At 36.9% G+C, this 72,089-nt stretch overlaps 3 protein-coding genes across 3 annotated transcripts; all 3 read left to right on the forward strand.

Annotated features, from left to right (window-relative positions):
- Positions 1–24,177: 24,177 nt before the first annotated feature.
- LOC140522080 (olfactory receptor 14I1-like) lies at positions 24,178–25,128 on the forward strand. The gene has a single exon (XM_072637116.1). It carries the CDS (start codon positions 24,178–24,180, stop codon positions 25,126–25,128), a length of 951 nt encoding a protein of 316 aa, XP_072493217.1.
- A 15,859-nt stretch (positions 25,129–40,987) lies between these two features.
- On the forward strand, positions 40,988–41,986 carry LOC140522081 (olfactory receptor 14I1-like). The gene has a single exon (XM_072637117.1). The coding sequence runs from the start codon at positions 40,988–40,990 to the stop codon at positions 41,984–41,986; it is 999 nt and encodes a 332-aa protein (XP_072493218.1).
- Positions 41,987–54,498: 12,512 nt separating this feature from the next.
- On the forward strand, positions 54,499–55,452 carry LOC140522082 (olfactory receptor 14I1-like). The gene has a single exon (XM_072637118.1). It carries the CDS (start codon positions 54,499–54,501, stop codon positions 55,450–55,452), a length of 954 nt encoding a protein of 317 aa, XP_072493219.1.
- The last annotated feature ends 16,637 nt before the right edge of the window (positions 55,453–72,089 follow it).

Here is a 72,089-nt window from a genome sequence, read left to right on the forward strand (position 1 = left end):
TGTAACTATACAGTCAATAAAATTAACTTAATTTAAAATCGTGTTTGAATGCTTGCAAATCATTTTCCTGAATACATCATGAAATATGCAACAAATGTCTCAATTTTCCCTTCATCCTCATCTCTCTACTGTTCTCTTTTCTCTTTCCCCATAACTATCATCTACCTCTCTACCTACCTACCCAGTTATCTATCTATCTTTCTATCTATCTATCTATCTATCTATCTATCTATCTATCTATCTATCTATCTATCTATCTATCTATCTATCTACCTATCTATCTATCTATCTATCTATCTATCTATCTATCTATCTCTATAGGAATATAGAGACAAAAAGATATATGTATAGATATAGATTTAATTATAGATATAATGTGTGTATGCAAACACATGTAATGATATGCATATATACGTATATATATGCTTATCTGTATTTGCTCACATCTATGTGTATAGACGTATGTGTATGTATACCGAATCCATTTGCACCCTTGATGGTGATAGTCCCCTTTATTAACTTTATAAATGTAATTATTCTCTTTCATAATGCTCATCCTGTTGCTCTGGTCATTCTGTAGAGCTAAATATATAAAACTGTTCCAAAACTAGTGGATTCATCTTAGCTTCATCTTTTCTACTGCAAGCTGTCCCTTCAGCTGGTTTAGGCATTAAAAGAATATGATTTTTCTTTTGTTCAGATTTAATGGGACAAAAGAGTTTTCAAGTTTTATCTGAATAGGTATTCTAATTCATTCATCTTTTCAACACTGTTTCCGCTATTCATAGTGTGATTTGATTTTTAGCTAGCTTCCAGCTCACCAGCAAGGATGGGCAACCTCTCAATCATCACAGAATTCCTCCTTATGGAGTTCTCCAGCACGTGGGAGCTACTGGTGTCACATGCTCTGCTGTTCCTGCTGGTTTACCTGGCTACCCTGATGGGCAATCTTCTCACCATTCCTGCAATTATTACTGACCCACAGCTTCACTGTCCTATGTACTTTTTTCTGAACAACTTATCTGTTCTGGATATCTGCACCATCCCAGTCACGTTTCCTAAATTCATTGTGAATTCCTTGTCTGGCTCTCAGTCATTGTCACTGCTTGGTTGTGCTGCTCATATTGTCTTCTTTCTTTTCTTTGGAACAACAGAATTTGCTTTGCTTGTGTCCTATGACTGCTTTGTGGCCATCTGCCACCCACTGTATTGTGGCATCATCATGACACCAGCATGTTGTGTCAGGGAAGCATCTGACTCATGCCTCAGGGGGCTCATTTATTCAGTTGTACACACAGAGAACATATTCCCCCTGCCCTTCTCAGGATCCAACACAATCCATTAGTTTTTCTGTGATATCCCTCTTGTCTTGAAAGTCTCAGCTTCTGATGTTTTTAATACTGAGTCTGGAGTAATTGTAGCAAGTTCAAGATTTTTGTTCTTCTGCTTTGCCTTTTTAATTGCATCCTATGCTTGTATCTTCTCCAGTGTGCTCAAGATTCCTTCTGCGGAAGGATGCTACAAGGTCATTTCAATCATTCCTTAAGTCTACTTGCCTCAGTTTTCTCACCAGAAAAATGAGCTGGAAAAGGAAATAACAAATCTCTCCAGTTTCCTTACCAAGATAACCCTGATTGAAATCACAAAGAGTCTGACACAAGGAAATAACAGTAATTCCCTTGTTGAAAGCAGAATCAGCCAAATTTTAAAGGAAATCCAAAAGCTCACTGAACAAATAATTCCTTAAAACTAGAATGGAGCAAATCAAAGCTAATGACTGTATCAGAAAACAAGAAATTATGAAATAAAACCTAAAGAATAAAAAGAGAAAGCAATCTGAAATATCTCCCTGGAAAAACATCTGACATGGAAAATAGCTTCAGGAATGATAATTTAAAAATTATTGGACTACTTGAAAGCCATGATAAAAAAAAGAGCCTCAACATCACATTTCAAGAAGTTATCAAGGAAAACTGCTATTCCTGATATTTCAGAAACAGAAGATAAAACAGAAATTGAAAGAAAGCACCAATCACCTCCTGAAAGATATATGAAAAAGAAAACTCCCAGGAATGTTATAGCCAAATTCCAGAGTTCTCAGGTCAAGGAGAAAATATTGGAAGCAGCAAAAAGAAATAATCCAAGTATTGCGGAACCACAATCACAAGAACACAAGAATTGGCAGCTTGCACATTAAAAAGGTGAGAGGACTTGGAATATATTCCAGAGGTCAAAGGAGCAAGGATTAAAACCAAGACTTATCTACCCATCAAAACTGAGTGGGGAAAAATTATGTTCAGTAATGTAGAGCTAAACAGAGCAAAACAGAAAAACAGAGCTAAACAGAAAAAAAAATATCTTTCAAATACAAGACTTAAAACAAGCATGGAAAGGAAAACTGGAAAAAGAAATCATAAGGGACTTATTAAAATTAAACTGTTTACATTCCTACATGGAAAAATATTTGGAACTCACGAGACCTTTCTCATTATGACAGTTGGAGGGAATATATGTAGACAGAGGGCACAGGGTGAGAGCTGATTATGAAAAGATGGTATTGAAAAGTAAAATAAAAGTTGGGACAGGAATGTATTGGGAGGAGGAGAAAAAGACCGGTAGAATGGAGTAATTTGTCTCACATAAAAGTGGTAAGAGAAAGCTTTAACAGTGGAGGGGAAGAGGAGGGAGGTGAGAGGGAATCAGTGAATCTGACTGTCATCAGAATTAGCTTAAAGAAGTAATTACATACACACTTAATTGGATATGGAATATCTTACCTCACAGGAAAGTAAGGGGAAGGGGATAAAAAAGGAGGATTGGTAGAAGGGGGGCAGTTTGGGGGAGGAGGTAATCAGAAGCGCATTTAGTAACTGTAAAAAAATTGTAGTTTTCCTGTTAAAGAACTCGTTTGTCTAAAATGAAATTGTATGCTTCAATCTGGAAAAAAAAATGAAAAAGTTTAGGTCAAAGGAGATTAAGTCACTGTTCCTTGCTCAGGGAAACATATTGTGCAGTTTAAAACACAGGACTGTCAGTAGAGTGGTCTATGAATTGTTAAGGTTGTATAGTTAGGAGGAAGACAAGGCCATCATAACAAGTAGAAGCCAAAACAGGAAAGTGTACGGGCATGTTATGTGTTGGTAGAGAAACAACACAACCATTTTGATAGCAGCTTTTGGCTAAACTTATCCATTGTTGCTCAGGGGATGAATTAGTGCTCGATCCATTCTTCTGATAACACAGTTGCCGAAATCAACGGACTGCTGTCATGATAGTTCACGAAGACGATAATCATTGCTATGATGTGATTCATTCCACTCAGGGTAACATTATGTCTAAGGGGGATGCTTTCTGGGGAGTATTGTTTTAGTGCTGTATCTGCTCATTTTAAGCTACTGCTTGTGTCATGCTGCACATATAAGTTTTTTTTTTTTATTTTGAAATATAGATATTCCTGTCTTGGGGAAAAAGTCCTCTGAATTGCCTTGCCAATGACAACTGTGACCTTCTAATTTCTCAGACTGTAGGTGATGGGTCAACGGCTGCTTCCCCAAAACCTTACTGGCATCATGGCGATGACATAGTGTATGGGTTGACAGATGGTCACAAAAGAGTCATAGGATATGGCCATTAGAAAAACAAACTTTGTTGCTTCAAAGAAGAGAAAGAAGAAGACCTGGTCTATGCAGTTAATAAGGAGATGCGTCAGTGAAGGAGCTTATGATGAATTTATGAGGCAAAACTGAGATGCAGCAAATATTTAGCAAGAATAAGATGCTCAGAAAAAAAAGATAACTAGGAAAACAAAAGTGTGGGATAGTAATAATTGCAGCACTGTGAGGAAGATTCCCCATCTCAAGACCATCAAGTAAATCAGTAGGAATAATACAGTGTGTAATATCTGCATTTCCTGTATGTTATGTAACCTGGAATATACCATCAAAACTAACTTCTCCTTTATATCCCTATGGAGCATGCAATTTAATAATTAATTAAGTCATATTCACAGATATGACTTACATGACAAATTACATGACAAATGTCATGAAAAAATGGTAGTGGATGGGTGAATTTCATATTGCAAGTCTCAGTTCTTTTAATATCTGAGAGAAAAGATCATTGGGAGGAAAGGGATAACCAATTAATCACGGATCCCCACAAAGCTGACTTCAATACGAGCTCAACTCACTCCCTGGACTTCGTTAGCTTTTGACCAGCATCACTGCCCCTGTGTAGGCACTTCCTCTTCCACTTCCCTTTATGTTTTGGCTTCCTCTCTTAGAATAACATACTCTGGAGACATCTGAGATAGTTTTGTTTGTATCTCTAGATCTTTTTTAGTTTTTCCACATTATAATTTTTACTCAATTACATATAATAATTTTAACATGTTTTTAAAATTTTGATCTCTAAATTACCTCATTCTCTCTATCCCTTCCTGGTCCTTCCTTGAAAAGACATGAGATATGAAAAAGATAATGCGTGTGCAGTCATGTAAAATTTATTTCTGTATTAGGCTTCCTGCAAAAGAAAACAGACAAAATAAAACATACTCACACAGCTAAGAGAAACAAAGGAAATAAAAACAACAGTAGGGTTTGGTGTACATTCAGACTCCATCAGTTCTTTCTCTGTAGGTAGATAGCATTTTTCTTTATAAATCTTTCATCACTGAATTGCTGAGGATAGGTGAATCATTCACAGTCGATCATCTTATACTACTGTTTTAAGTGCGTGCAGTGTTCTCCTGGTTGTGCTCACTTCACTTTGCAGCAGGTTACATAAGTCTTCCCAAGTTTTTCTGAAACCATCCTCCTTATGATTGCTTATAGATAGTAGTATTATATAAAAATCATATACCACAATTTGTTTAGCTATTCCCCAGTGGAGGCTCATTCCCTGAATTTCCCATTTTTTCCACCAGAAAAAGATCTTCTATAAATATCATTGTACATATTACCTTTTCCTTTAATTTTTGAACTTTTTGGATACAGACCCAGTAGTAGTAGTTCTGGGTCAAGAGTTTTCACAATCTTTTAGCTCTTTGGGCAGAATTATAGAACTAGTTAACAACTCCACTAACAGTACCTTAGCATTCCAATTTTTCCATAACCCCTTCAACATTTACCATTTTCCTTTACCGTGATATTACCAAATCTGATAGGTTAGAGTTGGTACCTTAAAATTGTTTTCTCTGATCAACCATGAATATTTATCATTTGGTAATGACTTGTATTCTTATAAATTTGACTCATTTCCCTATATATTGAGAAATGAGGACTTTAACAGAGAAACTTGCTGTAATTTTTTCTTCCATTTTCTTGCTTTCATTCTGATTTTGGCTACTTTAGTTTTGATTGTGAATTTTTTAAATTAAATATGATAGAAACTTCATTTTATATCTTTAATGATCTCTGTTTCATTTGGTCATAAATTCTTTCTTCATCCATTGATCTGAGAGACAAAATAATCTACGATCCCAAAATTTGCTTATGATACTCCCCTTATGTCTAAATCATGTATTTATTTTCAATTTATCTTGGTATATACAATGTGAGATGTTGTTCGATATCTCATTTCTGGCCAAATGCTTTCCAGTTTTCCTGGACATTTTTATTAAACAGTGAGTTCTTGTCCCAAAATAGAACACCATGCAGCCACTCCTATGGCTCACTTCTGACTTTCCACGGTGCAGCCTGCCCTGCACTGCACTCCAGGCCTGACCAGTATCCTGGGGAAACAGACACTTCCTGTCAATCTAGTAAGTTGTCTTGGGCTGGAAAATTATTTTGTTAACTTTTTGTTGGTAATGTCATTAGAGAATTTGATTCGACACATCATGTTAAAGTTTTTTGGACAGAAATTTGGGAAGGCTCAGGTGAGTCCTCCTTTTACTGTACCATCTATCTCTAATTCTTTAGAAGGCAAAAGAGATCACTTAATAGATGTTTTTCCTTTGTCCATCCATCTAACTATAAATCCATCCATTCATGCTACCATCTATCTCTCTGTATCTCTCTCTCTCTCTCTCTTTCTCTTTCTTTCTCTCTCTCTCATTTTCTCACTCTTGCTCTCATTCTTACTTCCCCCTGCTATTCAATGAAAAAAATTTCAGTAATTGTCTCCTAAGAAAGAGATGTTTTGCTGGGTGGTAGGTAAGTACAAAGCCAAGTAAAATATGGTTTCTCTTCTCAAGAAGCTTGAAATTAATACACAATAATTTATGATGTACCTATTATGTACAAAAAATGGGCTAGGGACATAAAGGCAAAACTGGAACAGTCTTTGCCATCAAGAAATTTAGCTAGGACCTAATTAGTACAAATAATTAATTCTCTGAAGTAGCTTCATGTTTAAATTCACACCAAATGTTTCCCTTGAACTAGAATCAATTGCCATATTTTTCATAATTGTGTCAATTGAAATACACATGATCACCTCAAGACAGCTGTTATTTTTACTAATTGACCCAGGTGTATGCTATTGAAAAGAAACAGAGAATCTACCATGAGAAATAAGGCATTTATATTTCTAGGTGTAATAGAAAAAGAACTCAATAAGCACATAGGATAAGAGTATAAGTAATGTACAAAATTAGATGTAAGGAAACATTACTTGCAGTTTAAGGCATGAAGAAAGATTTTGCACAAAATCATAACATAAAAATTGACAAGGAGAAACTATGGTGATCTCAAGGCCAACTCCTCCAGTTTACAAATGAGCAAATTTCGGAACAAAGAGTTTAAATTCCCAGAGAACTACTAAGTACATACATATATGCATGTACATATATCCACATGCATGTGTGTATAGGTATGTGTATGTATATATATATGTATTGTGTGTGTGTTTGAAATATAAATAGATCTTCAACAGACAAAGAATGAAAAGAATATTAACAATAGAAAAATGTATGGAAACAAAAACATGAAATTTAGAAGACAAGAAATATGTTAAGGAGGTGGGGGAACAACAGAATCATCCTGATGGCTGCTTTTGGATTAGCTTATATACCATTGTTCAAGGGATCAATGAGTGTTCCATCCATTCCTGTGGTAGCCCTGATGCCCAAAGGCAATGAACTGCTGTCATGATACTTCCACTGGTGACAGTAACCACTTGAAGGATGGGTCTGCTAGGTGAAAATAAATGAATGATTCTTTCCATCCCATGGAACATTTTATCTAAGGGTCTGTTTTCCTGTGTGGTATGTTTGTGGTGCCATTTCTCTCCATTCTAGACTATCTCATGTTCTCATCTTACATATTTGACAGATCAAATACATATTCTTCACGTATTTGATGGTATCAAGGATGGGCACTTCTTTCTTGGGGAAAAAAATGTCCTGATAGTCTTGCCCATGGCTGCTGTGACTTGCTGGTTCCTCAGACTGTAGATGACGAGGTTCATAAATGGAGGCAGTATTGTATAGGCCATTGCAATTAAAAGGTTTTGGATTGGTGATATGTCTGTTGTTTCCTCGAGGACTGCAATCATCGCCGAAATGACCTTGTAGCATCCTTAAGGAATGACCTCCATTTATTGGGGGAGTCATAACATGGTCTCCTGCTCATTTCCTGCCAGCTGCCCTGACTTTGTACTTCTCCCTCATGCTCTTATGCTGGGTGCTGTCCTCCTTCATCTTCCTCCTCCAATTTGCTTTACACTTAACAGTATGCTTGGCACATAGTAGGCATTCAATAAATCTTTACTGAATATTGACAAAGACCATCATGGACTGAGAAACTCCCAATAACCTATACTTTTATGGCTGATATTTTATTTTATTCGTTGGCAGCTAATAAACATTTATTGAATGTGCCAAGCACAGTGCTACACACTGAGGTTGCAAAAAAAAAGGAAAAGCTGATCCTGCTTTCAAGGAGTTCACATTTCAATTACTCAACCTGTGAATAATTAGGTACATACAAGACACATACAGAGTAGATGGAAGGTAATCTGAGAGAGGAATGCATTAGCACCTGGGGAAATGGGAAAGGCCTCTGACAAAAGGTGGGAATTGAATTGAGTCTTGATGGAAGTCAGGGAAGATAAGAGGCTAAAGAGAAATGGTAAAACACTCCAAGCCCGGGAGCAAGTTAGTATAGAGTAGCAAGATGGTTGATAGTGTGTGTCACATCGAGGATCTATGAGTCAACACTATGGGCTTTTAGATTATGTTGAGGGGGATAAGTTATAAGAAGAGTAGAAAAATAGGAAGCGGTAAGGGTAGATCGTTTCTTTTATATACCAACTAAAGAACTTTATTTTTTCTTTTTTGAGGTAGAGTTCAGTGAGTTATGGCTGACATTTTAATGAGACTGAAGGGAGAACATTTTCACCATGCTGTTTATACAATTGATTACATCCTATCTAATTATTCTCAAGGGATGGGTCAGAGAATGTACAGCAATTTAGATATGATGATGTTTATCTTGAATTCTCTGGTGACTTCAAACCACCTTCTGCAAAATATATTGGACAATATATTTCACCAAGTTTTATAACAAAAGAATCGTCATAACTCTCCAGAATGCCTATGAGTTCAGCAGTTTAGACTTCAGTGCCTTGTCACATTTTTTAAGCCTTCCAGTGAGAATGAAATTAATTGCTGAGGAAAGAGTTAGTCTCCAGATTCTGTGTAGAACTGTAAGGAGGTAGAGAACCTAATGACAAAAACAACTGGAAAATATACACCTCAGAAAAAATAACTCAAGTTTTAAAATTATGATTATGATCATTTTCCTTTGTGACTGCTCAATTCACTCAAGTTCTGAATGTGTAAACTCAAGATCGTGGTTATGATCTCTGTGTAAGTGATTCTCTTTTCTGAGAGGTTGTTTGGCATCACACCGTAGGTAGTATTGTCGTTTAGAGTTGAGACTTTTGTCCAAATTTTTTTCTGGTTCTTATGAGCTGTGGAATCTTTTTGGCTTCCCTTTGAGGTTATCTCCAATTCTTCCTGTATATATCATTTGTATATACTTCTTTTCTTGTATTCTCCTCCCCATTGACTGGGAGGTCATTGAAGTCAGGGGCTGTTTTTGCCTCCCTTTGAAATCAGCATGCTCATCACAGTGTCTGGTACATGGCACGTAATGAATAAATGTTTTTTGACTTACTGTGACTTGACTATGGGCAAATCTCAGCCTCATTGAATGTCCCGTTGCCACGCCTGTACCATGTGCATAGTATTATTTTTGTTTCTCACAGCATCATTTTGAGAGTCATCTCAGATGATGTATGTAACATTCTTTATGAATCTTAAGAGTTTTACGTAAATATGAGTCCTACTTATTGTTCTGATCCATGATATGTCCCAGTTCTACTTTCAATTAACTGTAAATTTGTGTTACTGATTCCAAGGAGAATTTGGCAAGAGGGTCAATTTCTTGCTGCACTTTGTCTGTACCTTAATCTTTATGATGGAGTACTGCAAACATAACTGGAGGACATCAGAATTCCGAGTTTCAATTATAACTCTCTCAGACTACCCTGTCTCCTTATCTGTAACTTCATTTTGTTCCAACAAAGATGGGTTGACCTTTTGAATAAATTCAGTTGAGGGAGTGCAGAATTTGGAAGCAGAAGACAATTATTTAACCCGGACTTTATCATTTACAACTTGTGGAACCTAGAGTCAGGCAATGCATGTCTCTGTCTTTCTTTTGTAAAGAAAGGGCCTTGATTATTCTTGCATTCTTTGCAGCTTTGACTTTCTGCTCCTATGCTCATACTTGAAAGAAATATTCAGAGGGTCTTCACTGAGGGTCTCAGCATTTCCCCAGTTATTTTCAAAGAAAGTGTGTGACCTTCAGGGACTCTTTCAGGTGGAGGTCACTTTTTAATGGCTTGAAAGCAGGTGCTAGATCTCCTAGCTTCTTCTGCCTAGAAAACTGGCATTTACATTTGTAGAAAATAAAGCAGATGTCACTCATTGTTCACGGAAAATTAAAACGTGGAGATTGTTGATATGGCTTAAAACCCTCTAAATTTTATTTTTCATGTTGTCCTCTGAGAATTCTAGGTCTGTGACTTCTTCCTCAGTTTTGGTTATAGATGGGGAAAGATAAGTCTGGAGCAGAGGAATACTTATTTTGTTTATGTTTGTGTGAGTAAATGTGAATGTGTATATGTGTGCGTCTGCTACATATCAATGTGTCTAGGTCTGCATGTAGGGCAAGGAATGAAATTTTGTTAAGTCAGTGAACTCAGGGGAACTGTGTTTTATCAATATTGTTAAAATGGTTGAACTGTGAGACTAAGTAAAGGAATATTTGGAAGGCTGTAGAATGAATTTTAATGCTGACTTGGGAGTTCAGGTTTAGGGGCAATCTTGAGAAAGCTGCTAAATTCTAGCAGAGTGTTTGTGGTGAAGTGAAAGGGTTTTACAGCTCTATCTATCTATCTATCTATCATCTATTTTTATCTATCTATCTATCTCTATCTATCTGTCTATCTATCTATGTATCTATCATCACCTGTCTCTTTTTCACATACATATATACCCGCATATACAAGTAAGTGAACCATATTTAATGTATATAAATATCATCACAATTTATGTATAGTTATATGTGTACAACACACTTATGTATATAGATACATGTGCATGTATATGTATATCTGAATATCACTCCATCAATACAAAATAGAGTGAATGTGAATCCTCTCCTCTCTGTCCTGGCCTGGATGCTCTACGCAAGGGAAGGTACTCTTCCATGACCAAAAGCTACTCTTTTTTCTTTGGGTTTACTGGCTAGATTTCTTGCTCAAAGACCAAGCCTTAAATGGAATTCACTCTGGAGCTCATAAATTGGAGAGCATGTCCCTGCCTACCTAGCACAGAGTGAATGAAATACAAAATGGAAACTTTCTCTTTCACCTAGGAACTCTGAGGGTCTTCCCCTCCCAGCGCGACTATTTTTTCAAAATAGGCTATCCCTTGAGCAACTACTTTAAAAGCCCTATTCATTGAAAGGGTGTTATCTCACTCAAAGTGAGAATGTGATAAGACCTTAACCTACAATGGCAAAGCTCTCACATTGCATCCTATTTCACCTCCAGTCGTCCTGATCAATATCAGGCCACTGCACCCAGATAAGTCAGGAAAAGAAAGTGAGTTTGGTAATCTTGCACAGCCCTCCTTCACTCAAATCAAAGTCAACTGCGTGTCATGTCATCACCTTGATATCATGGTCCTCTTTGAGAACCGAGGACAAACACAACACAACACCAACAACAACTTCATCAATATCTCCATTTCTGTCTTTAATCCATCTATATCTATCTATCTATCTATCTATCTATCTATCTATCTATCTATCTATCTATCTATCTATCTATCTGTCTGTCTGTCTGTCTGTCTGTCTGTCTGTCTGTCTGTCTGTCTGTCTGTCTGTCTGTCTGTCTGTCTATCTATCTATCTAATCTATCTGTCTGTCTGTCTGTCTATCTATCTATCTATTCACTTACCTACCATACATGTCTCTATGTGTATATTTGTACATAAATATATTTTTCTGTCTTTACCCCCATCTCTAATCATTTCCATCTCCATTTCTATATTATCTGTAACTCTACTGCACGTCTACATAGTTTTCTCTTTAGCTGGTGCCTGTAGAAATAAATAACAAAATAAATAAATAATAAATAAAATAAATAAATAAAATCATTTTCCCACTCCTAATTGCTTTTCAGAGTCAATTAGCTCTTGGAGTAGTTCAGCCTCATGGTACCCGATCAGGGAAATGAATTCCTTTCACACAAGAAAAAATAGTATTCAGAGATTATATGAACCTTAACTGTAGGTTCTGCTAGGGGCAGTATGGATTATATGATTGAAAGAGCTAATTTTACAGGTCCTATGCCTGATGCTCAGAAGCAAGACGTGAGAGATGAAGAGGTCACAGTAAGGGGGAAATTTTAGGGAAGGAGTAAATCTAGCACTAAAAATCAGATCTTGCAAATTCCAAAGAACGTCTTCTAATCATTGAACCAGATGGAAGACATGGGCTAGCTTCTGACCTGGTTTTATTCAACTAGGGGAAAGATACTGTCACAAGAAATGAATAAGGAGAAACCTTGTTCACTTTCTTTACAAGAAAGATTCTCAGTGACTTAGGATAAAGGGTAATGTATTTGAATGAGAACTTTTCAGTTTGAAAAAACAAGAAGGTTTCTGGTAGCCATCAATTTGGGGGCACAAATTGGACATCTGTTTCTTCAGAAAGTAAAGTCATTGTGGACAGTCTTAGGAAGAATGAGGAAGCACATCTGAGCAGAAAAATATTGATCAATTATTTACTTTAATCTCAGCATCAGAGCTCTAGAAATGCCTGACGTGCAAAATAAGGCTGATCTAGAGAGATGAGGTTAGCAAGGGAAAGAAAAAAACAAAAATGTGGTGAGCATTGTGGAAGAGACGACATTTCTATTGTGTCAGGTTCTCTTTTAGTTTAAGACTAGGATACAAATATTAAATAATAGATATTTGGGCCTTGCCTGTGAAATGACACTATCAATACAATTAACTTAATTTTAAATGTTTACATTTTTCTAGACGACTTTCCCGAGTTCCACCTTGTGGATTATGCAAAACAAATTAATCTTTCCATCATCATATTTATCTCATTTTCTCTTCCAACCTAAATGTATAGATAGATAAATTTGCATATATATGTACATATATATAGACATATCAATATAGATCTATAGATATTTAGATGTGCATAAAATAACATGTATTATATATGTATGTATATATGTGTGCTCACATATATGTATGTTTACGTCTGTGTGTGTGCATATGCACTCATGAATGAAATCCATTTCCCTCCTTGGTTGTGACAGTCTGCTTTATTATCTTTGTTATGGTACCAGTTACTTTCTTAGTGTTCATAATGTATAATTTTCTCTGGTCATTCTGCAGAGCTAAGCATATAAAACTCTGTTCCAGAATTAATGGATGCATTTTAGCCTCATCTTTTCTATTGCAAACTCTCCCTTCAGCTGGTTGGGCATTAAAAGGCTGATTTTTCTTTTGTTCATGTTTACTGGGACCGAATAGTTTTTAAGTTCTACTTGAATAAGTATTTTAATTAATTCTTTTCAGCACTGTTTCTTCTACTCATAGAGTGATTTGATTTTAGTTAACTTCCAGCTCATCAGTGAGGATGGGCAACCTTTCAATCATCACAGAATTCCTCCTCATGGAGTTTTCCAGCACACGGGAGATGCAGGTCTTACATGCTCTGCTGTTCCTACTGATTTACCTGGCTTCCCTCATTGGCAATTTTCTCACCACTGCTGCAATTATTACTGACTCAAAGCTTCACGGTCCTATGTATTTTTTTCTGAGCAACTTATCTATACTGGATATCTGCACCATCTCAGTCACTCTTCCTAAATTCATTGTGAATTCCTTGTCTGGCTTTCAGTCCCTGTCTCTCATTGGCTGTGCTGCTCAGATCTACTTTTTTCTTTTCTTTGGAACAACAGAATTTGCTTTGCTTGTGGTCATGTTTTATGACCACTTTGTAGCTATCTGCCACCCCCTTCACTATGGTATCATCATGACACCAGTACGTTGTGTCTGGGCAGCATCTGGCTCATGGCTCAGTGGGCTTATTTATTCAGCTGTGCACACAGGTAACATGTTTCACCTGCCCTTTTCAGGATCCAACGTGATCCATCAGTTTTTCTGTGATATCCCTCACGTCTTGAAAGTCTCAGCCTCTGATGTGTTCAATACTGAATTTGTATTAATTGTAGCAAGTTTGTGTTGTTTTTCTTTCTGATTTGCCTTTTTAATTGCATCCTATGTTCGCATTTTCTACAATGTGCTCAAAATTCCTTCTGTGGAAGGGCGCTACAAGGCCATTTCAACCTGCTTCCCTCAGTTGTTCATCCTTATGCTGTTTCTCATTTCTATAATGATTGCAGTCCTCAGGGACACATCAGACACATCACCTATCCAAAACCTTTTAATTGCAATGGCCTATACAACAGTGCCTCCATTTATGAACCCCATCATCTACAGCCTGAGGAACCAGAATGTTACAGTTGCTATGAGTAAAATGGTCAGGAAGATGTTTTTTGTTTCCCAAAAAAGAAATGTCTGTCATTGAAAACCTAAAAAAGCTAAACAATGTGCATTTGGTCTGTCATGTGTGTATAATGATACATGAGGTGACCTAAAATGAGGAAAAATGGCACCAAAAATATACCACCCAGGAAAACATACTCTTAGATGAAATTTTACATGAAATGGAATGAATAAATCATTCATTTTCACATAACAGAGACATCCTGCAAGTGATTATTGTCAATACCGGACTTATCATAACACAAGTCCATTACCTTTGGGCAGCACTGTCATCAGAGAAATGGATGGAACACTCACTGATCCCCTAAACAACAGATAGTAGGTAAGCTTAAGCAAAAGCAGCCATCAGGATGGTTGTGTTCCCCCCCTCCCATTAACATGTTTCTTGCCTTTTAACTTTCATCCTTCTATTTCCAACTATCTTTATGATGTTAATATCCTTCTCCTTTGTGTGTTGATGATATATTCATCCTTCAAATACACAGTCACATACATATACATATATATGTACACACATATATATGCCCATATAAGCCTATGCACACAAAGATATAAACATACATGTATGCATGTATGTAATAGATCCCTGGGAACTTAAATTCTTCATTACTTAATTTATCATCTGTAATATGAGAGAATAGGGTTTGATGACCACTAAACATCTTCCAATTCAAGTTTGATGTTATCATTTTGATTGAAATATTTCCTTGTCCCTCAAAGTGGAAGTTATCTTTCATTATACCTATTTTATACATTATTTATCTTTTTCCTATGTAATTACTGCATCTTATTTTCTATTATATCAAGAAATAAAAATGCCTTATCTCTCCTGGTGGATTCTTTGTTCCCTTTCAATAGCACACATAAGGGTCAGTTAGTAAAAATAATGACTCTCTTTAAGTGAGCATGTGTACTTCAACTGAAACAATTTGAAGTTAAAATTATGAAAAGTATGGGAATTGGTTTTAGTCCAAGATAAATGTCTGGTGTGAATTTAATGGCAAAGATGGCAAAGAATGTTTCAATTTTGCCTTCATATCCCTAGCACAGGTATTTTTGCACACAGTGGGTGCATCCTAAATTATTGTATATTATTGTCAAGCCTCTTGAACAGAAGCCATATTTTACTGAACTTCGTATTTAACTACCTCCTAGCATGGCATCTCTTTCTCAGGAGAAAGTTATTGAAAATTTGGAAAATTTGTTTAATTAAATAGTTGGAGAGAGTGAGAGCAAGAGCAAGAGAGAGCGAGAGAGGAAGAGATAGAGAGAAAGGGAGAGAGAGAGAGAGAGAGAGAGAGAGAGAGAGAGAGAGAGAGAGAGAGAGAGAGAGAGAGAGACAGAGAGAGGGAGGGAGGGAGGGAGGAAGCATTTATTGAGTCCTAATTTTATGCCTTCCAGAGCTAGAGATTAAAAAAAAAAAGTAAGAGATAGAAATAGAACTAATCTGGATGTCTCCAGGATATGTTATTCTAATAGAGGAAGCCGAAACATAAAGAGAACTGGAAGGGAAAGTACCTATACAGGGGTATTGATGCTGGTAAAAAAAAAAAAAAAAACTAATTAAGTCCAGGGAGTGAGTTGAGCTGGTAGTCAAGTCACCATTGAGGGGGTCCCTCATTAAATGGTTCTTCCTTTCCTCCCCCTGATCTTTCCTCTCAGATATTAAAAGAACTTAGTTTTGCAATCTCAAATGCACCCATCTACTATCATTTTTCATGATATTTGTCATGTAACTGGTCATATAATTCATATCTGTGAATACGAGTTTATCAACTATTAGATTGTTTGTTCCATAAGGGTAGAAAGGGAAGTTTAATCTTAATGGTGCATTCCAGGTGACATGACATTCAGGAAATACAGACCTTACCCACTCTATTGTTCCTGATTATTTACCTGGTAGTACTAATGAGAAACTTCTCACCATTGCTGCATTTATTAGGATCCCATTCCTTTGCTCTCCTATTTTTACTATGGGATCTATTCTTGCTAAATATCTCCTACATCTCAATCATGCTTCATAAATTCATTGTGAACTCCTTAACTGGCAGACAACCCATTTCCTTCTTAGTTGCACAGCTTAGGTCTTCTTCCTTCTCTTCTTTGAAGCAACAAAGGTTGTTTTGCTAATGGCCATGTCCTATGACTGATTTTTGACCATCTGTCCCTTCCCCCCACCCCACAATGGCATCACCATAATGCCAGTATGGTTTTTTTATTTTTTATTTTTAGGGCCAGCAGTTGGCCCACTATCTACAATCTGAGGAATCAGATCACAATATTCATCCTTGAAAACATAAAAATATTAAGAAATATATCTTTGAATACATGTATTTTGTGCAGGTTAGGTAGCCTAAAATGGTTAGACACAGCACCAGTACAATATTCCCCAGAAAAGCACCCCTTTAGACATAGTGTTACGTTGAATACAGTAAATCAATCATTTATTTTCACCCATCGACAAGTTGTTACTCTCTGCTGTGAACTATCATGACAATAGCCCGTGGACAACTGTGTCATCAGAGGTATGAATGCAAAGCTAATTTGTCACCTGAGCAACAATAGATAAGTTTAACTAAAAGCTACTCACAGCATGGTTGAGTTGTTTCTCAATCTACACATATGGGGGCACCTTCACACTTCCATGTCTTTGCTTCCACTCAGCATTATTATGATCATGTCCTTTCTTTACTTGTACAACCTTAGCAATTCATAAAACACTCTACAGGCAGTCCTGGGTTAGAATTCCAAGAAATATTTCTGTTTCCCTTGGCAAGAAAGGTTTAATCTCCTTTTATCTAAATTTTCTCATTTTTAAATGAAGCAATTGGACATGATGATCTCCAAGGCCTAAAGCATCTATGTTTCCCAAAGCAGCAACAGCCCAATTCACACTCCATCCAGAAAACGCTACAAAAATGGTTTCAGTCCATTGAGGTGAAGGGAAGACCAGTCTGTCACACAATAACCATTTATTGGGCACATTTTATATGATGGGTTCTGTGCTAAGTGTTGGGGATAAAAATAAAGGCCAGTCACAGTCCACTGGAGAAGGCAGTAGGCAAAGAAAGAAAGAAACAAAGAAAGAAAGGAAGGAAGGAAGGCAGGAAGGAAGGAAGGAAGGAAGAAAGAAAGGAAGGAAGAAAGAAAGAAAGAAAAATAGACAGACAGATAGATAGATAGATAGATAGATAGATAGATAGATAGATAGATAGATAGATAGATAGATAGACAGGAAAATAGAGTAACATCTCTTCCACAAAACAATAATAAATTCTTAAAACTCAAGAAGCTTATATTCTAATATAGGTACACAAAATATGAAGGGGAGGCAGAAATAGGGTCACCACATCTTGTACAATCATTCCTTAATTAATGGAACCTGAAGAGGGACAGAAGTGAGAAGCATGCCTGAGATACTCTCAAAAATTATAATCCTGTCCATTGATACACTGATCAAGATAATAGGATTCAGAGAAGTATCGCCCCAAGGTAGGTGGGCAAGAAACCAGGTAGGAAGCTATAGTAGGCTAGAGAGACAGCTAAATAGAATCAAGTGAGTAATATGCCCAGAAATTCCTCAGCAAATAATGCCTTGAAAAAAGCAGGAAATCCTGAATTGAATTATTGAACTCAATTGAAGTTACTGAATCCATCAGTTGCTTAGATGTATAAATGTACAAGTTGCTTATAATAAGTTCCTTAAATATTGCAAAGAAGTTGTGGGGTGGCATCAATATTGGGAGCTTCCCATTCCAAAGAAATCAAAGAACCTTTCCTTATCTCTATCACTAGAATGAACTTGTTTCATTATGTAAGACTCTTTGTGGTCCCATTTGGGGTTGTCTTGTTAAAGATACTAGAGTGATTTGCCATTTTCTTCTCTAGCTCATTTTTCAGGTGAGAAAACTGAACCAAGCTGGTTTAAGGACTTTTTTAGGTTTGCACAGATAGTACATGTATGGGTTCAGATTTGAAATAAAGACAATGAGTCTTCTTGCCTCCAGGTACACTTATATCTCCTGTGCCACTTAGATACTGAAGCATCGAGCTCTCTGTAAAAGGTGAGGCAAGTTGATATATTTGGAACTATAAATACGGGAAAATTCATGTGTATCAATAAATATTTAAGATATAAAATGGTGAATTGTTTTATTTATTAAATTATAAAATGGCACATTAATGTTACTTTGTTGTTGTTCAGTCATTTTCAGTATTGTAAGAAAAAAACTAAATCAGTATTGATTCCGAAAATGAAGTTGAAAAAACTCAGCTATTATGGAATATTTATCAGATTAATATGACAGAACAGCAAAATATAAACTACTGGAAAGTATATGGAAAAGTAGGGACACTAAAGCATTATTGGTTAGGTTGTCAACTGGGCCCAACCATTCCAGAAAATAATTTGGAACTATGCACAAAAGTCTACAACACTGTATACCCTTTGACTCAGCAATCACACTTCTGTGGCTACTTCATAAAGACATCAAAGAAAAGAAAAAGGAGTGATATATTCAGAAATATTTATAGAAGCTCTCACGTGATGAGAAAGAATTAGAAATTGATGGGATGCCCATCAATTGGGAACAGTTGAACAATTTGTGGAATATGATTGTGATGGAATACTACTATGCTATTCGAAATGATTAGGAGGATGATTTCAGAAAAAAAAAACATTTGAGGAGACGTATCACCTCAGAGTTATTTGATCTGAGCAGAATCAGCAAAAGAAGGGAATTAAAACAACTATTTGTTCACTTTTGATATTAAAAAAATTAGTCTTAAATATTCTCCCTCCTACATGGCCACTTAGAAAGCAAGCAATATATCCATTACACATGTGACATCGTGTATGTATACAAGTCCACTTTAGCTATTTCACAAAAGTAAGAAAAATAAGTGAGAAATTTTTATTTCCATTTTTACTCAGAATTCTTTAATTCTTTCTTTCGAGGTGGATAGCATCTTTCCTCATGAGTCCTTTGGAATTTTCTTGCCTCATTTTACTCACCAGAGTAACTAAGTGTTTCACAGTTGATGGTCATTACAATATTGCTGTTCCTATCTGCTCACTTCACTTTGTAGCAGTTCATCTAAACCTTCCCATGTTTTTTTGAAACCATTGCCCTCATCACTTCTTACAGTAAAATTGTTCTCCATCACAATCATATAGCATGACTTATTCATTCATTCTTAATTTGATGGGTATCCCTCCAATTTCCATTTTTGTGGCACCACAAAAGGAGCGTCGGGAAATATTTTGCATATGAAAGTACTCTGGCAGAAGGTGGGTCTTGAAGGAAGCCTGGGAAGTTAAGAAACTAAGTGGATAGGGCCAGGCACTCCGAGCTTCAGAGGCCAGCTAGTATAGAGGTATAGAGACGATGGATAATGTTTGTCATATCTAGGATCTATGAGTGTACAGGCGGGACTGTAGAGTTTGTTGAGGGGGATAAGGTATAAGAAGAGTGGGAAAATGGGAAGGGGTAGGGGTAGGAACTGTTTTACATGCCAACTAGAAAACATTTTTTGGAGTCAATCAGAGTTCATTGAGTTAAAGCTGATATTTTAATGAGCCTGAAGGGAGAACATTTTCACCATGGTGTTTATACAGTACATACATCTGATCTAATTATCCTCAAGGGATGGGTCAGAGAATGCCGAGCAACCCAGGTATGATGATGTTTATCTTGAATTCTCTGGTGACTTCAAACTACCTTCTCCAAAATACATTGGACAATATATTTCACCAAGTTCTATAACAAAAGAATCATCATAAATCTCCAGAATGCCTACAGGTTCAGTAGTTTAGACTTCATTGCCTTGCCATACTTTTGAGCCTTCCAATGAGAATAAAATTAATTGGTGAAGAAAGAGATAGTCTCCAGATTCTGTGTAGAATTTTAAGGAGGTAGAAAACCTAATGACAATAACAACTGGAAAGTATACACCTCAAAACAAATAACTCAGGTATTTTCACTATGATCATGACTATTTTTCTTTGTGACTGGTCAACTTGCTCAGGTTCTTAAAATAATGGTTATGATCTCTGTGCAAATGATTCTCTTTTCTGAGAGGTTGTTTGGCATCATACTGTGAATAGTATGGTGGATTGGAATTAAGGCTTTTGTCCAAATTCTTCTTCTTGCTCTTATGAAGTGTGTAATCTTTTTGGCTTCCCTCTGAGTCTATTTCTAATTCTTCCTGTATATATCAGTTGTACATACTTCTTTACTTGTTTTCTGCTCTTCGTTTACTGTGAGATTGTTGAGGTCATGGGCTGTCTTTTGACCTTTTATTGTAATCCCATTGCTACCCACAGTGTCTGGGACATAGCAGCCACTTAAGAAATACCTGTTAGCTTACTGTGACTAGACTATGGGCAAGCGTCAGCCTCACTGAATGCCCCCTTAACATGCCCGTACCATGTGTAGAGTGTCATTTTGAGGCTCATCTGGGATGATATAGGGAACATACTTATGAATCTCAAGAGTGTTATGTAAATAGGAGTCCTTTTTATTGCTCTGATCCACGATATGCCCCAATTCTGCTTTTGATTAAATGTAAATTAATTGTAAATTTGTATTACTGATCCCAGGGAGAATTGGGCAAGAGGTTCAGTTCCTTATTGCACTTTGTCTGTATCTTAATCTTTACAACGGAGTGCTGCAAAGATAACTGGAAGACATCAAAATTCCGAGTTTCAATTGCAATTTTACCTCTCAGTTTCCTCCATCTCCTCATTTGTAATTTAATTTTGTTCCATAAATTCAATAGAAGGAATGCAAAATTTGGAAACAAAAGACAATTATCTATCCTAGGCTTTGTCATTTACAACCTGGAGAACCTAGACTCAGTCACCACATATTCTGTTCTTCCTTTGTTAAAAAAAAAAAAAAAAGGCCTAGATAACTGAGCTCTAAGCTTCCTTGAAGTTTTGAGTTTGTGTTCCTCTGATCATATTTGAAAGAGGCATTCAGAGAGAGATGAGGGTCTTCACCGAGGGTCTCAGCAATTCCCCACCTATTTTCAAGAAGGTGTATGATCTTCAGTGACTCTTTCAGGTGGAGGTCACTTTTTAATGGCTTGAAGTAGGTGCTAGATCTCCTAGCTTCTTCTGCCTGGAAAATTGGTATTTACATTTGCAGAAAATAAAACAAATTAATTACACAGGGAAAATTAAAATGAGGAGATTGCTGACATGACCTAACACCCTCGAAATTTTATTTTTCCTTATTGTCCTCTGAGAATTCCAGGTCTGTGACTTCTTTCTCCCTTTTGGTTATTTAGGGGAAACAAGAAGCCTGGAACACAGGAACATGGTTTGTTTGTATATGTGTGAGAATGTGTGTGCAAATGTGAATGTGTATAGGTGTGTGTCTGCTACAGATAAATGTGTATAGGTTTGTCTATAGGGCAGGAGGTGAGATTAAGCAGGTCATTGAATTCAGGGTCACTGAATTTTGTCAATATTGTTAAAATGGTTGAATGTTGGGATATTTGGAAGATTGGAGAATGAATTCTAATGTTGACTTGGGGGTTTAGGTCTTGGGGAAAAGTTGAGAAACAGGATGAAGACTAGCACGGTATTTGTGCTGAAGTGGAAGTGTGATATAGGTATATCTATCCATCCATTTACCTAGCTATCATCTATATAGCTATCTCTGTATCTATCTATCTATCATCTATCTATCTATCTATCTATCTATCTATCTATCTATCTATCTATCTATCTATCTATCTATCATCTTCTGTCTCTCTATATGCATATATACATGTATTCTCACATATATAAACATATGAACATTATTTCATATATATAAATATACACAAATGTTTTTCCAAATGTAAAATACTTATGTATATATAGATACATATGAATATATATATACATATATGTATATCTGGATATTACTCTGTCAATATCTCTATTGATCTCTGTAACTTCTATTTAGATATCTATCTATTTATTTATTTACTATATGTGTCTCTATATGTATATTTTTATATGAGTAGATTCCTCTATCTCTAGCTCCATGTCTTTCTATCTCTCTCATCTCCATCTCTGTCTCTACCTTAGCATTACCTCTGTCTTGTCTGTCTACATTGGTAGACATAGTTTCTTCTCTAGCAGGTGCCTGTAGAAATAACTTCACTGCCCCATTCCTAATTCCTTTTCAGAGTCAAGTAACTTTCAGTAGTTTATACTCATGGTAACTGATCAGGTAAATGGATTACTTTCAAACAAGAAGAAATAGTATTCAGAGGTTATATAAATAATAAATGTCACCTCTGGTAGGGGCAGTGAAGATTGTATTGTTCAATCAGCTCACTTTACAGATCCTGGGCCTAATGCTTAGGGGAAGCAGGAAGTGAGAGATGAAGAGGCACTAAGGGGGAAATGCCAAAGAAGGGGTAAAACTTTACCCAAAGAAGGTGTAAAACTAACTCTAAAAATCAGACCTCTCAAATTCCCAGGTCCATTTTCTGTTTACCGAACCAGATTTAAGGCATGGGCTTGCCTCTGGCTTGGTCTTATCTAAGTAGCATAAAGATGTTCTCAGAAGAACAGGAGGAACCCTATTCACCTTATTTACAAGAAATATTCTCAATGATTGAAAACAAAAAGGGAATTTTTGGACTGGGAATTTTTCAGTTTGATGAACAAAAAGGCTTCTGCTAGCCATCAATTTGGGAGCACAAGTGGGACATCTGTTTCTTATCAGAAAGCAAAGTCAATGTGGATACTTAGCAAAAATGAGGAAGCACATCTAAGCAGTAAAATGTTGACCAACTGCTTACCGGTAAACTCAGAATCAGCACCCTAGAAATGCCTGGCAAATGCAAAAAGTCTGGATTTCAGAGATGAGTTAGTAAAGGAAACACACCAAAATATGAGAAGCATTTTGGAAATGATGACATTTCTCCTGTGTCTGATTCTTTTTAGTTTAATAGTAGGACATAAATCTTAAACCATATATCTTGATCATTTGAATAGAGGATAGAATCATCTAACATCTAGGTAACCCCATAAAGAGTGCTGCATATGAAGTCAGGAAGACTCAATATGATGAGTTCAAATTTGACCTCAGACACCTATTGGCTTTGCTACCCTGGGTAAGTCATTCAAACCCATTTGCCTGAGTTCCTCATCTGTTAAATGAGTTTTGGAAGGAAATGGCAAACCCTCCAGTATCTTTGCCAAGAAAAAGCACAAATGGGGTCATAAAAAGTTGGATACAACTGAAAAATATCTTAACAACAGAGTCATCACACTAGTTTCATAGCTCTTTGTATTTCTATTATTTTTTTTTGTGAGAGAGACGGCATTTAGAGTCAGAATAATTGTTTTCAAGTTCAGACTTTGCTATTAATGATCTTTCTTTCTTTATAAAAAAGACTGAATCAGTTTGGACCTTGTATTCCCAACCTGTGAAACCGTACTATCAATAAAATTAACTGAATTTAAATAATGTTTGAATATTTTCAAATCACTTTCCTGAACTCAATCCTTTGAGATATGTACTGAAAGTATTACTTTCCCTAATCCTTATTTTTCATTCTCTCTATCGAGATCTATAGATTTATATGTATATTTTTCTATAGATATATAGATGTGTGCTTGCAAATGCAAGTATTTATATGTGTGTATAAATGTATATATGCATGTACTCACATATATGTGTGTATATGCACATGTACACACATGCATGAAAATTGTTTCCAAACTCGGTTCTGATAGTCTGCTTTATTATCTTTATTGTGGCACCATTCATTTTCCCAGTGTTCGTAATATATAACTTCCTCTGGTCATTCTGTAGAGCCAAGTATTTAAAACTCTGTTCTTGAATTGTTTGACACAGCTTAGCTGCATCTTTTCTACTGCAAACTCCACCTTCAGCTGGTTTTGGTATTAGATGAGTGAGATCATTCTTCTGTTCAGGATTAATGGACAGAATAGCTCTCAAGTTCTATCTGAATAAATATTTTAATTAATTCTCTTCAACACTGTTTCTGCTACTCATAGTGTGATTTGATTTTAGTTAGTGTCCAGCTCACCAGGAGTAATGAGGAACCTCTCAATCATCACAGAATTCCTCCTCATGGAGTTTTCCAGCATGTGGGAGCTACAGGTGTTACATGCTCTACTGTTCCTGATGATTTATTTGGCTGCCCTGATTGGCAATCTTCTCACCATTGCTGCAATTGTTACTGACCCACAGCTTCACTGTCCTATGTATTTTTTTCTGAGCAACTTATCTGTACTGGATATCTGCACCATCTCGGTCACTCTTCCTAAATTCATTGTGAATTCCTTGTCTGGTTCTCAGTCCTTGTCCCTCCTTGGCTGTGCTGCACAGATCTTGTTCTTTCTCTTTTTTTCAGCAACAGAATTTGCTTTGCTTTTGGCCATGTCTTATGACCGCTTTGTGGCCATCTGCCACCCCTTGCACTATGGCAACATTATGACTCCAGCCCGCTGTGTCTGGGCAGCATCTGGTTCATGGCTCAGTGGGTTCATTTATTCAGCTGTACACACAGGGAATATGTTCCGCCTGCCCTTCTCAGGATGCAACGTGATCCATCAGTTTTTCTGTGATGTCCCTCACGTCTTGAAAGTCTCAGCCACTGATGTGTTTAATACTGAGTTTGTATTAATTGTAGCAAGTTTGTGTTCTTTGTCCTTCTGCTTTGCCTTTTTAATTGCATCCTATGCTTGCATCTTCTCCAGTGTGCTCAAGATTCCTTCTGTGGAAGGACGCTACAAGGCCATTTCAACCTGCTCCCCTCAGTTGATCATCCTCATCTTATTTCTCATTTCTGTAATGATTGCAGTCCTCAGGGAAACATCAGACACATCATCTATCCAAAACCTCTTAGTTGCAGTGGCTTATACCATAATCCCCCCATTTATGAACCCCATCATCTACAGCCTGAGGAACCAGAAGGTCGCAGCTGCCATGGGCAAAATGACCAGGAGGATTTTTTTTCACCAAGAAAGAAATTTTCATCCTTGATGCCATAAAATAGCTGAAAAATAGGTATTTGCTCTGTCAAATGTGTAAGAGTATACATAGGGCAGGCTAAAAAGGAGAGAAATGGCACCAGAAATATAACACCCTAGAAAATAGGCCATTATATGACATGTTACATACGATGGAATCAGTCAGTCATTTATTTTCACATAGCAGAGACTCATCTTTCAAGTGGCTACTGTGAGTAATTATCAAGACACTAACCCACTGTCTTTGGGCAACCGTGCCATCAGAAGAATGGATGGGACACTCGTTGATCCCTGGAACAATGGTAGATGAGCTTAACCATAACAGCCATCAGGATCATTGTGTTGTTTTCCCCACTTAATGTGCTACTTATCCTCTTACTTTCATCTTTTTTGCTTCCAACCATCCTTATGATGGTAATGTCCTTCTCCATCTTTGTCTGCTGAAGATCTCTTTATCCTTTAGATACATACAAAATACATATATGCACACACATACACATATGTATCCATAGAAATATATGCATACCCACACCTAGCCATATATATATATATATAAAACATATGTGTGTGGGGGTGGGGGTGTGTAAGTATTTATGTATATATATGTATATAATGTTTCCCTTGGGAACTTAAACTCTTTGTTCCTAAGTTTGTTCGTATGTAAAATGAGAGGTTTGGGCTTGATGACCACCACAGTCCCTCCATCTAAATGTTGATGTGATGATCTTGTACACAGTTTTTCTCTATTCTTCAAGCTGGAAGTAATCTTTGATTGTACTTAATTTTAAGCATAATTATCTTTGCCCCTATGTGTTAACTTTGTTTTGTTTTCTACAACATCTATAAGTAGTATATATCTCTCTATATCTCTCTTGTTGGATTCTGTCTTCCTTTCACTTGCATACAACTGGGTCAGAAAACAAAAATAATGGCTCTTTTGAAGTGCATTGCACGTGTATTGCTATGGGCACAATTTGAAGTTACAGTTATGAAAAATATGGTAATTGGTTCTAGTCCAAGGGAAATATCTCAAGTGAAGCTAAAAAATGCAGTCACCTCAGGGGATTACTTGTATTAATTAGGAATTAGAAAAACTTCTTTAGTGCAAAGATTATTTCAGTTATGTCTTTATATCCTTATTACAGTTTTTGTTGCACCCAGTAGGTACACCATAAATTATTATATATTAATTTCAAACTTATTGAGAAGAATATCCTTCTTTTGCTTTACTTTATATTTTCCTATCACTTAGTATTTCATCTCTTTCTTAGGAGGCAAGTAATGAAAATTTGTTTAATTGAATAGGAGAGGGGAACAGACAGAGAGAGAGTGACAGAGAGACAGAAAGAAAGATGACAAAAGAGACAGATTGCAGTATGAATGAATGGGTGGATGGATGGGTGGATGGAGAGAGAAAATAATTTATTAGTGATCTATTTATGGATTCTAAAAAGAGAAATGTAGATGGCAAAATAAAGGCAGAGACTCACCTGCTTTACCCAATTTCCCTCCAAAAACTGTAAAATGATGCATCAAATAAAATTCAAAAGTGACATAAGCAACAAAAGCTCGGGGTAAAATAATTTTATAGCCCAAGACAACTTATAAGGTTGACAGGAAATATCTTTTTTACCAGAGTGTTTGTCATGCTTGGATTTCAGTACAACGTTGGCCGCACCCTGGAAAGCCAGGAGTGGGCCATGGGACTGGCTGCATTATTTCGATGTTTTGGGACAGGAACTCACTATTCAGCAAACATTACCAAGAAAACTGGAAAGCATTTGGCCAGAAACTAGGTATACAGAAACATCTCACTTCATATACCAACATAAATAAAATAAGTATATACTTCAGACATAAAGACTGATATCACAATCAAATTATGGGAGCATGGAATATTTTATCTGTCAGATTTGTGGATAAGGAAAGAATTTATGATCAAATGAGATAGAGGGTATTATAGTAGACCAAATGAATAATTCTGACTATGTTAAATAAAAAAAAAAAACTTTCTACTTGATCAAAACCAATGTAGCCAAGATTAGGAGAGTAGAAAACTCGGGGGGAAATTACAGTAAGTTTCTCTGTTAAAGGTCTCTTTTCTCAAGTATATAGAGAAATGAGACCAATTTATAGGAATACAAATCATTTCCAGTTGATAAATGCTCACTATTTATTAGAGAAAAGAACTCTGAGGTACTAACTCACTTCCATTGGATTGGTTAATATGACAGGAAACGTTGTTGGAAGGGGTTATGGAAAAGTTGGAACAATAATGCACTATTGGTAGAGTTGTGAACTGGTTCTGCCATTCTGGAGAATAATTTAGAACCATGGCCAAAGGGCTATAAAATCGTGAATACCATTTGGCACACTAATACCACTACACAGTCTATCCAAAAATTTCAAAAATTAAAAGAAAAGGAAATATGTATGATGATATTTATAGCAGGTCTTTTCTGGTGGGAAAGAAGTATAAATTCAGGGGACAAATATCAATTGGGGAATGGCTAAACAAATTGTGGCATATTATTGTTATGTGATACCATTGTCTATAAGAAATGATGAGCAGGAGGGCTTCAGAAAAACCTGAGAAGACTTATATAAACTGCTATGAAGTGAAGTGAGCAGAACCAGGAAAACAGTACACAGTAACAATACTGTAATCAGCTGTGAATGATTCAACTGTACTCAGCAATTCAATGATCCAAGATGTAATGAAAATGTTATCTGTCTGAAGAAAAAGAATTGGAGTCCAAATATACGTCAGAATCTACTGTCTTTTATTTTACTTCATTGTTTCTCTTGCCTGTGTGCATGCTATTTTGTCTGTGTTTTCTTTTGCAACTGTTTAATACGGAAACAAGTTTTGTATGACTGCACATATAATATCTCTATCACATTGCATGCCTTTTCAGGATGGTCCACGAAGCGACAGAGAGAATGAAGTAATTTGGAAATCAGAATTTTATAGAAAGACTGTTAAAATTGTTATTAGATGCAACTCGATAAAAATCATGAAAATTATCTCTTAGAAAAATTAAAACAAGAGCTGGGAATACAAACATCAGTTATCCAGGGGGATCTAGGATACATCATTCTCATAGAAGAAGACAAAGCACAAAGGGAAGTGAAAGTGGAAGTGGTTATACAGGGGTAGTGATGTTGGTCAAAAGCTAATAAAGTCCAGGAAGTAAGTTGAGCTAGTTGTTAAGTCAATATTGAGAGGATCCCTGATAAAATGGTTGTTCCTTTCCTCCCCTTGACGTTTACTCTCAGATATAATTAGAACTTAGTTTTACTATCTCAATTATACCCATCTAGTAAATTTTTTCATGATGTGTCATGTAATTTGTCATGTAAGTCATATCTGTGAATAAGACTTAATCATCTATTAGATTGTATGGTCCATAAGGGTAGAAAGGAGAGTTTAATTTTAATGGTGAATTTTAGGTCACATGATGTAAAGGAAATGCAGATCTTTATCCACTGTATTGCTCCTGATTATTTACCTGATAGTACTGAAGAGGAATCTTCTCGCCATCACTGCAGTAATTACCGCCCCGCATCTTTGTTCTCTTATTTTTTCTATGCAACTTTTCCTTGTCAAATATCTTCTACCTCGCAGTTATGCTTTATAAATTTATCGCTATCCCCTTGACTGGCAGTCAATCCATTTCTTTTCATTAAGGTACAAGTCCTATGACTTTTTGTGGCCATTTCTCACTTGACATCATGATGATGTCAGTATACTCTCTTTGGGCAGGAGCTGGCTTGTCACCTGCAGTTTGAGGAATCAAAAGATCACAGTTGCACTGGCAAGATAATTCAGAGGGCACTTTCCCCAATAAATAAACGTCCATCCTTGAATGCATAAAAAGCTAAGAAATGTCTACGTTTGTCTACAGTAGCATAAAATGTGTAGATATAGCACCAGAACAGTACTCCATAGAAAAGCACCCTTTTAGACATAATGTTACATTGAATAGACTAAATCAATCATTTACTTTCCCCATCCTAGTTATTGTCTGTAGTGAATTATCATGACACCAACCCACTGACTTTGGGTAAATTTATCAGCAGAAGAATGAATGCAATACTAATTCATTCTCTGAGCAACAACTGAGCAAAGAAGTTTAGCCAAAAGCTCCTTTCAGGATGGTTGTGTTGTTTCTCTACCAACACATATCAGGACTTCACACTTTTATGTCTGTTTATACTCATTGTCATGATGCCAATATCCTTCCCCTATCTACACAAAATTGACAATTCATAGACTGTTGTGAGGGCAGTCCTGAGTTTGAATTTCACAAAACATTTGTTTCCTGTGGCAAGAAAGGCTTAATAACTTTTGACCTAAGTTTACTCATTTTTGAATGAGTTAGTTGGACATGACCTCTAAGGACTAAAGCATCTTCTGGCAGTTTATTTTCCCCAAAGCAGTAACTCAGCTTGAATTTACAGGGTACCCAGAAAAATTTGCAAAAATGATTTCAGTCCATTGAGATGAAGGGAAAACCAGTCCGTCATTCAATAACCACTTATTAAGCACATTATGTGATGAGTTCTGTGCTAAGTACTGGGGATAAAAAGGTCAAAGACAGTCCCTGTTCTCAAAGAACTCACAATCCAGTGGGGAAGACAATAGATATAGGTAGATAGATAGATAGATAGATAGATAGATAGATAGATAGATAGATAGATAGATAGACAGATAGATAGATTCATACATACATACACACATGAGTACATAATAGAGCAACCTCTCCTCCAAAAAACAATAATAAAGTTCACAAATTCAAGAAACTTCATTCTAATAGAGGAAGACAAAATATGAAGGGAAGGTAGAAATAACATCACTATATTTTGTCTAGCCATTCCGCAATTCATTGGGCCTGAAGGGAGACAGAAGTGAGAAGCAATCCTGAGATACCCTCAGTACTTACAACACTGGCAAATGACTCATCAATTAAGAAAATAGGATTCAGAGAAGCATTATACCAACGTAAGTGGGCAAGAAACCTGATAAGGGGGAGGAACCAAGACGGCGGAGTAGAAAGATACATAGATGCTTAGCTCCTACCCCACAGCCCATAAAATACTTGTAAAGAAGAACTCTCAACAAATTCTTAGCCACAGAACAACGGAGTGGAGGAGATTTCTGTTTCAGAGAGACCTGGAAAACCGACAGGAAAGGTCTGTTGCACACTGGACCCACAGCACCAAGAGGAGCAGATCCGAGCAGGTTTCAGTGATGGAATCTCCAGCAGCAGCACAGGTCCCTCAACCCGCAGGCACCAAAGGTCAGCGAAAGGGTCTTCTCGGCTGGTCAAGAGGGGAGCAGAGTGTCCCCATAATTCAGGCCCCCTCAGGAGACAGCAGCAGAGACGGCAGCAGATAAGGGCTCCCAAAGGAGGCATTGTTGAAGGTCTCCACATAACCCCCCTGAGGGAACTAAATTCCATGTGGCAGCCCTGTCCCCACCAGAGCAGCTGAACTTAATCTCACAATGAATAACAGCCCCACCCCTGCCGAAAGCCCTAGAGGCTTGGGAGCAGCATTTGAATCTCAGCCCCAAGTGCTGCCTGTGCAGAATGAGAGGCGAGGTGATTGTGAAGAGGAAACGCAGAAGTCAAGTAACTGGCTGGGAAAATGCGCAGAAAAAGGAAAAAAAAAATAAGACCATAGAAGGTTACCTTCTTGGGGAACAGGTGTCTCCTCCCATCCTTTCAGATGAGGAAGAATGAGGCATACTGTCAGAGGAAGTCAAGGCACCTGCCTCCAAAGGGGACTTAAACTTCGCTCAGGCAATAGGAGAACTTAAAAAGCAGGTTAACAGCTTACTAAAGAAAAACTGAAAATTGCTGAGGAAAATATTGGCTTTAAAAAGGGGCTAACTCAAATGGGAAAAGAGATCCAAAAAAGCCAATGAAGAGAAGGAGGTTTTAAAAAGCAGAATTAGCCAAATGCAGGAGAAGTTTCAAAAGCTCACTGAACAAAATAATTCATTGAAAGAGAGAATTGAGTTCAGGGAAACGAATGACTATGAGTTAAACCAAGAAGTTAGTAAACAAAACCAAAAATTTGAAAAAATAGAAGATGAGGTGAAAGAACTCATTGGAAAAACAACTGACCTTGAAAATAGATCCAGGAGAAAAAATTTAAAAATTATTGGACTACCTGAAAGCCATGATAAAAAAAAAGAGCCTAGACATTATCTTCCACGAAATTATCAAGGAAAACTGCCCTGATGTTATAGAATCAGAGGACAAAATGGATATATAAAGAATTCATCTTTCACCTCCTGAAAGAAACCCAAACAGAGAAACTCCTACGAATATTGTGGCCAAATTTCAGAGTTCCGAGATCAAGGTGAAAATACTGCAAGCAGCTAGAAAGAAACAATTTGAGTACTGTGGAAATACAATCAGGATAACACAGGATCTGGCAGCTTCAACATTAAGGGATCGAAGGGCTTGGAGTGAGATATTTCAGAAGGCCAAGGAACTGGGATTGAAGCCAAGAATCACTTACCCAGCAAATCTGAATATAATACTTCAAGGGAAAAATAATCATTCAGTGATATAGTCGAATTTGAAGATTTTCTGTTGAGGAAAAGACCAGATCTGCATTTAAAAATTTGACTTCCCAAGACAAGAATCAAGAGAATCATGAAAACATAAACAGAAAAGAAAAATCCTAAAAGACTCTCTAAAGCTGAATTGTTTACATTACTACGTGGAAAGAAAATATTTGTAACTCTTGAATCTTTTCTCAGTATTTGGGTAGATGGAGAGAGTGTACACACACACACACACACACACACACACACACAGATAGAGAGTACAGGGTGTATTATATCAAAAGAGATGATATCCACATACACACAAAAAAATAAAATAAAAATTAAGGTGTGAAGGATGAAAATTCCGGCAAGAGGAAGGCAGTAATGGAATGGGGCAGGCTACAACTCATAAAAGAGATAAGAAAAATCTTATTCAGTGGAGGAAATAAGGGAGAAGGGGAGAGAGACAGAAAATAAAACTACTGTCCCCACGTGTGGCTGAAGGAGGGAATAACATGCTCACTAAATTTAATAAGAAAATTTGTATACATTACAGGGAAGTAGGAGAGGAGGTGACAAGTGGAGCGAGGGGAATGTTAGAAGAGAGGGCAAATGGGAGAAGGGAGTCACTAGAAATAAACACTTTCGAGAAGGGACAAGGTCAATTGTAGGGGGCAAAAAAGAGGGGGATAGGGTAGGTCAGAGGGCAATATAATTACTATTACACAACATGATTACTATGGAAGTCTTTTGCAAAACAACACATATTTAGTCTGTATTGAATTGCTTCCCTTCTCAGTGGGACTGGGGAGGGAGGGGAGGAGGGAGAGAAGTTGGAATTCAAAGTTTTAGAAACGAATGTTGAGAATTTTTATTGCATACAATCTGGAAATAAGAACTACAGGGATAGGGGTATGGAAATTTATCTTGCCCTGCAAAAAAAAAGAGAAGATGGAGATAGGAGAGGGGTGGGGTGTGATGGAGGGGAGGGTACATTGAAGGAAGGAGTAATCACAATGCAAGGTTTTAGGAAGCAGGGGGAGGGGAGTGATGGGGAGAAAAATTGGACATGTTATAAAGTGAGGTAAAAGCAGTTAGTATTAAAACAATTGACTGAATTACTTATTACTGAGATTAAATCAGTGACATCTTTAGTTTGGAGAAAGAATTTCAGTCTAAATTTCCTAGAGGAAGGTAACCTCGGGTAAAATCTGGCATTGATGGAAAAGTCAAGGTTTTAATGGTAAATTTGATTTTATGATTGCCATTTAATCAGGAACTAGAACATGTATAGAAAGATATGTAAGCCACTTAAGACTTGCCTCAAAAGATGTTCCTTAGCCAAAGTGAAACTATAATCATATTTGAAGCCTGGTTATTGGAACTCGCCATTTTTAGATGCTATGGGACTATTAAGTGAATGTTCTTCTGAGTCTAACTCCAGGTATGAGTAGCAAGAAAGGCGATCTGAGCCTCCAGTACATGATGCCAGTAAGCTGATAAGATGCTGGTGTGAACTGGGTAGGCGACCTCAAGGGAAGGGTGAGAGAGTGGCTGTTCAGCATGGGCTGAGGTGGGATTCTCCTCACTCAATTTCCCCACTGACACCTGGCAGACTTTGAGCCTGACTGAATGCAAGTGGATAATCTAATCCTGCCTGGAGTTGAAATAAAGTTGGGGAGATACCGTATCCCTGCAATGTCCTTACTATTGGTGGCAATTTCCTATAGTCAAAAGGTTTGTAAGCTTAATACCAGATCTAGTCAATTACAGATTATGGGTAGGGGAACATTCAAGGTTGTCTAAAATTAAGCTATTAGGCATAGGCCTCTAGACCAACAACATTAAGTTAGGGTCCTTTAATTCTTAGTATTACCATGGAGACAATTAGGCCAAGAGCTTGTGAAATTAGCAACATAAATGTTATCTGTGTCTCAGTTGGTTAATATGTTTTTTAAAAACATTCTTTTGTGGTCCATATTGTAAATGCTTTAAAAAATGTGTCACCTGACCAAAAGTTTGAATTGAATCTGTTATAAACTGTGTTAAAAAAAAAAAAAAAGAAACCTGATACGGAGGTAAAGTAGGCTAGAGAGACAGTGAGGTAGAGTCAAGTGGGTAACTTGACTAGACCTTCCACAAGAAATAGTGCTTTGGCAAAGTAGGTAATCTTCCATAAGTTATTGAACGCCTCAGTTCTTTAGAAAACTCATTAAATATATAAGTTGCAAAGAAGTTGTAGGTTGACATTGAAATTGGGACTTTGTTTAGTTTAGAGTTCATAACTCAGTGAAATCAAAGACCCTTTCCTTATCTCTACCACTAGAAGAAACTTGTTTTATTGCATTAGACTCTTGGTGACCCTGTTTGGGATTGTTTTGGTAAAGATACTGGAGTGATTTGTCCTTTCCTTCTCCACTTCATTTTTGAGACAAGGAAACTGAAGCAAGCCAGTTTAAGTACTTTTTCAGGTATGCCCAAATAGTAAATATATAGGTGCAGATTTAGCTAGAGACAATTAGTCTTCTTGCCTACAGTACAGCATTATAGCTCTTGTGCCACGTAGATGCTGAGACACCTATCTGTCTGGAAAGGAAAGGCAAGATGATCAATGAAGTATAAATACTGGAAAATTCAAGTGTATCAATAAATATTTTAAAAAGAAAAAGGTGTATTTTTTAAACTAATTTATAAAATGACACATTAATGTTACTTTGTTATTGTTCAGTCATTTTTCTGTACTATAAAAAAATTAAATCACTATTGACTCTAGAAATGCTTTAGAAAATCCGAAACTATTAGGCATCATGGCATGTTAATCAGATTAAGTAATATGACAGAAAAACGAAATATCACCTTCTGGAAGGTGTGAGGAGAAAATAGGGACACTAAAGTACTGTTGGTTAGGTTGGAAACTGTTCCAACCATTCGAGAAAATCATTTGGAGCTATGCTCAAACTCTATAAAACTGTGTATACCCTTTGACTCAGCAAATCCACTTCTACGGCTATTTCACAAAGAGATAAAAAATAAAGTAAAAGGAGTAATACATACAAAAATATTTATACAAGCTCTTTTTGTGATGGCAAAGAATTACCAATTGAAGGCATGCCCATCAATTGGGAATGGCGGAACAAAGTGTGGCATATGATTGTGGTGGAATACTATTGGACTATAAAAAATGATTAGGAGGATGATTTCTGGAAAAAAAAATAACCTTAGAAAGACATATCAACTCATGCAGAAGTAACTGAGCAGAATCTGGAAAAGAAGGGAATTAAAAAATATATATTTCTTTATTTTTGACATTAAAAGAAATGAGTCCTAAATTCTCTCCCTCCTACCCCTGCTCTGGTCACCTAGAAGCAAGAGGTATGATATCCATTATTCATGTGAAATAATTTAAGACACATGTCCACATTAGCCATTTCACAAAAAAGAAGAAAAGTAAATGAGAAATTTATATTTCCATTCTTGCTCAGAATTCATTAATTCTTGCTTCGGAGGTAGGTAGCATTTTTCCTCATGAGTCATTTGGAATTATATTGATCAGAATAACTGTTTCACAGTTGATGATCATTACAATAATGCTGTTCCTGTCTGCTCACTTCACTTTGTAGCTATTCATCTGAGTCTTCCCATGTTTTTTTTAAACCCTCACCCTCATCATTTCTATAGTACAATAACTATCCATAACAATCACACACCACAACTTGTTTAGAAATTCCATATTTGATAGGCATGCCTCCAATTTCCAATTTTTTGCCACCACTAAAAAGTTTCTATAAATATTTTTGTACATTGAAGTCCTTATCTTTTTTCCTTACTCTCTTTGGGGTATATTCTTACAAAAAGAAGTGTTAAATAATAAAATTTTCAAAAGTGATTTTGTAATTGTGAATAAGTGAATTAAAAATTTAAAAACAAACAGTGAAATCACATTATCTTCTGAGAATAAATAAACCATACTACTCACATCTTTTTATTACAGCACTGATTGAAACCTATGCTTGGAGGGCAGAATCATGACCTCTACACCTTCCATTTAATGAGGGAGTCTAACACTGTCTTCTCCTTATTTCCTGCCAGCTTCTCTGACTTTGTCTTCTCCTTCATGCCCTTATGCTAGGTACTTTCTCCCCTTCATCTACCTCCTCCCATTTCCCTTACACTTAACAGCGTGATTGGCACATAGTAAGCTTTCAATAAATCTTTAGTTGTTCTTGACAAAGACCCTCAAGGACTGACTTTCAATAGCCTATAATTTTTGGCTGATATTTTATTGTATTTTATGGCAGTTAATACACATGTATTGAGTGTGTCGAGCACCATGCTGTGCACTAAGAATACAAAGAAAGTACAAACCAGTCCCACTCTCCTGAGTTCACATTCCAATGAGAGAGACAACTTGTCAATAATTAAGTACATGCTAGACACATACAGAGTAGATGGAAGGTAATCTGAGAGCAGCAGGCACTAGCACCTGGGGGAATGGAAAAGGCCTCTGGCAGAAGTTGGGATTTGAATTGATTCTTGAGGGAAGCTAGGGAAGCTAAGGGGTAAGGTGAAAGTGCAAGGCGCTCCAAGCCTTGGGGACCAGCCAGTGTAGTGGTACCGAGATGGTGGAGATTGGGTGTCATATGGAGGATCTATGAGTCAACAGGCTGGGCTTATGGAGTGTGTTGAAGGGGATAAGACATGAGAAGAATAGAAAAGTAGGAAGGGGTAGGGGTAGATAGTGCTTTATATGCCAACTGGAGAAGTTTACTTTTTTTTTTTTTTTTGAGGTAATCAGAGTTCAGTGAGTTATGGCTGATTTTTTAATGAGACTGAAGGGGGAACATTTTTCACCATGTTGTTTATACTGTAGACTATATCCTACCTAATTATTCTCGAGGGATGGGTCAGAGAATCTATAGCAATCTAGGTATGATGATGTTTATCTTAAATATCCTGGTGATTTCACAGCACCTTCTGTAAAACACACTAGACATTATATTTCAACATGTTCTACACAAAAAAATCACCCAAAATCTCCAGAATGCCTACAGGTTCAGCAGTTTAGATTTCAGTGTCTTACCACATTTTTGAGTCTTCCAGTGAGAATGGAATTAATTGGTGAGGAAAGAGATAGTCTCCAGATTCTGTGTAGAACTGCAAGCAGGAAGAAAACCTAATGATAATAACAACTGGAAAGTATAAACTTCAGAAAAAATAACCCAGGTATTTTCACTATGATTATGATTGCTTTTCTTTTTTGACTGGTCAGTTTACTCAGGATCTTCATGTGTGAACTCAAAATCCTGGTTATGTTCTCTGTGTAAGTGATTCTCTTTTCTGGGAAGTTGTTTAGTATCACACTGTGGATAATCTGGTGGACTGGAATTAAGACTTCTGTCCAAATTCTTCTGGCTTGTATAAACTGTGCAATCTTTTTGGCTTCCTTCTGAGATTATCTCCAATTCTTCCTGTATATGTGTGTATATCTCTATATCTACAGAGTCTCTGTCTCTGTCTCTGTCTCTCTCTCTCTCTCTCTCTGTCTCTCTCTCTCTCTCTCTCTCTCTCTCTCTCTCTCTCTATATATATATATATATATATATATATATATATACAATTTGTGCATACTTCTTTACTTGATTTCTCCTCCCCAATGACTGTGAGTTTGTTGAAGTGAGAGACTGTCTTTTGCCTTTCTTTTTAACCCCAGTATGTGGGGACATAGTAGCCACTTAATAAATGCCATTGATTTACTCTGACTTGACTATGGGTAACCTCCCATTAACGTGCCTCTACCATGTGCATAGTATTATCTTTATAACTCACAGACTCATTTTGAGACTCATCAAGGACAATGTATGTAACATACTTTATGAATCTCAAGAGTGTGATATAAATGAGTCCTATCTGATCAAATGATGATAGACCTCAATTCTACTTCCAGTTAATTGTAAATTTGCATTATTCATCACCAGGGAAGTTGTGCAAAGAGATTAAATTCCTTTCTGCATTTTTTCTGTAACTTGATCTTTATGACGAAGTCCTGCAAATATAACAAGTACATGGGAACTCTGAGCTTCAGTGTCATCCCATCATCTGTAATTTCATTTTGTTCCAACAAAGAAGGTTTGGCCTTTTGAATGAATTCAATGGAGGAGGTGCAGAATTTGGAAGCAAAAGATAGTTGTTTAACTCGGGCATTGTCATTTGCAACCTGGGGAACATAGAGACAATCACTGTATGTCTCTGTTCTTTGTAAAGAAAGGGCTTGGATAACTGAGCTCTAAGCTTCATTGCAGCTTTGAGTTTCTGCTCCTATGATCATATTTGAAAGAGACATTCAGAGAGAGATGATGCCACCAAGGGTCTCAGCAATATTCCCTAGCCATTTTCAAACATGATGTGTGACCTTCATTGACTCTTTTAAGTGAAGGCCACTTTTGAATGGCTTGAAGTAGATGGTAAATCTCCTTCCTTCTGCCTGGTAAATGGGCATTTATATGAGTAAAAAATTAAGCAAATGTTGCTCAGTCCTCAGTGAAAATTGAAAGGAGACTGCCATTATGGCCTAAAACCCTCTAAACTTTAATTTTGTAATGTTGTCCTCTGAGAATTCTAGGTCTGTGGCTTCATTCTCATTCTCAGAAGCCTGGAGCAAAGCAATGTGTATTTTGTTTATATATGTGTGAGTATGTGTTTGTAAATGTGAAGGTGTATAGGTGTGTGCCTGCTGAAAATTAATATATATAGGTCAGCATATAGGGCAGGAGTTGAGATTTTGCTAGGTCAGTGAATTCTGGGACACTGAGTTTTGTCAGTGCTGTTAAAATGGTGAAACTGTGAGACTGAATGATAGGATATTTGGAAGCTTGAAGGATGAATTCTGTTTTTGACTTGGGATTTCAGGTTTGGCAGGAAAGTTTGAGGAAGAGGTTGATGTCTAGAAGAGCATATTGCTGAAGTGGAAGTGTGATATTGGTATATCTCTCTGCATGTCTGTCAAATTATCACGTCTTTCTCTCTACATATATATATATATATATCTCCTCATATATATGAGTATATGAACATTATTTTAAGTTTATAAATATATATAAAGTTTTGTTTTCATGTAAACATTTATGGACATATAGATATAGATATATATAAACATATATGTATAATAGGTTATTACTTCAATATCTGCTGCTGTCTGTAGCATCCATCTATATATCTTATCTATTAATTTATTTATCTATCATCTCTCTCTATGTATGTTTGTATATCAATATATTTCTCTCTATCTCCACCTCCATTTCTCTCTATATCTATCAGCTCCACCTTAACCTCTAACTTAGCTCTGTCTCTGTCTTATCCATCTACATTGGTAGACACAGTTTTCTCTCCTGCAGATGACTGTAGGAAAAAATTCCTTGTTCCATTCCTAATTCCTTTTCAAAGGCAATTAGCTCTTGCGGTAGTTCATCCTAATGGTAACTAATCAGGGGAATAGATTCTTTTAAAAAAATAAGAAATAGTATGCAGAGATTACAGGAATGCTAAATGTTGGCTCTGGTCAGGGCAGTGTGGAGTATATCACCCAAAGAGCTGATTTTACAGATCCTGGGCCTGATGCCCAGGGGAAGCAGGTGAAAGAGGAAGACCTGACAGTAAGGGTAAAATGTCCAGGAAGCGACAAAATTAACTCTAAAAAGCAGATCTCTTGAATTCCCAAGTCATCTTTTGATTATTGAACCAGATGGTAGACATGGGCTAGCCTCCAGCTTGGTTTCGTCTAACTAGAGGAAAGAGCTTTCACAGGAACAAGGAGAAACTTATTCATCTTAGTTACAAGAAAGATTCTCAATGACTGAGGCTAAAAAGGGAATTTATTGGGATGGGAATTTTTCAACCTGAAGAGCAAAAAGGTTTCTGCTAGCTATCAATTTGGAGTCACAAATGGGCCATTTGTTGCTTTTCAGAAAACAAATTCGATGTGGACACTCAGCAAAATGAGGAAGCATATCCGAGCAGTAAATGTTCACCAGTTGATTACTGGTAACCTCAGAATCAGAACCCTAGAAATGCCTGCCAAGTGCAAAAAAATCTGAACTACAGAGATGAATCAGCAAAGGAAACAAAATTATGACAATCATTTTTCGAAGTGATGACATTTCTCCTGTGTCACATTCTTTTTAGTTTAAGGGTAGGACATATTGATCGTTTGAATGGAGGACACAGTAATTGAGCAGCTAAGTAGCATTACAGAGTGTTGGGCCTTAAGTCAGGAAGACTCGCTTTTGTGAGTTCAAATCTGGTCAGAGATATCTATCCGTTGTGTGATGCTGGGCAAGTCATTTAATCCCATTTGCCAGAGCTCCTCACCTATGAAATAAGCTTGAGAAGGAAACGGCAAAGCACTCCTGTATCTTTGCCAAGCCAAACATAAATGGAACTATGGAAAATTGAATACAACTGACAAATGTTTTAACAGCAGCAACAACAACTGAGTAATAGCTGTTCCTGATTCCATAACTTTTTGTATTTCTATTTTTTATGAGTTAAACTTCATTTAGAGTCACAATAATTTGTTTCAAGTTGGGAATTTACTACTAACTGTCTTTGTTACTTTATACAAAACACTGAATCAGTTTGGGCCTTGCCTTCCCAAGGTGTTAAACAATGTTATCAAGAAAACTAACTCAATTCGTATAATGTTTAAATGTTTTCCAATCACTTTCCTGAACTCAATCCTATGAAATATGCAATAAAAATATTCATCTTTTCCTCATCCTCATCTTTCATTCTCTCTTTCTACCTGGATCTATAGATCAATAAATACAAATATAGATAGTTCTATAGGTATGTACATGAGTGTAGGCAAATACATGTATTTATATATGTGTGTACTCCTACGTGTGTGCATTTGTGTGCATGCATGCACATGTAGGAAATTAATTTACATCCTTAGTAAGAGTAACTGAGATGGTGCAAATGTCCAATGGTATTATAATTTGTAGTCGCAAAATTCACTTTCATAGTGTTCATAGTGTATAACTTTCTCTGTTCATTCTGCAGAGTTAAGTATTTAAAACTCTGTTCCAGCATTGTTGGATGCATCTTAACCTCATCTTTTCTACTGCAAGTTCTGCATTCAGCAGGTTTGGGCATTAAAAGAAAGTGATTTTGCTTTTGTTCAGGTTTAATGAAACAGAGTAGCTTTCAAGTTTTATCTGAATAATTATTTTAATACATTGTTTTTTTCAGCATTTTTTCTGCTACTCATACTGTGATTTGATTTTACTTAACTTCCAGCTCACCAGCGGGGATGTGCAACCTCTCAATCATCACAGAATTCCTCCTCATGGAGTTTTCCAGGACACGAGAGCTGCAGGTCTTATATGCTCTGCTGTTCCTGCTGATTTACTTGGCTGCCTTGATGGGCAATCTTCTCACCATTGCTGCAGTTATTTCTGACTCACACCTTCACTGTCCTATGTATTTTTTCCTGGGCAACTTAACCTTACTGGATATGTGCACCATCTCAGTCACTCTTCCTAAATTCATTATGAATTCCTTGTCTGGTTCTCAATCCTTGTCCCTCCTTGGCTGTGTTGCACAGATCTTCTTCTCTCTCTTTCTTTCAGCAACAGAGTTTGCTTTGCTTGTGACCATGTCCTATGACCGCTTTGTGGCCATCTGCCACCCCTTGCACTATGGCAACATCATGACTCCAGCCCGCTGTGTCTGGGCAGCATCTGGTTCATGGCTCAGTGGATTCATTTATTCAGCTGTACACACAGGGAACATGTTCCGCCTACCCTTCTCAGGATGCAACGTGATCCATCAGTTCTTCTGTGATGTCCCTCACGTCTTGAAAGTCTCAGCCACTGATGTGTTTAATACTGAGTTTGTATTAATTGTAGCAAGTTTGTGTTCTTTGTCCTTCTGCTTTGCCTTTTTAATTGCATCCTATGCTTGCATCTTCTCCAGTGTGTTCAAGATTCCTTCTGTGGAAGGACGCTACAAGGCCATTTCAACCTGCTCCCCTCAGTTGATCATCCTCATCTTGTTTCTCATTTCCATAATGATTGCAGTACTCAGGGACACATCAGACACACCACCTATCCAAAATCTTTTAATTGCAATGGTCTATACCATAATTCCCCCATTTATGAACCCCATTATCTACAGCCTGAGGAACCAGAAGGTCGCAGCTGCCATGGGCAAGATGATCAGGAAGATCTTTTTTCCCAAGAAAGAATTGTTCATCCTTGAAAACAAAAAAATGGGTGAAGAATATGTATTTGCTCTGTCAAATGTGTGAGGTGAAACAGAGAGTAGGTTAAAAAGGAGAGAAATGGCACCAGAATTATACCACCCATGAAAACAGACCCTTAGATCAAACATTACATGGGACCGAATGAATTAGTCTTTTATTTTCACAGAGCTGAGACCAATTCTTCAAGTGGTTATTGTCGATAAGGGAATTATGATGACATCAGCTCGTTGTCTTTGGACAACAGTGCCATTAGAAGAATCAGTGGTTCACTCATTGTCCTGAATAATGGTATATACGCTTAATCAAAAGCAGCCATCAGGATGATTGTGCTGTCTTTCCCACTTAATGTTTTGTTGCCTTTTTGCTTTTGTCTTTTTTCTTCCATTCATCTTTATGGTGGTAATGTCCTTCTTCTTTGCCTGTTGAAGATCTCTTCATCTTTCAGATACACACACAATACGTATATACACACACATACACATATATGCACACAGAAATATATATATATACACATAAATAGTCATAAATGTCTGTATATATGTATATAGTGGTTCTCTGGGAACTTAAACTCTTTGTTCCCAAGTTAGTTCATTTGTAACATGAGCATTTTGGACTTGTTCACCACCATCTAAATGTTGATGTGATGATCTTGCACAAAATCTTTCTTCATCCCTCAAGGTGGAAGTAATGTTTCATTTTACCAAATTATATGCTTTACTTTTATTTTTTCCTGTGAGTGTATTGAGTTTTATTTTCTACTATATCTGGAAGCACCTTATTTGCTCTGGTGGATTATCTGTTCCTTTCTATTGCAAACAACAGCAAAAATAATGACTCCTTTGAAGTGACCATGTGCATTTCAGTTGGCAAAATTTGAAGTTACAGTTTTGAAAAATGTGATAATTGGTTCTAATCTAAAGGCAATATCTGGTGCAATATAAAAACTGCAATCCCTCACGGGGTTTATTATTTACACTATTAGGACCCAGCTAAATTCTTTTTTTCTGTGCACTGAGTGTAGTGACCTTAACGATGATACACAATATAGGACTTTAGGCTTCTTCTCCCTGCTACAGGGATGTATTGGGACAAATACTTCCCATTCAATTCAAGTATGACCTTGCCTACAGCCTTAGCAGCATCAGTGGAACCAGAGAGGATGTTTTGTGCAGCACCACGCCCATCACGTCACAGCTTAGCAGAGGGGCCATCTACTGTAGTCTGGGTAGCAGTAATGGCATGGACTGTAGTCACGAGTCCTTCCACAGTGTTAACGTTATTAGGAATGACCTTGGCCAAGGGGGCCAAGCAGTTGGTAGTACAGGAAGCATTACTGACACTCTTAAGAGAATTATCATATTTTCCATGGTTCACTCCCATCATGAACATTGGGGCATCAGCAGAAAGGGCAGTGATGATGACCTTCTTGGCTCTACCCTTCAAGTAAGCCCCAGCCTTCTCTAGGGTGGTAAAGACTCCAGTGGACTCTACAACATACTCGGCTCCAGCATCTCCCTATTTGATGCTGGTGGGATCCCTCTCCTGGAAGATAGTAATGGTTTTTCCACTGATCATCAGCTTCCTATTCTAATCCTTGACAGTGCCCTTGAACCTGCCATGAATGGAGTCATATTGAAACACATAAACTATGTAGTTGAGGTCAGTGAAGGGATCATTGATGGCCACAATGTCTACCCCACTTGAGGTGAATGCAGCCCTAGTTACCAGGTGCTCAATACAGCCAAATTCATTGACTCTAACCTTCACCATCTTGTTTCAGGGATGAGACTGAAGCAGTACATCCTGGCACCAAGCTTGGGAGAAAAGTCCGGTCAAGCTAAATTCTTGAGGACAAAGACTATTTCAATTTTGTCTTTATATCCTTAGCACAGTTTTTTTCTCACACAGTAGCTGCATCATACGTAATTGTTCATTAATTTCAAGCTTTCTGAGAACAGCATACTTCTTTTACTTTATATTTTCCTACTACTTAGCATTTTATGTCTTTCTTAGGAGACAAGTAATGATCTTTTGTGTAATAGAATACGGAGGGACAGAGATAAAAAGGGAGAGAGACAGACAGAGACAGACAGACAGAAACATAGAGACAGGCATACAGAGAGAGACAGAGACTTTAGGATGAATGGATGGATGGATGCAGAGAGGAAAAAGCAATTAAGTGCTTTTTTTTTGCGTTATACAGAGGCAGAGGTAGATGGCAAAGTTAAGGCAAGAACTCAACCGAGCTTTTCCAAATTTCCCTCCAAAGAACTTTAAAAGAAAGCATCAAATAAAATTCTAAAGTGGCATAAGAAACAAAAATTCAGGATAAAATAGTTTTCCAGCCCAAGACAACTTAGGAAGCTGGCAAGCAATGTCTTCTTCACCAAAGTGATGGTCATGGATGGAGTGCAGTGCAGGGCAGGCTGCACCATGAAAAGCTAGCAGTGGGTCATGGGAGTGGCTACATTGTTCCTCAGTTTGAGGAGTAGGACTCAGCACTAAATAAAAATTTCTGGGAAAACTGTAAAGGATTTGGCCAGAAAGCAGATACAGAGCAACTTGTCACATCATATAACAAAGTAAGGAAAATGAGTATATGTTTTAGACATAAAGACTAATATCACAAGCAAATGGTGGGTGCATGGGATATTTTACTTTTCAGATTAATGCATAAAGAAAGAATTTGTGACCAAATGAGATAGAGAGCATTATAGTACATAGAATGAATAATTCTGACTATATTAAATTAAAAATTTTTGTTTGATCAGAACTGATGCAGCCAACATTAGAAGGAAAGCAGGAAACTGGGGAAAATTTTTACAGCTAATTTCTCTTTTAGAGGCCTCATTTCTCAAGTATGTAGAGAAACAAATCAAATTTGTAAGAATACAAGTCATTTCCATTTGATAATTAGTCACTACTTTTTACAGAAAGGAACTCTGAGGTACCAACTCATCTATATCAGATTGGCTAATATGACAGGAAAAGAAAATGATACATGTGGGATGGGATATGGAAAAGTTGGAGCACTAATGAACTATTGGTGGAGTTGTGAACTAGTTCTATCATTCTGGAGAATAATTTGGAACTATGGCCAAAGGGCTATAAAACTGTTAATACCATTTGGCAAACTAATACCACTACACAGTCTGTATGCAAACATTTCAAAAAATAAAGGAAAATGAAATATGTATGACGATACTTATAGCAGGTCTTTTTCTGGTAGAAAAGAATTAGAAATTCAGAGGATGACCACTAATTGGGGAATGGCTAAACAAATTGTGGTACGTGATTTTTATTAATACTACTGTCTATAAGAAATGATGAGCAGGATGGTTTCAGAAAAAACTTGAAAAGACATATAAACTGCTGAAAAATGAAGTGAACAGAAACAGAAAAATACAGTACATAGTAACAACAGTAATGTAAGATAATGAATTGTGAATGACAGCTATTCTCAGTAGTTCCGTGATGCAACCAAAAATTCTATCTACCTGAGGAGAAAGAATTGACAGAGTATGAATGTACATCAAATCCAAGTGTTTTTTCTTCCTTTATTTCTATTACTTTTGTGTATGTTTTGTTTTGGATTTGTTTTGTTTTGCAGTTTGTCTAATATGAAAATGTTTTGCATGACTGCATTATCTCTATGACATCGCATGCCTTTTGGAAGGAGAAGCTGGGGAAGGACAGAATTAGGTAATTTGGAATTCAAAATTAAAAGAAAAGATTTTAAATGTTATTACTTTTAATTTGATAAAAATTTTGAAAATTATCACTTGAAAAAAGTAAGAAAGAGTAAGACACGGAAATAAAACTAATCCAGATGTCTCCAGGATATGTCATTCTAATAGAGAAAGCCAAAACATAAAGGGAATTTGAAGGGAAAGTGACTATACAGGAGTAGTGACACTGGTTAAAAGCTAATGAAGTCCAGGGAATGAGTTGACTAGGTAGTGAAGTCAGCATTACTAGGTCTCTGATTAAATGGTCTTTCCTTTTCTCCTCATGACCTTTTCTCTCAGATGTTAAAAGAACTTAGTTTTGCGATCTCAAACGCACCCATCTACTATCATTTTTCATAATATTTGTCACGTTATATGTCATGTGAATCATACCTATGCATATGACTTAATCAACTATTAGACTGTGTGCTCCCTAAAGGTAGAAAGCAAAGTTTAATTTTAATTTCTCCATCACATACAAGAAATGCAGAGCCTACACATTGGAATCTTCCTGCTAATTTGTCTGGTGGTCCTGAGATGGTCAATCTTCTCATCATTGCTATAATTATTATTTTTTGCTCAACACATTTCCTCTTTTATCTTTTTTTTCTGAGCAACAAATGCTAGCTAAATATCTGTGACATCTTAATCATGCTTCATAACTTCATTGTGAACTCCTTGACTGGATATCAACCCATGTCCTTTCACCATTGAACTTGTCCTATATCACTATGGCTTCTGTTAGCTGATATCACCATGATGCCAGTATATGGGTAATTTTGGGGGCAGGTATTGGCCCATCATCTGCAGTATAAGAAATAATAAGGTCACAGTTACCATTGTCAAGATAATTCAGAGGGCATTTTCACCAAGAAATTAATGTCTTTCCTTGAAAACAGGGAAAATCTAGGAAATATGTCTAAATTTGTGTAAAGCAGCCTGAAATGGGTAGAGATAGCACCAAAACAATAGTCCCCAGAAAAGCAACATCTTAGATATAATGTTACATTGAATGAAGTGAATCAATAATTTATTTTTTATCTATCCTACAAGGGGTTATTGTCTGTTGTGAATTATCATGACACCAACCCATTGACTTTGGGTTGTCAGCAGAAGAATGGATGTAACACCAATTCATCCCCTGATCAACAATAGATAAGCTTAGCCAACATCTCTCAGGATGGTTGTATTGTTTCTCTCCCAACACATATTTGCCCTTCACGCTGTCATGTGTTTTCTTCGACTCATTGTCATAATGGCCGTGTACTTCCCTTACCTATAGAACTTTAACAGTTCATAGACCACTGTACAGGCAGTCGTGGGTTAGAAATACACAAAATATTTTTGTTTCCCTTGGAAAGAAAGGCTTAATCACTTTGACCAAAATTTCCTCATTTTTAAATGAGACAATTATATGTAATGACCCCTAAGGTCTAAAGCATCTTCTGCCAGTCTATTTTCCCCAGACTAATAGGTCAGCCTGGATTCACACTCCACCCAGAAAAGTCTACAAAAATATTTTCAGTCCATTGAGATGAAGGAAACATCAATCTGTCACTCAGTAACCATTTATTAAGGCCATTATGTGATGAGTTTTGTGTTAAGTGTTGAGGATGGAATGAATGGCCAAATACAGTCCAGTGGGGAAGACAATAGAGATAGACAGAAAGAAAGGAAGAAAGAAAGAAAGAAAGAAAGAAAGAAAGAAAGAAAGAAAGAGAGAAAGAAAGAAAGAAAGAAAGAAAGAAAGAGAGAAAGAAAGAGAGAAAGGAAGGAAGGAAGGAAGGAAGGAAGTAAGGAAGGAAGGAAGGAAGGAAGGAAGAAAGAAAGAGGTAGGTAGGTAGGTAGACAGACAGATAGATAGATAGATAGATAGATAGATAGATAAATAGATAGATAGATGCATAGAGAGATAAATAGACACAAACATACACACAAACAAAATAGATAAAATACATAAAACCCTCTCCTCCAAAAACAATAACAAAGCTCCTAATCTCAAGAAGCTTAAATTCTAATAGAGGAAGACAAAATATGATAGGGAGCTAGAAATAGGGTCACCATATTTTCTAAAGCCATTCCCATTTCATGGGGCCTGAAGCAGGAAAGAAGTGAGAAGCATGGCTAAGACACCCTTAAAAATCATAATTCTGCCCAATGACTTTCTAATTCAGAAAATAAGATTCAGAGAAGCATTACCCCAAAGTAGGTGGGCAAGAGACCTGGTGGGAAGGTACAGTAGATTACAGAGATAGCTAAGTGGAGACAAATAGGTAATGTGCCTAGAACTTCCTCAGGAAATAGTGACTTGAAAAAAGTAGGTAATCGTGGGTAAATTATTGAAACCCTCTGTGCTTTGGAAAACTCCTTAAATGTTTAAGTTGCAAAGAAGTTACAGGTCTGCAATTATAGAAGGACTTTCTTTAGTTTAGAGTTCCCTACTGGAATGAGATTGAAGACCTTTACCTTATCCCTACCACTGCAAGGGAACCGTTGATGTCAAGCTCTTTGTGATCTCAATTATTGTTGTCTTGGCAAAGATGCTGGAGTGATTTGCCATTTCCTACTCCAGCTCATTTTTCAAGTGAGGAAAGTGAGGCAAGCAAGTTTAAGTGATTTTTCCAGCTTTCCGCAAACAGTAAATTTGAAATAAGTTCATATTTGAAGTAAGGATGATAAGTGTTTTTGCCTCCAAGTGCAGCACTATGTCTCCTGTGCCATCTAGTTTCCAAAACACCTAACTCTCTGGAAAAGGCAAGATAAGGCGATGAATTTGGAAGTATAAATAATGGAAAATTCAAATATATCAATAAAATTTAAGAAAAGAGAATGGTGAATCATTTTGTTAACTTATAAATTGACACAATGTTACTTTGTTGTTTTACTATCATTTTCAGTATTGTCATATGAAAAAAATGTTAATAATTCCCTGTTGATTCATGTAATGTGCTTAAGATCCCATGTTTATCAGACTATCTACCATAGCAGAAAAGCAAAATATCAAATGCTCAAATGGATGTGGAAAAAATAGAAACACTAATTCACTGTTGGTTAAGATGTGAACTGGTTCAGTCATTATAGAAAATAATTTGGAGCTGTGTTCAAAGTCTATGAAACTGTCTATAAAACTTTGACTTGCAATTCCACTTCTAGGGCTGTTTCACAAAGGGATAAAATAAGAAAAGAAAGGGGCCAATACGTAGAAAAAACATAACAGGTCTTTTTGTGATAGCAAAAGAATTAGAAATTGTGTGGATATCCATCAACTGGGAATGGTTCAACAAGTTGTGGTTTACGACTGTGGTGGAATACTATTGTGCTATAAGAAATGATTAAGAGGATGATTTCAGGAAAACATGATTTGAGGAGACATATCAATTACGCAGAGTGAGGTGAGAAGAATCAGAAAAACACGAGAATCAAAAATATTAACTATTTGTTCATTATTAATGTAAAAAATTGAGTTCTAAATTCTCTCCGTCCCATTCCTCCCCAGCCACCTAGAACGTGAACGATATGATATCAGTTATAGAATTGAAATCCCATAAGACACAGAGCCAAATTAGCCATTTCATAAAAAAGAAAGAAAAATAAGAAAGGGAGAAAATTATATTTCAATTTGCTCTCAGAATTCATGGATTCTTTCTTTGGATATAGATAGCATGTTTCCTCATGAGTCCTTTGACAATTTCCTGGATGATTGTATTGACCAGAATAACTAAGTGTTTCCCAGTTGATTACTCTTCCTGTCTGCTCACTTCACTTTGCAGAAGTTCATCCAAGTCTTCCCATATTTTTTTGAAACCATTTCCCTCATCACTTCTCATAGTATAATAGTTCTCCATCACAATCATGTACCATGACTTGTTTAGCCATTCCTCAATTGACGGGCACCCCACTCCAATTTCCAATTCTTTGCCACACAAAAGAGAGCTTCTATAAATATTTTGTATGTATAAGGCCTTTTTTCCTTTTTCTTCACCCTCCTTGTGGTTCAGATATATAAAAAAGGAATGTGAATAAAATTTTAAAGAGTGAATTAAGAAATATGAACCAAGAAATTAAACATTTAATAAATAAACTCATTGTAAAATCACATTATCCTGTGACACTGAATCAACTGTACCACATGTCTCATTATTACCCTCTACACCTCTGTTTGGAGCCTATTACTGGAGAGCAGAGCCCTGACCTCTAAACCCTGCATTTAATGGGTGAGCCCAGCACAATCTTCTCATTTCCTACGAGTTGCACTGACTTGGTACTTTTCCAACATGGTCTTTTGCTAGATGCTATTTCACCTTCATCTTCCTCCTTCCATTTCCTTTACACTTAACACAGTGCCTGATATACAGTTGTTGTTGTGTTTGTCCTTCATTGCCGAAGAGGGAGGACCATGCCATCAGATAAATGATGACATGACTTGCAATTGACCTTGTTTTGAATGTGGGAGGCTTATACTAGGTATTCATTGTATGTCTATTGACTATTGATTAAGAATCATGTGGAATGAGGGATCCCAATAGCTTATACTTTTATAACTTCTTTTTTTTAATGAGAGTAAAGGGAGAGCATTTTCCCTATGTTATTTAAAATAGACTATCCCCTATCTAATTATTCTCAAGAGATGGGTCAGAGGATCCATAGCAACCCAGGGTATGATGATGTTTATCTAGAATACTCTGGTGATTTCACAGCACCCTCTCCAAAAGACACTGGGCAATATATTTCACTGAGTTCTATGACAAAAGAATCACCAAAAATCTCCAGAATGTCTACAAGTTCGGCAGTTTAGACTTCAGTGCCTTGTCACATTTTTGCCCTTCCAGTAAGAATGAAATCAATTAGTGAGGAAAGAAAAAGTCTCCAGATTCTTTGCAGAACTGTAAGCAGGTAGAGAACCAAATGACAGTAACAACTGGAAAGTACACACTTCAGAAAAAATAACTCAGGTATTTTCATTATGATTATGACTAGTTTTCTTTGTGACTGGTCAGTTTGCTCAGAGTCTTAATGTGTGAACTTGAGTTCTGGTCTCCATGTCAGTCATACTCTTTTGTGGGAGGTTGTTTGGCATCACACCGTGGATAGTTTTGTGATTTGGAATTAAGACTTTTGTCCAAGTTCTTCTTGCTCTTATGCACTGTGTAATCTTTTTGGCTTCCCTCTGAGATTATCTCCAGTTCTTCCTGAATACATCATTTTCACATATTTCTTTCCTATTTTTTCCTCCCCATTGATTGTGAGTTTGTTGAAGTCAGGGGTTGTGTTTTGCCCTTCTTTGTAACCCCAGTGTTCACCACAATGTCTAGGACATAGTAGCCACTTAATAAATGACTCTTGACTTACTGTGACTTAATTGTGGGTAAGCATCAGCCTTGCTGAACCTTCCATTAACATGCCTGTACTGATGTGCATGGATCATCTTTGTAGAGCACAGATTCATTCTGAGACTCATCATGATGATGTGTGTGACACATTTTATGAATCTCAAGCGTGTTATGTAAATATGAGTCCTATTTCTTGGTCTGATCTTTTGTGTTACTGATCATAAAGAGAGTTGGTCAAGAGAGTCACTTCCTTACTGAACTTTGCTGTAGCTTAGTCTGTAACTCATTTTTGTTCCAACAAAGAGGGGTTGGCCTTTTGAATACCAGTGGAGGAAATGGAGAATTTGGAAGCAGAAGGCAGTTATTTAATCTGGGCTTTGTCATTTACAATCTGGGGAAACTAGAATCAGTCATTGCATGTCTCTGTCCTTCCTTTCTAAAAGAAAGGGCCTGAATAACTGCTGTCTAAGCTTCCTTACAGCCTTGGGTTCCTGCTCCAATGATCATGTTTGAAAGAGATATTCAGAGAGAGATGAGGGTCTTCACTGAGGATCTCAGCAATTCTCCAGATGTTTTCAAAGAAGGTGTGACATTCAGTAACTCTTTCAGGTGGAGGCCACTTTTGAATGACTTGAAGTAGATGCTACATCTCCTAGTTTCTTCCTGGGAAAATGGGCATTTACATATGCAGGAAATAAAGCGATTGTTCCTCATTTCTCAGTAAAAATTGAGAGGCAGAGACCGATAATATAGCTTAAAACCCTCTAAATTTTTGCTTTCTCATGTTGTCCTCTGAGAATTCTAAGTATGTGCCTTCTTTTTCACTTTTGCTTGTAGAGGGGGCATGAGAAGCCTGGAGACAGCAATATGAATTTTGTTTACATATGTGTATGTGTGTATAAATGTGAATGTGTATAGGTGTGTGTGTCTTCTATAGATACATGTACATAGGTCTGCATGTAGGGCAGGAGTTGAGATTATGATCTGTCAGTGAATTCAGGTGCACTGAATTTGACAGTGCTGTTAAAGTAATTAAATTGTGAGACTAAATGATGGAATATTTGGAAAGTTGGAGAATAAATTCTAATGTTGCATTTTGAGTCTAGGTTTTGAAGAAAACTTGTTAAAGAGGTTGAGGTTTAGAAGAGTATTAGTGATGACGTGGAAGGGTGAAATAGGTGTATCGATCTCTCCATCCATCAGTCTGTCTATCTATCTAATCATCTTTCTCCATACATACACATTTATGTGAGTATATGAAAATTATTTAATCTATATCAACATACACATGATTTTTCTACGTTCACATATGTAAAGCACACTCATATATGTATATGTATATATATGCATATATATAGAGAGATGTATATACACATATATACAAGTCTGGATGTCACTAGATCAATATGTCTATTGATATCAATAACATCTATCTATCTATATCTATGTGGATATGTAGGCTTTTATTTATCTATCGTCTCTATGTATATTTGTATGTAAATATATTTCTCTCTACCTACATCTCTATCTCCACCATCTCCCTTTCCATTTCTACCTTAGCTGTCCTGATCATCTGAAATGGTGGTCAAAGTTTTATCTCCAGCAGGTGCCTTTAGAAACAAAATCACCATGCCATTACTTATTCCTTCTCAAAGTCAATTAGTGGTTGCAGTACTTCATTCTCATAGTACCTGATCAGGAAAATGATTCCTTTCATACAATAAGAAATAGTATGCAGAGATCACAGGAATCATAAATGGCTCTAGTAGGGGCAGTGTGGATTATATTTTCCAAAGTAGTTATTTTACAGATCTTGGTCCTGATACCAAGAGGAAACAAGAAATGAGAGATTAAGAGTTGGCCCTAGAGGGAAATTCCAAGGAGAGTGTAAAATTAAGGGTAAAAATGAGTTCTCTTGAGGTCCTAGGTCTATCTTATGATCATTGAACCAGATGGAAGACATGGACGAACCTCAGGCTTAGTCTTATCTTACTATGGGAAAATGTTCTCACAAGAACAAGTAGAAACCAAATTCATCTTATTTAAAGAAGAGAGTCTCAGTGAGTGAGGAAAAAGAGGTAACTTATTCAGGTAGGAATTCCTCAGCCTGAAGAAGAACAAGAGGTTCTGCTAGTCACTAAATTTTGGGACACAAAGAGGACATCTGTTTCTTTTAAGAAGGCCAAGTTAAGACTGAGGAAAAGATTATAGTAGTAAAATGTTGACCAGTTGCTTACTTGTAAGCTCAGGATCAGAGCTTTAGAAATGCCTGGCAAGTGCAAAAGAGGCTGGACCACAGAGATGAGTAGGCAAAGGAAACAAACCAACAAAAAATAATGAGCATTTTGAAATAGATGACAGTTCTACTGTGTAATGTTCTTTTTAGTTTAAGGCTATGTCATATATATTAAACAATACATATTGATGAGTTGAATAGCAAGCATTTTGTGAGTTCACATCTGGTTCAGATACCCATTGGTTGTGTGACCCTGGGCAAGTTATTTAATCCTGTTTACCTCAGTTCCTCATCTATAAAATGAGCTGGAGAAGAAAATGGCAAACCACTCCAGTACATTTACCAAGAAAGTCCAAATGGAATCATGGAGAGTTGAACACAACTGAAAAATGTGTCAATAACACTGAGTAATCACCATTATTTGTTTTAAAGCTATTTGTATTTCTATTTTTCCTGCACGAGAAAAGCTGCATTTAAAATCAAAATAATTTGTTTCACAATCTGACTATGCTACTAATAGTCTTTGTTACTTTGTAAAAAAGCAAAACCAAACAGTGAATCAGTTTGGACCGTTGCTTTACAAACCTGTGAAATAAGGTTATCCATAAAATTAACTTAATATATATAATTTTTGAATGTTTTCAAACTACATTCCTGAACAGAATCCTTTGATATATGCAATAAAATATTAATCGTTCCCTGATCATCATTGCTCTTTCATTCTCTACCTAAAATTATGGATAGATAGAGATATAAAATATGTGTATAGATATAGATATGTTTATATACATATACAGATGTGTGTACACAAAATATATTTTTAGTTTTGTGTTTAAATATATATACGTGTGTATGTGTGTGTTTGTGTGTGTACATGTGTGTGAATGAAATCCAGTTCCACTCTTGGGGGTGATAGTCCTTTTGATTAACTTTGGAGTGGCACTATTCACTTTCTTAATGTGTATCATGTTTTTTCTGTACTGTCTTTAAATCTAAGTATTTAAAACTCTGTTGCAAAATTCTTTGACACACCTTAGCCTCATCTTTTCTGCTGCAAGCTCTGCCTTCAACTGATTTTGGACTTAAAATAAAATGTGTTTTTTCTTTTCATCAGGTTCAATGGGACAGAATAGTTAACTTGTTCTACTGGAATAAGTACTTTAATTCGTTCTTTTCATCATCTTTTCTGCTACTCATACTGTTCTGCTACTCATATAACTGAAATCATACTGATTTCAGTTAACTTCCAGCTCACCAGCGGAGATGGGCAACCTCTCAATCATCACAGAATTCCTCCTCATAGAGTTCTCCAGCACACGGGAGCTGCAGGTCTTACATGCTCTGCTGTTCCTATTGATTTACCTGGCTGCCCTGATGGGCAATCTTCTCACCATCGCTGCAATTTTTACTGACCCACAACTTCACTGTCCTATGTACTTTTTCCTGAGCAACTTATCCCTACTAGATATCTGCACCATTTCAGTTACACTTCCTAAATTCATTGTGAATTCCTTATCTGGCTGTCAGTCTCTATCCCTCCTTGGCTGTGCTGCTCAGATCTCCTTCTTCCTCTTTTTTTCAGCAACAGAGTTTGCTTTACTTGTGGCCATGTCCTATGACCGCTTTGTGGCCATCTGCCACCCCCTACACTATAGCATCATCATGATGCCAGCACGTTGTGTCTGGGCAGTCTCTGGCTCATGGGTCAGCGGGCTCATTTATTCAGCTGTACACACAGGTAACATGTTCCGCCTGTCCTTCTCAGGATCCAATGTGATCCACCAGTTCTTCTGTGACGTGCCTCATGTCTTGAAAGTCGCAACCTCTGAGGTGTTTAATTCTGAGTTTGTATTAATTGTAGCAAGTTCAAGTTTTTTGTTATTCTGCTTTGCATATTTAATTATATCCTATGCTCGCATCTTCTCCAGTGTGCTCAAGATTCCTTCTGTAGAAGGACGCTACAAGGCCATTTCAACCTGCTCCCCTCAGTTGATTATCCTCATCTTATTTCTCACTTCGGTAATGACTGCAGTCCTCAGGGACACATCAGACACATCACCTATCCAAAACCTTTTAATTGCAATGGCCTATACAATACTGCCTCCACTCATGAACCCTATCATCTACAGCCTGAGGAACCAGAAGGTCACAGCTGCCATGAGCAAGATGGTCAGGAGGATTTTTTTCCCTCCATCACTGAAAACACAAAAAAGCTGAAGAATATATACTTGGGCAGTCATATGTGCAACATGATACATGAGGTTGCCTGAAAAGATCAGAAATGGTATTAAAAACAAAACTATCCAGTAAAAAAGACCCTTAGAAGAAATGTTACACGGGTTGCAATGAATCCATCATTGATTTTAGCATAACCTAGACCTATCCTATAAGTGGTTATTGTCTGTAGTTGAATTATCATGACATCAGCCCAGGGTCTTTAGTCAAAAGTGGCATCATAAAAATTAACAGACCACTCAGTTATACCTAGAAAAACAGCAGGTAACCTGAACCAAATGCAACCATCAGGATGATTGACTTGTTTTTCCCCTTAATGTGAATCTTGCCTTCTCACCTGCATACTTTTGCTTCTACTCATCTTCCTGACGATAATGGTCTTCTACTTCTTTGCGTATTGAAGAGGTATTCATCCTTCCAAACATATATGTGTACATATATACATATATATAAATACATGCCTAGATACACATGCATACATGTTTCCCTCTCTGTCTCTCTCTATCCCTGTCTGTCTGTCTGTCTCTCTCTGCTTTAACCCTGTGCATGGTATTTCAACTCTTTGTTCCTAAGTTTGCTCATTTATAAAATGAAGTGGTTGTGTTTGATGACCACAATAGTCCCTTCATCTCGACTTTGATGTTATGATTTTTCCTCATGCGTCAAGTTGAAATTAGCCTTCTTTGTCCCTAATTTTACAGATTATTTGTCCTTTTACGTGCTTTTTACATATTATTTTCTGTTAGATCTTAAAGGAAAAATGCCTTCTCATTCCTGTTGGATTCTCTCTTCCTTTTCCAATGGCATATAACTCGGTCAATTAGAAAAAACAATAGCGCTCTCAAAATGACAGTATGTATTTCAATAGAAACATTTTGATGTTACAATAATGTAATTATACTTATTGCTTCTATTCCATTGGAGATATTTAGTGTGAAATTGAAAATGTAATCACTTCAGTGAATTATTTGTTTGTACTAATTAAGATCTACGTAATTCTTTGATGGCAAAGATGGTTTCATTTTTGCTTTTTTATTCCTATCACAGTTTTTTTTTTGCACACATTAGGTTCTTCATAAATTATAGTATATTAAGTACCAGCTTCTTGAGAACAGGAGTCTTTTATTTAACTTTATACTTGGCTACCATCTAAAATGGCATCTATTTCTTATTGCTCGAGAGAGAGAGAGAAAGAGAGAGAGAGAGAGAGAGAGAGAGAGAGAGAGAGAGAGAGAGAGAGAGAGAGAGAGAGAGAGAGAGATTGCAATATGAATATATGAATAGATGGACGAATGACTGTGCAGAGAAAAATCATTTCTTAAGTGTTCATTTTTCTGCCTTTTACAGTGCTAGAGATAGATGGCAAAATAAATACAGGAACTCACCTGAGCTCTCCCATATATCCCTCCAAAAACGTTTGAAATGAGGAGTAAAATTAAATTCTAGAGTGTAATAATCAATAAAACATCAGCAAAAGAGAAATTCCAGCCCAAGACAACTTAGGAGGTTGACAGGGAATGTCTCTTTCACTAGGGTGATGGTCAGGCCTGGAATGAAGTGCAGTGTAGGCTGTACCCTGGAAAGTCAGAAGTGGGTCATGGGAGTGACTGCATTGTTTCTAGATTTGGGGACAAGAACTCACTATTTAGCAAAAATTTCAGAAAAAATTGGAATTCATTTGGCCAGAAACTAGACATAGAGAAATATCTCATATCATATACCAAAATAAAATGAAAATGAGTACAAGATTTAGACATAAATGCTGATATCATGGGCAAATTGTGGGACCATGGTGTATTTTACCTGTCAGATCTTTGGATGAGGGGAAAAGTTTATTATCAAATGAGGCAGAAAACATTATATTGATAATGTTTTTAATTGATAATTTAATTATATTAAATTGATAAATTGATAATTTATTGATTGATAATTAAAATTGATAATTTAACTATATTAAATTTGATAATTTAATTATATTAAATTGATAATTTAGTTATATTAAAATTGATAATTTAATTATATTAAAATGAAAAAATGCTCAGCCAAAACTTATACAACCAAGATTAGAAGGAAGATGGGAAATTGGGCAAAATTTTTTTGCTAATTTCTCTGTTAAAGGCCTCATTTCTCAAACAAGTAGACAAATGAATCAAATTTATACAAATAGAATTTCTTCCCCAATTGGTAATTTGTCACTGTTGATTAGAGAAAACAACTCTGAAGTATCATCTCACTCCTATTAGATTTACTAATATGACAGAAAAGGAGAATGATAAATACTGGAGTGGTTATGGAAAAATTGGGACACTAATTCACTGTTGGGTGGAATTATGAACTAGGCCTACTATGCTGGAGAATAATTTGATACTCTTCCCAAAAGGATATAAAACTGTGTGTATTCTTTAACCCAGAATAGTCCTGTATGAAGTGATGAGCAGGATAGTTTCAGAAAAAAAAAACTGTGAAAGTCTAGAGGAACAGAGGTAAAGTGAAGTGAATAGAAGCAAGGAGAACATTTTGCATAATAACATCAAAATTTTAAGATAATCCACTGTGAATGACCTAATATTCTCAGCAATTCAATGACTAAAACTTATAGGGAAAAGTGCTATCTACCAACCTGCAGAGTTAGAGCTGATAGAGTTGAAATGCAGATCACCCCTACTTTTTCTTTTTTTTTACTTTCTTTATTTCTCTTGTTTTGTTTCATTTTTGTGGGGATTTTTCTCTGAATTTTCTTTTGCAACAAGACTAATATGGAAATAAATTTTGCATTGGTGTACAAGTATAATCTATGTCAAGTTGCTTGCCTTTTCAAGAAGTGACTGAGGAGGGGAGAAGAATGTGAGAGAATTAGGTAAATACAATTTTAAAAAAGTTAAAAATAATTATTGCAATTAATCTGAAAGAAAGATTGTGACTGAATTTTGTGTGATGGAGTGATTCTAAAAAACAAAATTGGACATGAAAAGATCAAAAGGAGTAATTGTCTCATAAAATGGAGCACGAAGTAAAAAATTGAAATCAGAAGCAGATAGGGATGGAGGGTAGGTAATGTTGGAGCCTCACTATCTTCAGTGTTGAAAAGTAAACAGAGTGTACATATGAAGAACTTTAGAAGTCTTGTGGACTTATAGAGAGATGAGAAAATTTGGGGATAAGATGAGAGGGATTTCTTAAAGTGTGTAGAGAAAAAGATTAAGAGGGTAGGAGGAGACATTAAAGGAGGGAATTTTTAAGGGGTGGGTAAAATAAAGATTAAGGGAGTAAGGGGAAAAGGTAAGGCAACGTGAATAGGGTGAAAAGAGTGGCTGAGAAGGAAAATATTGAATAAACATGAGATGGAGAGAAATTCAGAAAGAGAAATTGGAATTTTGTCAAATCGATAAGAATACAAGTAATTTCCCAACTGGTAGGCAAAGGATAAGAAGAGGCAGTTTTCCCATAAAAAAATTAAAAACAATTTATACACATATATAATGCTCTGAATCATTACCAATGAGAAAAATACAAATTAAGAGAACTTTGATATAGTATTCACACCTAGCAAATTGGCTGCAATGATAGATGGGGAAAGCAACAAATATTTGAGAAGATAAGGAAAAAAAATGGGGAAACAAATTCATTGTTTGTGGAATTTTCAAATGATTCACCATTTTGGAGAGTAATGTGGAATTATGTCCAAACACTTATTAAAATACCTATATTCTTTGGTCATGATAATTGAACATTGTACACAGTAACAGCAACGTTGTTTTAGGAATTACTTTGAGTGAGTAAGTTATTTTGTCTATTATAAATGTCCAAATTAACTATAAAGGGCATATGAAGAAAAATGCACCTAGAGAAAAAAAAACTGGCAAAAGAAGCACATATAAAATAATGTTAAGCACACACACACACACACACACACACACACACTCACTCACTCACTCACATACCTATTTGTTCCAAAGGAAAAAATATATGAAAATTTATTTTATATTTGAAAGGAACAACAAATCGTATGTAGTAGATTTGCAGTTTCATGTAGAATCGTGTTTCTATTGCACTGTTATGGAAATGCTTGCTTTATTCTATAAACTAAAATAAAATTTAAAATGTATATTAAATTAAAAAATGTTATTTTATCTAACTAAAAAAAGTAAAACATCAAAATTATCACTTAAAAAAAATAAAGATCTACAAATACAAACACAATCCATCCATCCATCTCCAGTATATTTCATTCTAATAAAAGAGGCCAAAAGATGAAACGAAGGTGTATACAAAAGGCAGAGTTTCTTGTAAGGAGCTAATGAAATCCAGGGAATGAGGGGCGGAGCAAAGATGGCGGAGTAGAAAGATGCACATACACATAGCTCCAAACCCACAACCCATAGAACATCTGTATAAAGTAACTCAGGGGGAATTCTGGAGCAGCAGAGGCCACAGAACAGTGGAGCAAAGGAGATTTCTGTTCCAGAGGGACCCGCAAACCTCTCGCAAAAGGTCCGTCATGCTGCTGACGTGGAGCGAAGCACAGCCCTGCCGTGACCATGGCACTCAGAGGAGCAGATCCGAGTGGGCCTCAGGGACAGGATCTCCAGCAGCTGCGCGGGTCCCTCCACCCACAGGTGACAGGGGTCAGTGAGAAGGTCTCTTTGGTGGGTCGAGAGGGGAGTGGGGTGCCCCCATAACTCAGGCCCCGTAGGGAGGCAACAGCAGAGGTGGGAGCAGACCTGGGCTCCCCAAGCAGGTAGGACCCTGGATCCATTGTTGAAGGTCTCTGCATAAACCCCCTGAGGGAACTGAGCCCATGAGGTGGCCCTGCCCCCACCCAGGCAGCTGAACTTGATATCACACTGAATAGCAGCCCTGCCCCCGCCCAAAGCCCTGAGGCTGGGAAGCAGCATTTGAGTGTTAGACCCCAAGCACTGGATGGGAGGATCCAGAGGTGAGGTGGGTGTGAGGAGAATATTCAGAGGTCAAGTCACTGGCTGGGAAAATGCCCAGAAAAGGGAAAAAACCAAGACTATAGAGGGTTACTTTCTTGGTGAACAGGTTTCTCCTCCCTTCCTTTCTGATGAGGAAGAGCGGTGCTCACCATCAGGGAAAGACACGGAAGTCAGTGCTTCTGTATCCCAGCCCACTCAATGGGATCAGACCACGGAAAAGCTCAAAAAGAGCTCAGAAAATTTTGAAAATTATGTTAGCGGACTGGAGGAAAAACTGGAAAGAGTAACCAAAGACATGCAAGCAAAGTATGAACAGCAGATCAGCACCCTGCTAAAGGAGACCCAAAAAAATGCTGAAGAAAATAACACCCTGAAAAATAGGCTAACTCAATTGGCAAAGGAGGTTCAAGAAGCCAATGAGGAGAAGAATGCTTTCAAAAGCAGAATTAGCCAAATGGAAAAGGAGATTCAAAAGCTCACTGAAGAAAATAGTTCTTTCAAAATTAGAATGGAACAGATGGAGGCTAATGACTTTATGAGAAACCAAGAAATCACAAAACAATACCAAAAGAATGAAAAAATGGAAGATAATGTGAACTATCTCACTGGAAAAACAACTGACCTGGAGAATAGATCCAGGAGAGACAATTTAAAAATTATGGGCCTACCTGAAAGCCATGATCAAAAAAAGAGCCTAGACATCATCTTTCATGAAATTATCAAGGAAAACTGCCCTGAGATTCTAGAACCAGAGGGCAAAATAAATATTCAAGGAATCCACATAACACCGCCTGAAAGAGATCCAAAAAGAGAAACTCCTAGGAACATTGTGTCCAAATTCCAGAATTCCCAGGTCAAGGAGAAAATATTGCAAGCAGCTAGAAAGAAACAATTCAAGTATTGTGGAAATACAATCAGGATAACACAAGACCTAGCAGCTTCTACATTAGGGGATTGAAGGGCATGGAATAGGATATTCCAGAAGTCAAAGGAACTAGGACTAAAACCAAGAATCATCTACTCAACAAAATTGAGTACAATACTTCAGGGGAAAAATTGGTCTTTCAATGAAATAGAGGACTTTCAAGCATTCTTGATGAAAAGGCTGGAGCTGAAAAGAAAATTTGACTTTCAAACACAAGAATGAAGAGAACCATGAAAAGGTGAACAGCAAAGAGAAGTAATAAGGGACTTATGAAAGTTGAACTCTTTACATTCCTACATGGAAAGACAATATTTGTAACTCTTGAAACTTTTCAGTATCTGGGTACTGGGTAGGATTACACACACACGCACATGCACACACACATAGAGACAGAGTGCACAGAGTGAATTGAAGAGGATGGGATCATATCTTTAAAAAATGAAATCAAGCAGTGAGAGAGAAATATATTGGGAGGAGAAAGGGAGAAATGGAATGGGGCAAATTATCTCTCATAAAAGAGGCAAGCAAAAGACTTATTAGTGGAGGGATAAAGAGGGGAGGTGCGAGAAAAACATGAAGTTTACTCTCATCACATTCCACTAAAGGAAGGAATAAAATGCACACTCATTTTGGTATGAAAACCTATCTTACAATACAGGAAAGTGGGGGATAAGGGGACAAGCAGGGTGGGGGGGATGATGGAAGGGAGGGCATGGGCAGGAGGGAGCAATATGAGGTCGACACTCATGGTGGGGGACAGGATCAAAAGAGAATAGAAGTAATGGGGGACAGGATAGGATGGAGGGAAATATAGTTAGTCCTATACAACACAACTATTATGGAAGTCATTTGCAAAACTACACAGATTTGGCCTATATTGAATTGCTTGCCTTCCAAAGGGAAGGGGTGGGGAGGGAGGGAGGTAAAGAAGTTGGAACTCAAAGTTTTAGGAACAACTGTGGAGTAATGTTCTTGCCACTAGGAAATAAGAAATCCAGGTAAAGGGGTATAGAAACTTATCTGGCCCTACAGGACAAAAGAGAAGTTGGAGACAAGGGAAGAGAGGGATGATAGGAGAGAGGGAAGATTGGTGATAGGGGCAATTAGAATGCTTGGTGTTTTGGGGTAGGGGGAGGGGACAAAAGGGGAGAAAATTTGGAACCCAAAATTTTGTGAAAATGAATGTTAAAAGTTAAATAAATAAATTAATTTTAAAAAAACATATTATGTAAATATATACAAATATATGCAGGCAATAATGGAATGAAAATAGAGCTTTTGGGGGGCTTTAACTGCCATATATTTTGGCCACATGAAAGAGATATATATGAGGGATGCATTTGTCAAGTTTATTGCAAATGAGAATAATATGTTCAGTTCTGAACTTTCAGAAGATCAATATGATAACTCAGTGAAGGATGAACTGGAATGGGGAGAAACAAGGCAGATAAAACAACCTGGAAGGCAAATTAATGGGATTGTTTTTTAAATCAGAAGTAGTCACTGCACTCAGGTAGAAGACATTCAATTAGATTTGGGAAACTGCAAAAAATAACACTTACAATGTATATATACACCCTATGCATATGCTAATATATTTGCATATATAGACAAATTAGGAATATATGTGATACATGTATATATATATATGCATGTATATATTCACATTCATATGCTCATATACACAGTATGAATGTTCCTCTTCATATACAAATCTATCAGCATATGCATTGCTGGTATGGGAAGCATAAAGATCTTCTGGAGCAATCACTAAACTTTAGAGGTGATATGACTGAGAAAAAGTATTTGCTCAAAGACCCATAAGCAATTAGTGGATACATTGGTATTAAAACCAGCACAGCACTGAACTAGTCAACTACTGGCCTAGATGCAAATAGATGAATCCACTGCTGTAAATATTACTTTCTATCCAAAAACAATATTAATGGAAAGAAAGTACATCAAATTCAACAAATTAAGGTACTATTTATTTATTTATATTTTACCATGTGGAAGACACTGTGTTTCATTCTGGATTTATAAAGCTAAAAATGCAAAGTAGTACAAGTCTTCGGAATGATTGTTATACACCTGGAGATAAAATTTATAAACAGGAAAGAGGACATAGAGTCCTTTGAGCAGTGAAAAAATTGTAATTAGAAATTTTAAAAATAGGCATGAAAAGACATAAACCACAACTCAAAACGTATTTGATCATAACTGGTTGACATTTAAAATTCAACAAAAATTCTAAGGGTTGTATTAAATAAGTGTACTGATAATGCCGTTTTGATCATTTTTAATGCAATTTTGATTCTTAATGGGAAGATCTTTCCCATACATTAGCAGACCCTTGTGACATATTTAGAGAGTCTGAATCACATGAGTCAAGTCACACGGAACAGGAAGGGGTGGGCCAGGAAGGGTAGAACAGGCAAAGGTGGAGCCAGAACAGAGGTAAGAGGAAGCCAGTCAGGGAGCAATCAGAGCTGAGAAAGGCAGCAATTAGCGCTAGTGGAAGAAGTTGTCTGTGAATTTTTTTGAAGGGAACCTGTTTGTGATTTGTTAAAGTGAGCTGATTTGTGGGAAACCTCATGGGGGAAGGAAGGGTTGGGGATCCTGGTGACATTTGTACTCTTGTTGTGTTTGCTTTTTGTTGTGGCTGTCATGGATTTACCTTTCTGGTGTTTGAATAAATGTTTTGGTTGTCTTCCTTAGGGAGATTCTGTTGTATATTGTGATTCAGAAGTGTGCCACCATATTCATGGCGATTTTAGGAGCTGTGAATATCCCATTGGTGCTACAGCAAGATAATTATATAGGGCCAACCCATAATATATACATACATACATACATATATATACATATATATACATATATAGTTCTCATAGGGCTCATAAAGTTAGGTATTGAATTAATGTCTTATAGGTCGACAATCAGAATGTCCAGCAATATAGAATATATACATTACAGAAAAAAATTAAAGAGATAAATGTGATAAGAGAAAAAGATCATGTGAATCACGGTGCTTTCTATTCAATGCAATAAATTTATTGATTTTTTCTTATATGCAAAGGTCAAATTAGATGACTTTTCTGTTGTTAAATAGCTCATGTTTTCTCAGGAAAGACCTAGTAAGAATATGACATGGTGCAATGAAAAAGACTATATGATAAGAGGTTCAAAAAGTTATTTGGAAGGAATACAGAAAGAATATCTTAAAGTTCAACATTCAGGCAAACCTTTGTGGAATTCACACCTTAGAGGACTGTTGAAAGATAAGAAGCTGTATAACAGCTGCAAGGTCCAGAATTCCTCTGGCTGGGGCACCCTGTACTTCCTCCATAAACATGGGGGTGTTCTGTTAAATATCAAAGGATATTTGTTAGATATCAAAGGAAGAAGCCAAGTGTCTCCAAATTGAGACGCTTGAGAAAATTTGAGATATCAAAGTTTGAGACATCATTAAAAATACTTTCAAAACAGAGCTGATCTTTGTTCTTGAACACTGGTCATACAGTTCAGTGTATCACCATGAGATAGCCTCAGAAATCTTTGTGACGATTATAGGAAAAGGGAAGCAGAAGGTAGAGATTGCATCACTACTGACTTTTGGATAATATTTTTCCTTCTTGGGAATGAGCTTGGGAGTTATACCCAAACATAAACTTGTTTACTGATCATGTACCCGTCACTGAGGTGTCACGATATTCCTGTTTTGCTTTTCATAGGTCATAGTATCTGGATATACGACTCAGTATCTAAGTTACGATTTGCAATAGGTCACTATGTCCAGGATTCCAACTTCCACAGAATTTAAATTTTGGGGAATTTTGCTTAAGAATGAATTTTATGATTTTTCCCAATTGGGACTTAACAAATGAATTCGATGGAGGAACATGGCCAAAAGCTTGAAAAATATGAACTGAGGTAACAATGAGGTAACAAAACAAAGGATAGTTTCAGAGAGATGTCTTTCACATTGATTCTGATGCTTCATTTGTGTAGAAATTATCAGCTCTGTTACATTGTTCTTACTAATTTTAGGGTTCAGATGTGTTGTTTACATGGCTGTTCAAAATGTCCTCTTCTTTAAGAATGCCTAGGTTGTATCCTTAGAGTTATTTTCCAGCCTTGACCTATTCTTAGCTTTTGTAGCACCAACGTTATTTTTACAGCATATTTTCATGCTCTTTTTCCTTCTGTTTCCTGGCCTTCCTTTCATCTTCTGTCCATTGCTATTTGATACCTAAGCTAGCTGATGAATTCTCTCTAGATTAATAAGATTCTCTTACAAAAAATAATATCCGTTTTTCTTCCTTACAGGAACTGCTTCACTTTATTATTTAGACTTCCATTCTTCAACATCTGCCATCCGGTGCTAACTTCCCCTGTATCACTTTAGTCCATGGGATAGTTCATATACATACATACATACATACATACATACATACATACATACATACATATATATATATATACACACATATATGTGTGTGTGTGTGTATACATTTGTTCTGTAAACATTGGAAATCTGCTTTCCCAAATGGCAAATGCTATGACAGGTAAATGCTTTGGAAAATGCTAGGCCATTGTGAATTTTATGTTCTTTCTATCAAAAACTCTTTCTTCATTAGGTTTTCCAGAATCACCACCCCAGTGACCACTTCTTCAAGGTTAGTGAAAGTAAAATACAGACTAGAATTTACCATTGTTGAGTCTTCAATATTTTAAAGAATTAAATTAATATTAAGTCAAATCAGAAGTTATTATTTACTCTGATTTTGACACAAAGGAATAGATCTAGGAAATTCTTAATACTAAAGTCTCCCAAGGGAACTGAATGATTACTGAATGATTACAATGCTTATGTGCCAGGCTTGTGATCTAATTCCCAAACAAGTTATTTAGTTCCTTTTTCTGTCCAAAATGTTTGTGGTCAGCTTTGAAACCCAAATCACTTCTCTGTCTCCCAACAATATCCTTCAACCAATTGATTTCCATCATGCCTCCCTCCACTGATTGCAGACTTTTTAGGTGATTATACTTTTTAATAAACAATGGTCCTCAATCACCCTTGTATCCATCCTGTTTCTGTTGAATAAAGAATATTCAGGCAGAGTCTTAATCGAGCCATAGGCTTGATTCAACAATTTCTCAATAAAATCTTTAAGGTAAGTTTGGGGCTGGGATCTCACATTCCTGTAACTTGTTGTACAGACTTTATGTTTGCTTATAGACATTTACATTTTATAAAGGCCTTAGGTGTGATTGTGGTTAACTCCCTTAGATTTGCCCGTAGTGAACTAAGTTTCTCAGCTGCTCTTCTTCTTTTATTGCAATTTCCCTTTGTGAAATCTATACATACTAAGTTTTGATGATTACAAATCCAGTTTCTTTTACATTACTTGTGATTGGATTTGATTTTGCCCATGCTATATGAAGCTTTCGATTCTCTTTTCAAGCCTTTCCACCAAAGCTCTGATATGCATTTTTTTCTTTGTTATTCTTTAAAATTAACATTTTGATTCTAGGAAAAAAACACCTTTTACTTTATTTAATACAGGAATTCAAACTGACCTTGTAGTGAAGATATGTTTTTGTCTAAAGCAACTTTGCTTATAGATATCTTGAAACTGAAGCTTCCTGATATATTCCAGCTCAGCACAGAAAAGCTAGACTTTTGCAATTGACTACTTGTTTTCATTTGGCTTCTGCAAGACACCTCTATGTCATGTCTCTACAGCAGAGGCATCACACTTGTAGTGCATGGGATGACGTTCACTCAAACCACATTAAAAATGTGATTTAATATAAACATAAAATACAAGATATATAATGCAAATTTGTCGTTTTACAAGTCAACATGTGGCTCTTTTGACTTTGACAGAACTGCTCCATAGAATTCAAATGCGACTCACTAAATTGTTAGGTTTTCTAACCTCTGACTTGTGTTAGATGATTGTAGAAATTGGGGTGTTGCCTAGAGAATATCCTATACTTGTGAGTATAACATGACCCAGTTGTTTCTCGCTTGGAAGCTCTAATATGTTTTCTTCTTTCATTCATTTTATATGGACATCTCTAACCAAACAGCAGGAGACCATCTGGCTCCACAAGGTTTCCTGACTGGTTTCCCTGTTTATCTCACTGTACTAATGACACCCTCATGGCATGCATTCTTTTAAATCTCAGTCTTCCAGTGCTTTTCTGGAACCGATTGCAACTCCATTGAAGGTTTAAAAGATTAGGATTATTATATAATTATTTGATGTTGTTACAATACCTTATTTACATTCTCATGGAGTGTTATCATACTAAATCTCAGTACAAAAATTCATTGTGCTATGGAATAGTTATCATATGTCTCTGCATCAACTAATCTTAGTTTAAATTCAACAAGTTAAATGAATATTGATTAAATACTATTTCAATGTGATGTCATACTGCTCTACATCACATTTTTAAATAATTAAAAAGGACAGTCATGGACCAAACTTTTAAAAATAAAAACAGATACGTAAATGAAAGATAATTTAAAACAAAAGAATACAATTTATACAATTTTTAATAATAATTTTAAAATAAGCCAATGAACTCACAACTACCATTGCTACTTAGACTATAAGCTCAGTAAAAGTGATAGCATAATGTAAGTTCCTTGAGTCCTCAGATTAATTCAGTTTTTTTTCCTCTGTATTCCAAATTGCTCACATAGTACCTCACACATAACTGGCACCTACTAAATGCTTTTTGATGGATTCCAACGAGCATTTCAAGGTCAACAAGTTTTTATTATATTAAATTGAATGTTGGAGTAGATACAGTATTTAAAAAGGCTTAAACAATTCTTCCTTCATTCACTAAATTATAACATAGGGAAAGATCCATACGCAGATCAGTTTTATTATTGTTCAGTCATTTTTCAGTTGAATCTGACTCTTTGTGACTATATTTGTGTATTTTTTGGCAAAGATACTGGAGTGGTTTGCCATATCCTTCTCCACATCATTTTAGAGATTATGAAACAAAGGCAAACAGATTGAAGTTTCTTTCCCAGTGTCACATAGCTAGTAAGTATCTGAGGCAGAACGTGAACTTTGGAAGAAGAGTTTTTCTGACTCCAATTCCAGCACTCTATCTACTTTGTCACCAAGCTGTCCACACAGATAATAATACAAGATAAAAACAGTAGGGAAGTACAAAAGACAATGTTATACAAGTTTATGCATGAAACTCATTGGAAGCAAAAATCAGGAATATGATTTTAGATCTCAGTGACACCTTAGAGGTCATTGAGCCAATTTTGTCATTTTACAGTAAGTATACTTAGGCAAATTAATGTAAGTGATTTACTTTAGACCACGGCAAGCATTAACTGGCAGGTTAAGGATTGAAGCTTAAGCCTCCTTTCTCTAAATGGAGAACACTTTCCTCAGCAACATACTCCCTATACCTAAAAAAGAGCAATTCTGTTTAAATAAACAGTCCTTCACTATTTGACTACTATGTACAACTGTGTAACCTTGGGCAAGTCACTTAACCCCAATTGCCTCATCCTGGGTCATCTGCAGTTATCCTGATGAATATCTGGTCACTGGATTTAGATGGCGCTGGAAGAGAAATGAGGCTGGTGACCTGCACAGCCTCCTTCGTTTAAAACAAAGTGAAATGCAAGTCATGTCATTTGTCTTCTTTGGCAATGAAGGATGAACACACACACAAACACATACACATACACACACACATACACACTATGTACAGCAGATTATAAAAGGTGTGGAGCAAATTCAAAACTATCAGTGAAGTAAAGAGACTTTTGAGGGGTGGAGCCAAGATGGCGGAGTAGAAAGACACACATACGCTAGCTCCGAACCCACAGCCCATAAAATATCTGTAAAGAAGAACTCCCGACAAATTCTGGAGCAGCAGCACCCACAGAACAAGGGAGTGGAGGAGATTTCTGTTCCAGAGGGCCCTGAAAACCCCTTGCAAAAGGTCCATCGTGCCCTGGACCCAGAGCCAAGCCCAGCCCTGCCTTGGCCATGCAGCACCAAGAGGAGCAGATCCGAGCAGGCTTCAGGTTTGGAATCTCCAGCAGTCACGCAGGTACCTCCACCCAAGGGCCCCAAAGGTTGGTGAGAGGCTCTTCTAGGCTTGCTGAGAGGGGAGTGCGGTCCCCCCATAACTCAGTCCCCCTCGGGAGGCAGCAGTGGAGGTGGCAGCAGACCAGGGCTCCCCAAGCAGGCAGGAGCTCGGATCCATTGTTGAAAGTCTCTGCATAAACCCCCTGAGGGAACTGAGTCCCGTGTGGCAGCCCTGCCCCCACCTGAGCACCTGAACTTAATCTCACACTCAATAGCAGTCCTGTCCCCGCCCAGAGCCCTGAGGCTGGGAAGCAGCATTTGAATCTGAGACACCAAGCGCTGGCTGGGCGGATCTGGAGGCAAAGTGGGTGTGAAAACAATACTCAGAAGTCAAGTCACTGGCTGGGAAAATGCCCAGAAAAGGGAGAAAAAACAAGACTATAGAAGGTTACTTCCTTGGTGAACAGGTATTTCCTCCCTTCCTTCCTGATGAGGAAGAACAATGCTTACCATCAGGGAAAGACACAGAAGTCAAAGCTTCTGTGTCCCAGCCCACCCAATGGGCTCAGGCCATGGAAGAGCTCAAAAAGTATTTTGAAAATGAAGTTAGAGAAGTGGAGGAAAAACTGGGAAGAGAAATGAGAGAGATGAAAGAAAAGCATGAAAAGTAGGTCAACACGCTGCTAAAGGAGACCCAAAAAAATGCTGAAGAAACTAACACCTTGAAAAATAGGCTAACTCAATTGGCAAAAGAGGTTCAAAAAGTCAATGAGGAGAAGAATGCTTTAAAAAGCAGAATTAGCCAAATGGAAAAGGAGGTTCAAAAGCTCACTGAAGGAAATAGTTCTTTCAAAATTAGAATGGAACAGATGGAGGCCAATGACTTTATGGGAAACCAAGAAATTACAAAACAAAACCAAAAGAATGAAAAAATGGAAGATAATGTGAAATATCTCATGGGAAAAACAACTGACCTGGAAAATAGATGCAGGAGAGACAATTCAAAAATTATGGGACTACCTGAAAGTCATGATCAAAAAAAGAGCCTAGACATCATCTTTCATGAAATTATCAAGGAAAACTGCCCTGAGATGCTAGAACCAGAGAGCAAAATAAGGATTCAGGAAATCCACCAATCACCACCTGAAAGAGATCCAAAAAGAGAAACTCCTAGGAACATTGTGGCCAAATTCCAGAGTTCCCTGGTCAAGGATAACATATTGCAAGCAGCTAGAAAGAAACAATTCAAGTATTGTGGAAATACAATCAGGATAACACAAGATCTAGCAGCTTCTACATTAAGGGATAGAAGGGCGTGGAATATGATATTCCAGAAGTCAAAGGAACTAGGACTAAAACCAAGAATCGCCTACTCAGCAAAACTGAGTATAATACTTCAGGGGAAAAATTGGTCTTTCAGTGAAATTTGGGACTTTCAAGCATTCTTGATGAAAAGACCAGAGCTGAAAAGAAAATTTGACTTTCAAACACAAGAATGAAGAGGAGCATGAAAAGGTAAACAGTAAAAAGAAGTCATAAGGGACTTTACTAAAGTTGAACTGTTTACATTCCTACATAGAAAGACAATATTTGTAACTCTTGAAACTTTTCAGTATCTGGGTACTGGGTAGGATTACACACACACGCACATGCACACACACATAGAGACAGAGTGCACAGAGTGAATTGAAGAGGATGGGATCATATCTTAAAAAAATGAAATCAAGCAGTGAGAGAGAAATGTATTGGAAGGAGAAAGGGAGAAATGGAATGGGGCAAATTATCTCTCATAAAAGAGGCAAGCAAAAGACTTTTTAGGGGAGGGAAAAAGAGGGGAGGTGAGAGAAAAACATGAAGTTTACTCTCATCACATTCCACTAAAGGAAGGAATAAAATAAACACCCATTTTGGTATGAAAACCTATTTTACAATACAGGAAAGTGGGGGATAAGGGGATAAGCAGGGTGGGGGGGAATGATGAAAAGGAGGGAATGGGGAGGAGGGAGCAATTTGAGGTCAACACTCATGGGGAAGGACAGGATCAAAAAAAGCGAATAGAAGCAATGGGGGACAGGATAGGATGGAGGGAAATATAGTTAGTCTTATAAAACACGACTATTATGGAAGTCATTTGCAAAACTACACAGATATGGCCTATATTGAATTGCTTGCCTTCCAAAGGGAAGGGGTGGGGAGGGAGGGAGGAAGAGAAGTTGGAACTCAAAGTTTTAGGAACAACTGTTGAGCACTGTTCTTGCTACTAGGAAACAAGAAATACAGGTAAAGGGGTATAGAAAGTTATTTGGCCCTACAGGACAAAAGAGAAGATGGAGACAAGGGCATAGAGGGATGATAGAAGAGAGGGAAGATTGGTGATAGGGGCAATTAGAATGCTTGGTGTTTTGGGGTGGAGGGAGGGGACAAAAGGTAAGAAAATTTGGAACCCAAAATTTTGTGAAAATGAATGTTAAAAGTTAAATAAATAAATAAATAAATAAGAATTTTTCTACTTGGTGGGAGATATATATCAAGTAGAGAAATAATAATAGAAGAAAATATAGTATTAGAACAAGTACAAGCGAAATCCATGCTGGGTCAATTCTTCTGGATTGTTTCTCTCTGAAACGCATTAACCATGAATGTAAGGACAATGGTGATCAATACTGATGA

This window comes from Notamacropus eugenii, chromosome 2 (genome assembly GCF_028372415.1).
Source record: "Notamacropus eugenii isolate mMacEug1 chromosome 2, mMacEug1.pri_v2, whole genome shotgun sequence".
NCBI lineage: Eukaryota > Metazoa > Chordata > Mammalia > Diprotodontia > Macropodidae > Notamacropus > Notamacropus eugenii.

Excerpts from the sequence above, each read along its gene's own strand:
- LOC140522080 (XM_072637116.1), top strand. The coding sequence starts at position 24,178 with ATGAGGAACCTCTCAATCATCACAGAATTCCTCCTCATGGAGTTTTCC.
- LOC140522081 (XM_072637117.1), top strand. The coding sequence starts at position 40,988 with ATGTGCAACCTCTCAATCATCACAGAATTCCTCCTCATGGAGTTTTCC.
- LOC140522082 (XM_072637118.1), top strand. The coding sequence starts at position 54,499 with ATGGGCAACCTCTCAATCATCACAGAATTCCTCCTCATAGAGTTCTCC.